Here is a 72,089-nt window from a genome sequence, read left to right on the forward strand (position 1 = left end):
AGAACCGGAGAACTGACGGCAAATTAAAAAAAAAAAAGTTGTCGCAGTTTCACCTGAAAGGCGAAGCATCAATTGCGATAGCAAATTTGTAGAGAGCTATACGGAGTAATGATATTAGCTTTATCAGCTGTATAAACTTGGACATGCAGCAGCACCGGCAACACGCAGAACTATTGTCGACGCCGTCGGCGTTTTGCCCGCGTTCGCTCAAAATGCGTGCGGCGTTGGTGACTGTTGCCGGAGCCTCTGATATAAATAGGCACTTGGTGCCGCAGCTAAACGTCGCCTCCCTTCCCTCCCCCTCCCCCCCCCCTCCCCCACGGCCTCTCGCGCGTCGGAAGAAGGCGCGTTTGCGCCTATATATGGTGATTGTAAAGCAGGAAAGAGACGCCTACTTCTGCAGCCCTTAAGCGAGCACGGCGCAGAACGCGCGTTTGTTCTCCGCCGTGCGTTCACTGCGCCCCGTGAAAGCGCGCGCCCCTCGCGCCCTTTCACTCGCACATACAGCGTTCGGCGCGCGGCGACGATTTCATCTCCATTGACGTCATACGGAACCTCACGGCGACGGCGACGGCGACGCCGACGGCAGAAATCTGCTTTTGAGTGTCCATTTAATTGCAATCGCAATTAAAAGAAAACTCTTTGCAGTTTTGGGCGAATCACTGATAGCGATAGAAAGGTTTAGCGTTGCGCCTGGACTCCTCGGACGGTGTTCTAACTGCACGCGGATGCGACACGCAGCGCAACTCCTGCAGGGCAAAAGGAACAGCACCTCAGCAGCTACCATGCGTCTCACAACGGTCGCGTGATGAAGATTGTCGCCAGTGGCGTTGCAAGCGTCGCACAGCGATGGTATACATAAGAGCCACGGGAACGCCATCGGCGTTAGTCAGCGCCAAGCGAAATATTAGATAAATTTAGCTTAACGTTTGCTGCCTGTTCCGCTCAGGGCAGTGCATGCACACAGCGGCTCAGCAGCAACGCTATAGTGTGCATATAATGGCGTGCGCACAACGCTTATGCTATGGCAGCGGATGGTGCAGTCATGGGCTGCAACGCGGTGCCCGCGCTCGAGGAGACCCCAAGACTACACGGCGGCCACCGACATAAGAAAAATGGGAGAAGGAAACACTGTTCCGATTACTGGTATTTATTAAACCAATATTTCTTACGTCGGTTCCGCTATGCAATCTTCGAGGCTCCTTCGACGACGGGTACCGCGTTGTAGCTCGTAATGAACGCGACTGTGCGCTGCCCTGTCGCCCGTCTCCGAGGTGATTTAGCGTGTCGTTGACGGTGCGTGGTGCGTCCACTCCTGACTCATCCTTTCTTTCTTTCTTTTTTTTTTTTTTGCGGCCAAAACGCCCTTCGCGCTCACGCCGCGCATGCGCCTTCGAGCGATACAGCACGACAACGGCAGAGGGGGCGCCGACGGCATGAATGCGCCTCGACGTACCGTATAATTGTTATCGTAATACATAGAGTTTCTCACTATAACAGTGAGAAACTCTATGTCGTAATTCACAACACCACGTCGACAGAAGCAGAACTTGCGGCTCTTCAAGGTGCAATCCATTACGTGCTCCAGCAACCACCAAATCGTTGGGCCATTTTTTTGCGATTCGAAAGCAGCCCTACAAATTCTGCAGTTTGCCCTACGTCGCGGTTTACACGAACAGCTAGCGTACGAAATAAGGCAAGCTCATCACCACGCGATCGAGAAAGGACACGACATTATATTTCAGTGGTTGCCGATCCACTGCGGAATTGTTGGCAACGACAGCGCCGATGAAGCTGCTCGCTCGGCTCATCAAAAACATCAGCGAGTGCCTATACCACTCTCAAGAACGGACGCTGCGCGGCAACTTAATCACTTGCTCGCCACATCACACTTCTAAGATGGAATTCACCAGGTTTCAGCAACTCACGCTTGCATTCTCTCGACCCTAAATTGCGACTTCGCCTGCCACCTGGACTCTCCCGTAGCGAAGCAACTTTACGGTGTCGCATGTGGTTGGGCGTCGCATTTACAAATTCCTATTCATTCCTAACAAGAATGGCTAACAGTGCCGCATGCAATTCGTGCGGGTGCAATGAGACGCAAGAGCACCTTCTGTGTCATTGCCCAGCTTTTGACGCTCAACGAAGGATTCTTCAAGCTCAACTCAGCATGTTAGATAGCAGAGTGCTCTCGGAGGAAAAGATTCTGGGACCATGGCCTACGCATTCTTGCATGCGAAAGGCCACAAAAGCTCTTCTGCACTTCTTGAAGGACACTGGACTGTATGAACGCTTGTGACAGTGGACCTTCCTCTGCGACTGTCTGTGTGAATGACTGACTCTTTATGATTTTTTATATTCTCGCTCCTTATCTATTCTTCCCCCTTCCCCCTCCCCAAGCGTAAGGTAACCAACCGGGCACGTCCTTGGTTAACCTCCCTACCTTTCCCTTCTCGTTTCTCTCTCTCTCTCTCTCTCTATGTCGTAATAAAAAAAAAACGTTTCTGTGAAAACAACACAGAGGAAATCAAATCTATGTATGTACGTAGGCAATCCGTCGGTATAACACGAAGTAGCGCCATAACGCAACGCCTGGAAAGAGAAAGCACCGAATTTCTCCCGTCTTTATTTATTTTCTCTGCGTACTTCGTAACCGTATAAGATTCAAGAACTCTGTTCAAACACGCAATCGGCTCGTCTCCCTAGTTTCCTGAGGGTGTTGAGAGGCGATACTATCCAACCAACGTTGAGACGTGTCCGCTTTGCGACGACCGTCGCTCGACATTTTCTCTCCGTGCCCAAGAAAAACAGGTCGTCTTAGCGTGGCTGTCCCAACACCACCGAAATCTAGAACTTATGCGAAGACCCAGAGCACCCCGTATAGAATATAGATAACAATGAAAAACAGAAACTAAAAGATAGAGCTGCTTGTTAGCGCCAGCGGGGATTTAAGACAGACAGAACAGCGCGTACAGTGACGTGCGATTTCTGAAGAAAAGTTATATTCACGCGCTATTCAACTTATTCACACATTCGGAGCGCGGTGCACCTATTGACACTGGCAACGTAAACATTTCAGAAGTTTCCTCGATGCCCCGGCTCCAAATTTTGAGTATAGGATGTGTGCTTATTCGTCACTCTTTGGTGCTTGTCGCGGCGACACGGAACCCTTTTCAGAACCCTTGAAAACAGAAAAGTATACAACTAATAGATAAAAGCCGACTCTTTCGCGAGTTCTTATACCGCGTTACACAGCCTCGCAGGGAGCGTTAGCGACGCTGTAGAAGCCTCTGTGTGAGCTTCGGTGAATGTTTTGAATCGACACAGTCAGACGCCGCAGCTTGCTCGTCGGCCTATGCATGCTATTCCGAGCGAGACTAGCGTTAATGCAAACGTTAGGTTCATGTTTATAGCAGTTATCCTAACAGGCGAAGGCATTTCAACACGATTTCACTATACAGGTTAAGGACCTTTTACCACACCACACGGTGAAGACGTTTCGACAGTCACAAATAAAGTCACTTGCCGCTCACTAGCTTAGTGTCCGAAGGCATGTACGATTTCATGACGTGACGCAGATTTCATGTGAGTGAGTGCTAAGCACCTATACCGGTCTGGCCTGAGAAAAAAGCCTCGCGCATAATTAATGTAAGGGATGTTTGCGCGCCGAACGGAAGATATGGCCCACCTTCATTGCCTTTGATCTCTTGGTTTCGTAATACTTTGCAGACAAGCACATCTGCGCATGTCTAGACGCCGTCAGTATGCATTAAAGAAGGTTGTCTATGTGGGCTCGTCAGATTTCGTCAGCCGGGAATTTGTAAGGAGCATCATATGCGCGGATGTCAAAAGGCCCGCGCTCTTGGAGGCTGTAGTGTATATAACGCTCCGAAAAAAAATGATGACTTAGGATAAGTAGTTAGCGAAATTTATTGCACAATAAAGAAAAAAAAATGCTTGTTAACTCTTAACTGACATTTTCTTTTTCAGAAGAGAACGCGCCTTTCTGCAAGTTAGCAGCGAGCAGACTTTGCATACTACAACCATTCACTGGAGTTAACAAGGGTTACAGAAGTCTATACGTTGTTTACTCGGCGAAGAAAGCCGATCTATAAGCTATGAAATGTGTCTGAGAACGGCACGAAACTTGATAAGATGCGTACTAATTATGGAACGCAAAGATCAATGTGCCGTATGGATAGGTCAACACACAGAAGAAGGAACGACTTTTTTCTTTATGGCATACGCTTACCGTGAGAAGTTGCGCAGCCGATCGGTGAGGATGAGGAGGTGCTCATGGTTTCGAATCTGCACTGCAGCGCTTGAAGCAAATGCATACTATTCCTTTCTTTAAATGTTAATTCTACAATGCCACCCCATTAACCGCACTAACTGTGGTAAGCGGAACGTAAAATCCCAAGACGATGGAGTTTGCAAGAACAAAACGAAGGCATAATATATGTGGACTATTCATTCCATATGGAAAAGTCGTCAAGAATAAAAGAGAGAGAGAGAGAGAGAGAGAAAGGGAGAGTAAGGACCAGAAGAGCCAAGATAATTTCTGAAAAAAAAAATAGCGCATGAGCAGGATTTTAGCTGGTAGTGCTTATATAGTCAATTTATTCCATGCACGATCGTATATAATTTCGACAATTTTCGACAATTTTTGGGTATCTACGAGGCCATAAATTATAATTTTTCGACCTTCTCTTTCTAAATTTTATTTCAATACATTCCATTCAAGTTCGTTCAGTGGTCAGCTAACGAAGGCATTTCTACGCTTCAATTGCACACAGTATTTGAATAAGGAAATCGTAATTGAGTCCTCGCTGAAACTGCTTCTGAAGTGTCCACGCAGCTAAAGAAAACTTATTCGCGATGAGCAATTTGTTATAGCAGCACGCTCCGCACTGGAGTAAATACACTAAATCAGAAGGTGAAAATATGAATCAGAGCTGCTAGTGAATGGGAACGCCTGAAGTATGTGGGGTAGACCAGGGTCTGAACTCCGGCTTGCTGGCCCCGGCTCGTCCTGCGCTCCACTTCAGCCTCTTTCTTTGTGACGATGTCGCCCGCAGGCCCCAAACCCGGGTGGCTTCCTGGCCAAGTACAGCTCAGCACCCACGCCACCATTCTCGGCACTCTGTCCATGACAGAGGGCCCGCACGCAGAGCAGGCGCAGAAACTATCTCCTCTCCACGGGCGGAGGGACCCATGCTGTTGTCTTCGACAGGAATTGCCCTCGCCTTTGGTTACCCGGGCAGTGCTGCAGCTACAGTAGGGTAGACATGTAAGGCACCATCTCTACCCTGGATGGTGGAGCTTAAGCAGCGCCTTCTTGGTGGCCTCGAGAAGATCTCAGTCGAGACGCACGCGGATAAGCTTCCTGAATGGCTTTTTACCTGTGTCTCTTCATCTTCTTCCTTTTAACACGAAAGTGTTTTATGCCGGGGTCCACCAAGACTTCACTGACGTATTTCCGTCACGGAAATACGTCATAGAACATAATACAAAGAAAGAAACCAGAAGAAAAAGTTCCACAAACATGCAAAATTTGGAAATCGAACCCACGACCTCTCGGTCGGCGACGATAGATCGCCGAGCGTTTAACCCATTGCGCCACAAACGCTTTTGCAGTGAGCTACACAGACGCGCCTTATATATCTAACACTCCTCCGTGTACCCGTGCTCTTGCTCGGGGCGGTGCCGCCGCCTACGTTCAGAAAAGAGAAGTACTGCATTATGACACTAACGCGCACCGACAGTGAACGCTTCGGTGGTCTCAGCACTACGACGCCTCGATGCCAGCATTCGAAGGGACGCTGGCATCAAGAAGCACTACCAACGCCACCTAGGTGGCGTTCACCGTACTCAGCACAGCGGAGCGTGGCCTCCGCAATTAGCTCTGAAAATGTTTCTGAAGTTGATCGCGGAGGCTGCAATTACGACGCGCTGTACGCGCTGATTTGACTCGGTGACGATTCAGTTACGTGCTTTGTCTTGCGCGTTGTATTAGTGTGTCAGTTACGTGCTTCGTCTTTCGCGTTGTGCTAGCGTGTGCAGCGTAGTGCAGCTTCCATATGCACGACGGTTGCTCATGGTCATCGACGTTGGTAGTCGTGATGGAGGAGACGTGCCACCAGGCGTCAGCGTGGGTGCATCAACGCCTATTTGACTATCCTGACGACATCTGGCCTTGTTTTAGCTCGGCAAGAAGGCGCCCTTGCTGGAACGTGCGTCAACTTTGGTCTTGACCAGTACACACATCACCGAGGTACCCGACGACATCAACTTGAGTGGGTAGCCCATTCCTGCCGGCGTAGAACGCTTAGTCTTGCATAAGACGTACTGGTGGACCTAGTTGGTTAATCATGATGGAATATTGCAGCGCACTTGGAAACAAGAACGTAATACAGAGTGAATAGCGCTCGTGTTTGTTCACTCTGTGTTACGTCCTTGCTTTGAAGTGCGCTGCAATATTTGATTATAGTCTTCTATGTCAGTCAGGTCCAGCCCCCGTCGCTCATACATGCCTGGCGCTCTTCGTGGCCGGTCGCCGTAGTATGGTAGTGAAAAACTTTATTCAGGTCATGCAGCTTGTCTCAACACGCAGCGGGCCTCCATGTGTCGTGGCTTCCCGAAGGTCCAGCGTCCATCTCGAAGCGAAGCCGGGCCACACGTTGGGCGCCAGTGTGGTGTAGAACCGGGTCCCAACTCCGGCCTTGACGACGGCGATGATGATCCTCTTTTGTGGCTCCTTACCCACTAAGGGAGATAGGCCAAGAATCGGGCGGCAGGAGGTAAGTTAAGATTGCTGGCGCAGGTTTGGTTTGGTTTCCCTTCTATGGATGGCGCATACGATGGTGGTGATGATGATGACCCTACAATATGGCTCATACCCACCCCACAGGATCAACCAAGAATTTGGCACCTGAACTATTATATAATGTATGATGATGATGGTGATGATGATGTGACCCACTGTGAGGGATAGGCCACGAAGCGAATGGTAATATGATAAAAAAAAATACGCTTTGCTTCACTTCAGCCTCTTTTTTTTTTTTCTCACAATGTTGCCGCGATTGTGCTCTAGCGCGCCTAGCGGTAGCTGTTCCCACAAGCAATACCACAAAATTGCAAGATCTCGCTTTAGTTAAGGCATATATATATATACACTGTATCCTACACCACGCCTCCAGCGTCACTACCCCCACTGCCGAAACGGCTGAAGAAGTGGCCATCGCCCTGGCCACTCTAGATCCCACCTGTCACACCATCGTGTGTGACTCTCGCTCAGCCGTCACTAACTTCAGCAAAGGCCGTATTTCTCCACAAGCTCTTCGTATCCTCCGCCTGGCACCACACTCTAAAGAAAGCATGATCTCCCTGACATGGATCCCGGCCCACGCGGGCACAGTCCACCCACACCTCCCCAACCTCAACGAGGTCACCCACTCCATTGCGCGAGGACTAGTCAACCGCGCCGGAGACACTGGAGACGAGTTGGACACCAGGGACAATCTGACTACTTATAACGATCTCGTTAAGGCATTTTACCTTAGTCGCCGAACCTTCCCCCAACCTCACCCCAAGTTCACCCGGGCGCAGGCTACCACCCTGCGTCTGCTACAAACAAATACGTACCCTTCACCCGCCCGCCTCCACCTTATATTCCCTGAAGTTTACAGTACCCCCAACTGCCGGTGCTGTGGCACTCACCCGGCTACGCTTCCGCATACGCTGTGGGAGTGCCCAGCACAGTACACACACATTAACACCACGACCCTCTCGTCGAGGTTGCGTGAGGCTCTGCGGAGCTCCGCACTCGACGACCAAACCTGGGCGACCCAGCACGCCCGTGAGACGGCGGCGAGGCAAGCCCTCGACGTCCCCTCATGGGAGGCTTAGGCTTCACTTCAGCCTCTTTTTTTTTTTTCTCACAATGTTGCCGCGATTGTGCTCTAGCGCGCCTAGCGGTAGCTGTTCCCACAAGCAATACCACAAAATTGCAAGATCTCGCTTTAGTTAAGGCATATATATATACACTGTATATTACGATGAAGCTTGTTTTGAGTTTGGGAGTGCGATATATAGTTATTACTTATTAGTATATTTTTTGCATGTATGTGGGAGGGTGGGGAGTGTTAGATAATTGCACTATTACGCAAAAATACAGAAAGGACATCTCAGCATTTCTCGCGTTTGTGTTTGGATTGGCCTGCTTAGGTTCAATTTTTTTTTCACAATAGCAACGCACATTGAATAGTCGATACTAAAGCAAACACGGGCAGCACGAATAGGAAGCAACAAACGGACCTATATAGACGAAAAACGTGTCGCGCCACGTGACACCACCAGAGCGTGCAGGAAGACGTGCGGAGCCAAGATAATGGGGCAGCCGCTGTCAACTGGCAGATGACGCGAAAGCCGTTCAGCCTTTACTGGCGGAGAAGCTGCTTTTTCTATCTATTCTTATATATTCTTCTCATTGCTCCTCTTATCCATCCCTTTTATCGTCGATGAGTTCCTCCCGTCTTCGCCGCCCATGGTTGCCCGATACCACTTCCGCGTCTCGAAGGAGACGCAAACTAAAAAGAAAACTTCGCTTTCGCGTTGTTTCCTGTTGTGCTCCTCTTGACCACCCGTGTGCAGTTCACGTTTGCGGACGTGCGGTAGCCGGAGTGTTCGACCATGACCAGAGCCAGGCCAGGAATCTCCCCCTCGTAAGAATTGAAGCCCCGAAGAGGGAAGGAGAAGAGCCGACTTCTTGACGTGATGGAACGACGGGTGCGTGCGGTGGTCAGCGTGGCTGCCTTGACCTGCGATAGATGCTTCCACAATATCTGCGCCCTCGAAAGAATATGGTACATATGGCTCCTGAAGTGCGCGACAGCGCGGAGAGACGAGAACAGAAGGAAGGGAGAACCTTCTTCTACTGACGCATTTTGAAAACTTTGTTCTTTATCGTCCCTCGACGATGAGATTTGCACGCACGCGTGTGGCTGGTGCACGTTCTAAGTGCATTTTCTCGCTTTAATAAAGCCACTGTTGTTAGTCAGCGCTTGTGTTGGTTCACTTCATTCTGTTCTTGTCTTGCTGTGCTGTCTCACACTCCAGAAACGCAACATAGTACATGCCATCAAGACCGCGTAGAGTCGCTAGTATTTTTTCTAGCTCGCGTTTCTGCACGCGTTTTCGCCCGCGAGTGCTGGTGAGCATGTGCTTCTGTGTGCTCTGTTGCCAGACGCGGGCGCGTGGGCTTGATTGTAACGCCTGAACTTGTTCGCAGCATGTGTTTTGATTTCGTTGCACGCTGACAAGCCATACGAACCTGGGGCGGTATTCTGTAAGAGTCCAATTAGTGAACTGTCCATTTCGGCTGTCGCTGATTGGCTGCTGCTTCACGTGCAGGAAGGTGCCAGCCAGTCTCCTTCCTGCTCGTGAAGCAGCAGCCAATCAGCGACAGCCGAAATGGACAATTCACTAATTGGACTCTTACAGAATACCGCCCCATATGTCGCAGAGTTTACGTTGCTATCACCGTTTTCGTGCAACGGCTGTGCAGTGCGCTCGATAGGTCAGACAGCGAGCGGTGTCGGTCGTCTGCGACTGGCACCGTGCAAGGCTACGCGAACAATGACGTTTGAGCAGAACGAGCGTGCTTTGCGCAAGCATTTGCGTTTCGATCCAACAATGGTTACGCCTGCTTCTGTCTTGAAGGTGTGGCTATAGTAGCTTAACGCAGAGAGAAAACATGGCACGCACAAAGCACCCTTGTGTAACGCAAGCTGTTTTACTTAATAGTTTCGTGCCCGTTCCATGGGATGGTGTGGTTATCACTCCACTATACTGTCGATGCAGGGTCTGGGAACCTGGCCCACTGCACTGAGGCCCACAGATCTCTATTCGAGATCCCTTTTATGCGCCGCTATTTCTCGTGTTCGTTTGTAGCACTTTTGTTGTCTTTCATTGCGCGCTGTTAAATCTCGAGTTGTGTGTCATTTATACAAAAGTGACAGCGTGCATGAGCGTGTAAAATTAAAAAAAAAAGAAAGACGTTGAGTATCCCCTGTCAACTGCAACCAGTGCATAAGAAAAGTGAGTCCGGACAACCACTGTATACGCCACACTCGTTCCGGCATTTTTAAATTTTATTTTGCCCAAAGCGCGTTCAAGTTCAGGCGTAGGCCACAACGGCTATGTTGCTTAGCGAAATGTACGTCTATAAAATACGACGGAAGCTCGAGAGCACCATTGTTGTCTGAAAAGCAGGAACTCGGGGATTTGCCTGCGCGCAGTTTCCACATACAATAATCGCCTCGTTTCGTCGTGACAGTCGTTTCTGTCGCAACTCGCGTCCTATGAAGTCATTGAAAGTGTCTTCCTTAAGTCCAGCCTGCACAGAAATGCCTCTTTCGGCAGCAGCGTTCTTAAGAACGAGCAACAAAAGCAAAAGCAAGTAAGAAAATAAAGAAAAAAAAGAGAAGAAAAAACAAAGAAAACGTACGCGCTCATGTCGTGCCAATACCGTGGTCATAAAATGCGGACAGCCAACACCACTGCGAGCTGCGACAAAAGAAATACTGAAGTAACGACGTAATGCTGCATTACAGCGAGCTCCGCGTTGCGAAACCACTCGTTGCACAACGTGCTCGTCCCAGAAGCATCTAGTCTGGCAAGTGTTGGTGTCGTAAAGACACTCGGCACGCAGCTTACTCGCCCAAGCCTTTGCCCTCACCAGGCTCTTATTATTCAGCACGTCCGCAGCATTAGGGCAAGATTTGCTAGTAAACCACTTAACCAAAAAAAGTCGTCCAGGGAGCTGAATCATAAAAAAAATTGTTCATATCAAGCCCGCATCTATATGAACCGAACTTTTGTGAACGAGGTAATAAATTATTTTCGACTAACGACGATGCGTGCAAATTTATTTACTTTCATCCTCTGCAACGCATCATCATCGTCGTCAGCCTATTTTTATGTGCATGCAGCATGCAGTGAATTGCATTGGAGAGATTGTCTCTCCTTGCCTGACCCCTTTCTTGATAGGTAACTTTCTACTTTTATTGTGCAGAACCAAGTTAGCTGTGGAATCTTTGTAGATATTCGTCAAGATATTCACGTATGTCCCCTGTATTCTTTGACCTGCGCAATGCCTCTAGGACTGCTGGTATCTCTACTGAATCAAATGCCTTTTCATAATCCATGAAACATATATGGAGAGGTTGATTGTACTCCGCAGGTTTCTGGATTACCCGATTAATGACATGGATGTGATCCATCGTAGAGTATCCCTTCCTGAAGCCAGCCTGTTCTCTAGGTCGACTGAAGTGTTGCCCTGAATGTATTGGAAATTATCTTGGTGAATATTTTGTACACTACTGAAAGCAAGCTAATGGGCCTATAATTCTCCAATTCTTTAACGTTTCCCTTCTTATGGATTAGTATAATGTTGACATTCTTCCAGCTCTCTGGTACACTTGAAATCGTGAGGCGTCTTTTCAACCATGATGCCTCCTCTACCTTTGGTTTAATCGACTGTTACTCCATCTTCTCCAGCCGCTTTTCCCCTGGTCATGCCTTGCAAGGCCCTTCTAACTTCATCGCTAGTTATAGAAGGAGCCTCGGTACCTGTTCATCACTATTTCGAATGAAGGTAGCGTGACTGCTCTGGGTACTGTACAGGTCAGTATAGAATATTCCTGCAGCTTTGACTATATCATCGAAATTGCTGATGGCATTACCCTGCTTCTCTTTCAGTACATTCATCTTGCCTTGGCCTATGTCAAGTTTCCTTCTCACTGATTTCATGATGCGTCCACTTTTTAATGCTTCCTCAATCTCTCCCACGTTATAACTTCGAATATCCCTTACTATCTTCTTGTTGATCAGCTTTGACATGTTCAACGAATTCAATCTGATCTCTTGAGTTGGACATTTTCATGCTTTGCCGTTTCTTTATTAGGTCCTTTGTTACTTGGGAGAGCTTACCTACTGGTTGCCTTGGTTGCCCTGCAACGTATATTCTCATGCAGTATTTATGTTTATCTACCACAGAGGTCACATCTTTATTTTCGTGCAATTTTTATGTTTAAGCTCTGCACCACTCTGAAGCTTTGCCAAAAGTGCAAACACCAAATCTGGCTAATGCGCAGTGTGAGATGCCTGCGCAGCGATGTTTCGAGCACGAATGCGATATACGATTCTTATCAAGGGAAGAATGACGATGACGAATGTATGCACAGAGAAGTACTGCACATGTCAATCTAAATTTATGGATTGCGTACTTGTATTGCAGTGACAAGTTCCCCTTCTGGACGACTGGCCAAGAATGAGCATATACCCAGTGGGTATACTGAATTAAACAAATCAAAGAAAATCAATTGGGTCAAAGAATTCCGTTGAATATAATGCTATATTCAATTAAAAAGTCGGTGTGCTTTAGAGATGCCTGTCAGGCATCGTAAGGTTTTATGTAGCACGCTATTTTTTGTTACGCAGAACAAAGGTGCGCTTTCTGAACTATTTTGTCGGTCAACAAACAGGCGTTATATAGGCCTGGCATATAGTTGCATACGGCACATATATTCCCTTCGTATATATCTACAAACCGATCCGGCCGAGATACCAACCGACCCAGCATCAGACAGCAGACATCAACCAGGCCAAACTCGGGAGAGCTTGGCGTGGTTACAAACCTCACGTTACAGTCGCAACAACTTCTTGCTAAGACACAGATACCTTGAGCTATAAGTTTCACTATCCCTCCGCGATAGCATTGTTGTTCTTTCTTGCGTCTGTTTCTTGCGTCTGTCCGAAGAAAGCGTCTGTTATACGATTACCAAAGGCAGAAGCGGCTACGCTAAGTGTGTGAGAAACCACTTCGTGTTCGCGTCTGTGACGCTGTTGGGAACAGACGATTATGGGCTGCTCATTTGCGCGGTCTGGTTTAACGTGACAGGGAGGAAGACGTAAGATGAAAGACAGGCAGGTTACGTAGAATTGGTCTGACTTAACCAGTAACGAGTGTTACGATTACTTCGCTGCACGGGCGGCGCGCAAAAAGGGTTCTGTAACATAGTCAGTAGAGAAAGGGGGAAGGTATGGGGGGTGAGGGTGCGAGAAAGTGACAGCGAGAGAAAAAAATAACCCAGCAATAAAAAGACACGAATTGCTACAGGCCATCATACAGGGCGCTTGATTGCAGAAAGCACAGCAATGCTTGCATGACCTTCAGGACGAACAACGCGTGTACAAACTAGACAAGGCGTACGTGTTTTCTTTACTGTTGTCCCTGGTCTTTGGGATACAAGTTTCTCCGAAACGCAGCCAGATATACTAACGAAACGCAGCCAGATATAGTACAAGAAACATGGGTAGCAGAGGGTACTCAGAAGCCTCCTTTTTGTCCTCACTACAATTTCCACGATTTCTGTAGTGATGTAGAGTGCTGCGGTTGAAGCTCTCATGCGCCATAAATATGTTTTGCTGCGTCACAAACACCATTCACTATTTCGCCATTTTTTTTCAAACGGTGGAGATAAACGATAAAAAGAATTAAAAATATATAAATCCATGGAAATATAATTTTGCGTCAGCGCGCATGGATCATACGGCCTCGCCAGATTTACTCTGGAGTCCTCGCTTCCATTTTCAAAAGCTGGAACGTATAAGTCGTCCAACATCTGTACCATAGCATCATTCGTACCTCAGGCGCTGTACCCTTTCCCTTCTGTCACTTCCGCTTCAGACGGGCGGGCATGGCGTCCATTTCAGCAAAATGTTTCTGCTGGATGACTTTTTCGTCTTTCATCCTTATGTTTCCTACAGTGGTTGCATGATTCCTGCGCTCTGATATCTCGCCTTTCCCGTGCTATTTCTCGCTACCAGATTAAAGAAAGCTAGTTTTATAGGAGAAAAAAAAGTGATGTGCACTCGTATGCGACACAATTTTCTACAAAGCAAACCGTGAATTCCCGTCCTCCCGCCACACACACGCACGCACGCACGCACACACACACACACACACACACACACACACACACACACACACACACACACACACACACACACACACACACACACACACACACACACACACACACGCACACACACTGACACGCACGCACGCACGCACAGTGAAGCGAATTCCTCAGGCGGCAATCGCTCTGAAACCAGGAGGAAGCATTCCCTGTAGAAAGGAGAAGAAAATATACGGGGCGCAGCTGGGGAACGGCTAGAACCGATTACGCGGAACGTTTCGCACGGGGGCTGGAGAAGGATCTCGCATTGTTCGCGGCGGCGAAATATGTAGCGCGAAACACCGCTCAGTTTTGGCGCACTTTTCGAGTCCCGCGCGACGATCGGCTGCAATCTTGAGCAAGCCGCTAGCCACGCGTGGAGAAATAGTGGCACACGAAACGAAAACTTGAACAGCCGATTTGCACGACTACTGCGTATTGCAATTCCTAATGGCATGGTTCTCAGGTCCGCAGCCCTTCTAATTCTGTTTATACGCCTTCCTGTTTTTTTTTTTTTTTTTTTTTTGCCCAAGAAGGTATGGGAAAGAAACAGTTCGTCCTTATTACGGGCCGAACGTTCTTCAAAGCTTCTGCTATTTTCCCTGCCTCTGTCCGCACGCAGCCTTTTTCAAGGCACTTTGAACTTGCGCTGCCTCGCACAAAGCTGCGTGGAAGCCGCTTGAAATTCCTCGAAAACGAGCATGCTTTGAATCGAAGTTTCCTTCGGAGGTGACCTTGCCTCGAGGAATAGTCCTCTCTCTTTCTAATGCTTGGATCGACAAACGCAGTGGATACTCAGCATTCTCAGCAAGCGCGGTGTTTTGTTTCCACCCGTTTCCTCCTGCAGCTGACATTGGTGGAGTACAACCCGGAAAAGTTGCGAGTGGAGCACTGACGTCTTGAGAGCTCCGCCACTACACTAAACAAAATTTATCATCCGCACAAAACAAGTCATCAACAACAACTAATCTTGAAAAGTGACAAGGACGTCTGCTGTCGTCTTCTGCAGTACGAGCCAGCTGCCCCGATTCCACATTTCGCCATCCTTCTTATTTTCTTTTTTAATGGGGGCATTTAGCGAATGGGCAGACAACACGAAACGAAGTGGCACCGTAAACACTGCGCCTCACGAGAACCGCGCAGCATTGAGGAAGCTACTATTAGGAAGGAGGGCTTGCGGAGTTGATGGCGCGTAAGAATGATGCGTGAATGGCGCTGTGTTTTCGCCAATCGCGATAGCCGACGGCAACGAAAACACTAAGGCACTGGCGGTGGCCAGTCACAGAGGAATATTATGACCTTGCAGGGAGCTTTTTGATGAAATTACGGTTGCTAGACTGTCTACTACCACTTCTAATCTTCATATAAGTTTCTTGCTTTTTTTTTCTTTTTAAAAGTTGACCGAACAAGGTTGTCTGTCGGCCACCGTTACGGACTTCACTGTTTGCTCCTTTAGATTATTTACTCAACCATGCAAGGCCATCAATCTGCAAGATGATTTCTGGACATCATGTATAGACGTACTGCCTATATGTACCATTCGGTTCCCCTCACGGATTTTACTGCTGCTGTGGGGCCTCAATGCGCGTGTGATGATTTTTGTTTAGTGTAGTGGGGGTGGTTATCGTTAGAGATGAATGCTATACGCGCAGCTTTACGAGGATGTACATAAAATTAGGCTGATGATGATGACAATGACTCTACCTACAGCACATTGGACTGAACTTAGGGGCTTTAAGGAAACCACTGTGTTACGCGGTTATTGCATTTAGGTACACATCCCTTCTCCTTAACCTCATCATCGTCATCATCTTTCAGCACGCGTTTTTGGTCTCCTTTCCCCGTGCAGAGTAGCAGGCCAGATCATACTAGCTCAGGACGGTCTTTCTGGCTTTCCACTAACAAATTCTCTCTTTCGTTCCACCCCGTTCTCCCTTCGAAAGAAAAAAAAAAAAAAGAAGAGAACAGTGCAAGTCTCAATGACCTTGATTACTGCGAGCTCCAGTCCGTTGCGACCTTGACCGAATCAGGCATGATGACCTCCGATTGTGCTGCAGTTTTGGTGGCTGGCCTGCTCTGATATTGTAGCTACAGCTTAGACACTGTAGGGAAATGCGTATATTCCCAAAGCAAGGGTACCGGAGCTAACTGTTGCGCTGCCACGTGGTCTCGCGACAGCGGGGCACACTTTTTTTTTTTGATAGAGGTAACTCGCAAATAATTCAGAGCACACTTAAGTCGGGTGTCTAACTAGGGCCAATATTATCACCCATTCATTCAATGTATGATACTAAATATAATTGACAAATATATTTTGTATATTTATACAGTCTATGATTCAATGTAATTCGGTAAATATACTTTCTACACATACATTGCTTAGCAAAGTGTACACTCTGAAACGTGTTTTTATGCTTTGTTACCAATGCCAATTTAAATCGGTATTGGTTGATGCGCAACGTAGGTTCCCCGGCAGCTGAACGGATTTTTGCGAGAAAGAATGTAGTAGCAGAGACAAGAAAAAAAAAATAGATGAAAGAATGAAAAAGGCGGAGTGAGTGGCCTCGGCGAGCCGGAAAAAGACCCCACGGATCGATGGCGACGTCTTTAGTCGTCGCCGCAGCCACCACCACCGCTGCAGCTGCGTCAACGCACCGGGCCTGGCTGCTCGAACCGAGCGCGTGTCGCTGACATGTATACACCGAGCACGGAGAGAGCGCCGTGTAGGGATCGGTATTCCTATTTCCGCGACAAGGGCGCAAGTAAAGGCGAACACTGTGTCGTTCACGGAAGGAACCAGCACGTGGCGGGGGAAGCGAGTGTTTCCATCTCGTATTCCTGCGAAGCAAGCACGGGTTACACGCAGGCCATCCACCGGAGCCAATCGCGTCTCAGCCGTTCTCCGGGGCCATACCTAGGTACAACGGCAATACACGCGGGTCCCTGTCCAGGAAGCTCACTTGCCCGCACGCGTTTGCTCGCTCTTAATAAAGATGCAGCGCTGCCACTGTTGCCAACAGCCCAATGCTCGAAATGGCAATACTTGGCATTGTGAAATATAAAATTCTTCTGTAGTTGCTCTCTTTGAACTATACACTTTGCTAATAGCCATAACTGTAACATCCATACGCTGTGTTGTTAAGAAATACGGCAATTTGTTTATCCTATACGGTCTCATAACATCGTTAGCAGGCAAAGAAAAAAGAAATAGCGTTCTAGGAGGCAACATAGTACGCATGCGTTGAAGCTGCTACCGGCATATCTACCATTTCAAACGCGGCGTGAAATTTATCGCTCTTGACCACGTCGTGCACAGGGGGTCTTAACTGAGTTAATAGGGATATATTTATTTGTGATCAGCATACATTTTGGCTAGAACAACCTTAAGACAGGAATGGGGTGAGGTGGGGCACCGTGCGATGGCAGGCAGGCAGAGCGCAGGCTGGCACAGTGTATACAACAACAGGACGACGAGTAACTGTTGGCACTGAGGCAAGGGGAGGCGGGGTGAATTGTTCAAGTGCATCACTGATCAATTTATGTGCTGCAGTACCTGGAGTGGGCCTTGGGAAATATGTTTTATTTCACACAGCTTTCAGGGCCAAATAGGCTGTTTCTTAACGGTTTGAGTACGTCCTAATAAAAATGGCAAATTTTAAGCGTAACAAACAAAAGAAAAGGGGGGTTCAGGACAACCCCTTACCTGAGTCTGCATCAACGTTTAGGCTTAACCCGCCGGGGTGGCTCAGTCAACTAAGGCGTTGCGCTGCTGATCACGAGGATAGCGGGATCGAATCCCGGCCGCGGCGGCTGTAAAAAGCCCACCACTACGGCGTGCCTCATAATCAGAACTGGTTTTGGCGCGTAAAACCTCAGGAAGAAGAACGTTTATGCTGTGCTCAGCAAGCAGTCAACCGAGATGAGACGAGATGAAAGGATTTGTCGTTGTGGTGAATGTTTCACTGCACAAATGGCACTCCCCCCCCCCCCCCCCCCCCCCCCCCCCCAAGAAAAAAAAAAAAACTGCTAGAGGAAGATGAATTATGCTCGGTGTTTAAAGTGGTACAGTCATCATGCTAAATTGAATCAAAAATGGGTAAATAATTATTATAATTTACTGTTTTAGGAAGGCGAACGTGGATGTACCCTAACGCAGAAGCTCCAAACGAAAGCAAGGCGGGGACGTTCACGCTGAGGCCAAGCTAGTTTATAGGGACCTAGAGCACCCTTCTTACTGAGGAAAATCGTCGGCATGCAAGGAGAAAGTGGTCAGTTGATTCCGGTCAGAGATGCCGCCAAACCGGCCCTGTGCGTATAGAAATGTAGTGTCAAATCTTCTTCATCATCTTAATATTATTATTATTATTATTATTATTATTATTATTATTATTATTATTATTATTATTATTATTATTATTATTATTATTATTATTATTATTATTATTATTATTATTATTCACTGAAACATCCATCCTCCGGCGTGACGCGCGTGCCCTCATGCCCCCGCGTGCCTGCTCCCTTCCCCACAATGTTTCTCGGGTGGAGGAAGTCTCTCTCCGGAGTCTTCGGGCTCGGGTGGCGCTTACACCAGCCACCACTTGTGCCTGCAGGCTCAACCATATGAAGACATTGTCCAGTGTCCTTAGTGCTCCGCTCCTGCGTCTGCAGGGGAGGCCCACCATCTACTTTGCACGTGCCCTGGGACAAAGACAATTCGCGAAAGTGTACTGAAAGGTGCGAAATTGAGCAGTGACCAAGCTGGAGACCAAGAACGATTGATTACGGACAGCACATTTTATAAGTCCCTATTGCAGTATCTCTATGAAACGGGCCTGCACGCTTATATTTAGTTTCATACTGACGTCATGCCACGTGGCAACCCAATGAATAATAATAACACAAAAAGTATAAACATCATACAAAGAGAAAGAAAAGCCGGCTAGCAATTGTCTCCTTGAAGAGACACCACTCCACAGGAGAGGAGGAAAGAAACTACATTACTTTCGTAAGAAAGAAGATATAATGCGTCACTAACTAGCCCTGCAACGTGTTTTGTCAGGTGATGTAACCTGAAAAGAATTCTAGAACAGCTCTGTAGGGCCTCGTATCGACATGAAGCTCGGCCTTTGGAAATAACAAGTTGGTGAACAAATTTCCCGAAAGACCAAGCTGCTGGAACTTGCTCAGCAGCACAGAGCGACTACTGTCGAAATTTTGGTATTGTAAAACCAAGTGATCATGGATTTCACTAGAGAATCTACAAGCCTCGCACGGAGGGTTTGGCGCACGTCCTTGCCGGTGGACGTGATGTGCCACGTTAATGTGCCACACGCGTAACTTGAACAAAAGCAACGTTGTGCGGCTGCGGATTAAAGCACGGCCAGAGAGTGGTGTAGGGTACGATTCATTGGCGACGCTTTCATCCGGGTGTGAGCATTGTAGGTGGCGACGTATAAGAAGCCGGGCGTTGTCGTACTTGCACAGTGAAGTCAAAATTGTGTGATGAAGTCGCAAGATAATCAGCTGCCCCGTTTCCTGATATTCAAATGTGTGATGGTAATCATTCAAACATGAGTGTCCTTCCCTGTGATCCAATTTCATCGGTCACTTTGGATGCTTCGGGTGACTCAGCGTTGGCATTGAACAACCTACTGAGAGCAGTGCAGGAATCCTTAGGAACAACAACCTTTGCCCCCCCTCCGTTTCTTCGTTATTCCAGTTAGAAAATATGCCTCAGCGCCAAACTGAAGCGGAACAGTTCCGCGGATGTCGATGACGCCGAGTATTCGATTCTGAGATTACGCTGCATGTGCCGCAGGCTCTGGCAATAAAACGGAGCGCTTGTGCTTGCCTTTGGGAACAGTAGCGTCTAAGTAAATCTTCGAGAAAGGACTCTATCAGTTGGCGCAGATCTGCACGGTATACAGTTGGTTTATTTTGAACCCACGGAATCACCAAGCGGATTAGCAGTCGGGGCGGCAGTTTGTTCGCTCGAGGGCAACGTCTTCTTCAAAATTCGCAGTCCTAAGGAAGGCAGATGGCACTTTCCCCATGCGCGGCTACACTGTGCTCAGCAAGTCGCTCAAGAAGATTCTTGCCGTCGTGGGGCTGACAGAGGCGATCTATGTATATGTATATATAGTGCAGCGCACTTAGATCAGCTTGTAGCCTTAGAGGTAGTTATCTAGCTTCAGCAAGTAAAGCTCAGTCATTGTGCAGGAACGCGCATTACTCGAAGTATTGCTCAAGGAGCGGATTAATGATCATTCTTAGTGCCTCTGAAAAGTTTAAAACAAACCAGTTTCGGTTGAAGATAAGTGCCCATTTCCTAATATCTTAAGCCGAAGTACGTATTCTGTCGAAACGTTATGTGCCGTGAAGTGATTGCTAATGCACTAATATTATTAGTCGCAATGGTAGGTTGGCGGTCGTATATACGAAGCCTTTTCGTGCGACGCCATTTTATTGATGTTTGCTCTTCGCTCTTTTCTTTGAAGGCCAGCCCGCATCTTCTCAAAACAGACTTTTGTCGATCTCGGGTCTCCGGGCGCCGTTCCGCGCGGTATTTCGCTGTTTTATCAAAGTTTGCAGCCTGGTCACGTAGGACCTAATCTCAGGAAGAAAACAGATAAAGGAGCGGTTTTCTCAACCCGGGGAACTATGTACTTAAACTTAAAAGCCAATATCGATTCCTGGACCTTTCTCTTCGAAGCGATAAACTTTGGCAAACTTTGCGGAGCGAGTTACTCAGGAGTGTATCGACCATGCTTTCTTCCTTTACAACTATTGCGAGGTATTCGAAGTATTTAGAACAAGATATGCAAGGACAGGTGGGCAGGCAGTGGCGTGCACGGAACAGTTTTTTTTTTCTCTATACATTCTCCGCATCTGTGTTTCATGGAGGAATTTGACTGTTGGTTGAGGAATTCGAAAGGAGCTGTTGCTATGCCCCGCACCTCTTAATAGTTCCGCTGCTTGGAGCTGAAATGCTGTGGTTTACAGACGTGTATCTTTAGCTCGGGAAAAGCACCGTTGTCCGTGATTAAAATCAACCATCGCGGGCTGACTAAGAGTGCCCACTAACACGAATCGATTTGTTCCTTCGACACTAAGCGGTTTTGTGTGAGCGACTGACGTGAGCGTAAGTCCCTTTTCCTTTTCTTTTCCCTGCGCTGAGTGATAAAAGAGGAGGGCTGCGTAAACGCCACACCAGACTTTACACCATCGTCCTCCACATTCTATACCTGGAAATCTCGCTGCTGCTTGGAGAAAGCAATGTGGATTAGAGACGGGGAGAGAAACGACGCATACATTAGAGTCATCCTGTGTTCAGGACTTGGCGGGATAAATACTTGAGCCATTTATAGTGCAGATTAATCTTCACGCCTTTTGTATTTTGTTTTACCGAGATTATCTACCTTCAGCGCATCGGACACTTACTCTACTGCCGATAACATCACAAGACCTGCATTTTATTTCTTTTTTTTTTTTCATTTTCTTCTGCCCACCTTCTTCTAGGGCATTTCTTCTTCTTGGTTCAATTATCTGCAGAGTGGCATGCAGACAAAAACACGCTGGTTAAACACCCTTCTTTTTCAATAAAGAGATTTCTCTCTCTCTCTCTCTATTTCACGTCTTTTGCTACAGACTTTCAGAGCTGGGATGAGATTTCCAATATATAAGGGCAAAGCAAGGGACTTTGGTGAATACTATATCTATAGCATCAACGACAGGGTAGCAGTTATTGTAATAAAGCTAAACAACAAGCATAAATTAAAGGCGGTAGAGAGCGTCCTGTCATGACGATGAAGAAGTAGAAAGGTTAGCCGTCAGAAAAGGCGAGCCTTGCTACTGTGCGATAGTGGGAAATAAGGCAATGCGGGGAATATGTATTCGGGAGACTAGAATGTCGACTGCATGAATATGCTGGGGGAGACATGATGGTAGAGTTCACTGGAAGAAGTCACTTGCGAATAATTTATTGCCTTGATGCAAAAATGTAGTAATAAGCAAGCATGAAAATGCTCGAGCTGGTAAAACAGCGATAAAATGGACCATATGTTGCGTACCGATCCCAGCATCGTGCAGGATGTAGAAGTGTTGTGTAGGCTAAATGGCTGTGATCACCGGTTAGTGAGGTCATGGCTGGTTCTTGAATTGAAGAAATAAGGAGCAAATAACGTCAGAAAAGGACCCGACCAACTAGGTAGCAGGCTGTGAAAAAAAAAAGGAGGCAATAAATCAGACCTTAACGAAGTTACTCTCAGATACCACATCCTGAAGTTGAAGGCAAGTTGTCGGAAGGCCAAATATGGTGGTCGCTTGGGCGCCTAGTATTTGTGCTAGTTATCGGCGTAACTGCAGAGAAGAGGTTTGGTAAACTAGAAAAGACGCAAAACCGAATGACTGGTGGCGACGCCGCCTTGAAGTTCCTCCACCAGCGCGCCTTTATATCACGGGTTTTGACAGCGTCTGTGCTTCTCTAGTTAATTGTTTATCGTTGAACATCGATCACAGTGTTTTCGCAAAGGGCCAAAGATTGATTTTGACAAGCTTCAATAAACTTTTCCTCGGCGATAATGGCGTCAGATGCATAAAAAATACTTCGCAATCCGTGACGTTACACTGATGTACCGACGCTGGCGTTTATGGCAACTTCGACGGTTGTTCTATCTTCTAAAAATCAACCAATTACCGCGAGATTAACCCAAATTGAGTTCTGCAGCAATACGTTTCTTTTCAGTTTAAACTGATTTAGTGTTTCTATTTAATGTCCTTTCATGACTGCGATTGGCATCAGCGTGTACTGTTCGCCGAGCAACCATTTGGTGAGTGCACCGTTGAGACTACGCTAACAAGCTCTTTGACCATTTAGGGGCCGATAACTTCGATGCACGCAAACGCGCAAGGTCTTTAGTACTATTTCGGGCGCGGTGAAGTGCCGCTCGTTTGCTGCACAGTTGTCGCAAAACAGGAAAAAAAAAAGGAAAAGAAAGAAAGACTAACTGATTTTAAATAGTTTTCAGGTTAGCGCGGAATGCCGGCACAAGGAATTACGGCGAAGCTGAGCAGAGCAGAAGAAACGGGAAGTTAAGTCAACCGTAACTCGTTTACTGGTCCAAGATATCGACGTTTCCAGGAAGTGGCGCTTTAGTAAGCGCCACTCCCTATTAAAAGAAAAGTCCAGCAGACTTGTGCGGCCTCGCAATATTACAACCTTCTTTTTTTCATGCAACTACTCCAAAGAAACAGCTTCGCTGGAAATTTCCAGCGACGCTGTTTTTTTTTTTTTTTGAAGTATAGTTGCATAAAGAATTTAGATTGCGCGCAGTTAAGCCACATACATTAAAAAGGTGCCAGCATATGACGCGCATTTGAAACCTTGACCGCATTTAACGCTTTCGACCATTTTCTTAAGGAATATTTTACAATGGCTGTATTCGATCCATACCCATTTGAATTGGCATACCGATTTACCATAGTGTTCCCCACATTTTCGCTTAATTTAATTTTGGTGGCGTTTATAGTTCTCCCAGAGCAGCGGGCTAAGTTCTGCGCCATTAGTTAAGCACACTTATAACGACACGGCTCGCTTGCATACGTAATTTACTGCAAAGGCAGTAATTAGTCCATACACTTTGGACTGCGCCTACACAATATTCATAACCTGCGCCTAATTTTAACCAAACCAATATATAAACAAGGTGCCTTGTTTAGTTCACAGAGGACACAAACAAATTAAAAAAGAAAAAAAAATCTGATTGAACAGACTTGTAAGCGTGTTAACTTAACGCCAGAGAGGCGTTAAGTTAAGCTGGACAAGAGCTAGTGTCCATTAACCATCCGAGACATCTATCTAAGCATCTCTTCATTAGCACGTCGCTTTGTACCGCATCACGAACTTAAAGTTTACCTAGAAAGAATTTCTATAATTACCTTGTCAGATGCGCTGATTACAAGAAGTTTCGGCAGGGTAAGAGGGTGGGTGGGCCGCTTACCTGGGTGTATATACCTGGGCTGCCCGTACATCGACAACAGCTTTGTTCATTCTGTGATTTCCTAAGTAAACTAAGTGCTTCAGATGGAGCAGTGCCTGTGCTCTGGCCTCCCATCATGGCGTGCTACGGAACGGCGCGCTTAAACGGTCGGAGCAAGAAGGACCAAACCTTTATCTGTTATAGCTAGTGACGTCATAATTAGGCTAAGCAACTACCTCCTAGTTCATTCGGCGTGTACTCACTCTTTATATAAAGGGGTGATTAATATTTAGCGACGCTAAGGCTTTGAATGTATGTATCTTGTTTTATTTCCAAAATTACTTCTAAATCGGACGACCACTCGGTATATATTCGATCTTTAATTGCACATTTTTTTATTATACATGAAGGTTTAATATATTACGGCATTAGGTGAGCCGCAGATGATCTGAAAGAACGAACGCTTGCTTTGCATGTCCGCTATTTGTTTTTGCCAACAAAGAAAGTGTAGAAAACAAGGAATTACTTCCAGGTCACGTTTTCTTAGTGATATTTCAGTGTTAAATCACAGCATTATTATTATGAATTGTACTGTTTAGGAAAATTATTATTCTGTTTGTTTTGATTGCTAAATTGCACAATAATTCTAGCTTCTTGAAATATTATCTAAAATTGCAGGTGCCCAATTCTTGGCCGATCACCCAGAGTGGGTGTGAGCCATATTTTAAGGACGTCGTCGTCGTCATCATCATCATCATCATCATCATCACCAGGTCACGGACTGCACGTTCATCTCGTTCGGTCCCTCGCGCAGCTTCGCCATTGCTCGCTCTTCTCGATCGGTTTGCTTCCCGAACGTCATGCAACGTCGACTGCTGGCGCTTCTGGGCTGCATCTGGCTCAGCTTCGCTCTGGGCATTGTCTGCACCGTGTTCACGGTCAAGCTCAAGATCCAGACCGAGTACATCCTGCGCGCGCTGGAGAGCTTCTACTCGCAGCAGCAGATGACCGAGGAGCCGGCCGGCGAGTGTAAGACGGCGTTGTGCCGCTGGCACAGCGACTATCTCTGGGGCCGCCTCAACGAGTCGGTCGATCCGTGCCAGGACTTCTACGCGCACGTCTGCTCCTCGGCCTGGTTTCGAGAGGGCGGCCGGCTGAGCGACCAGCCGTACGCAGACTTCTCGGTCGCTCAGCTGCTCGCGGACGTCCGCGACTCACTGACTCGCTACGGGAGGCAGCAGCCAGATGGTGAGCACGGTGCCTGGAGTTTCCCGGCGCAGGCAGTTTCGCTTCTCCGCCTGTGCGACAGGGCGTCGTCGTCGCCATCGCCCAACGGTTGGAACGAAGTCCACGACGCGCTCTTTCGGGCGGGCCTAGGCGGCTGGCCGTACACGGACGAGCCTCCTGCCGACTGGAGCCTTCTGCCGGTGTTGGCGGGCCTGGAGCGCGACGTGGGCGAAGGCGTGCTGGCCAACGTGGCACTGCGCAGGGACCTCTCGCAGGCGGACGAGTACCAGGTGCACGTTGAACCACCCGAGACGCTGCTTCACCAGTTCCTGCTCCACCGGCGCTCGTCCAGCTCGCTGGTCGAGTACGAGACCCAGCTGGCGCAGCTCCTGTCCTCGGCGGCCGGCGGCAACGCGAGCAGCGGCTATGTCGCCAACGCGAGCAGCAGCAGGGACTCGGTGTTCTCGCGCCTCGCCGCTGACCTGGTGGCCTTCGAGAAGCGGCTGGAGGCGATCCGCGGAGCCCCGCTGCTGCCCCTGGAGCAGCGCTACGTGCGCGCCGGACAGCTGGGCGCCGTGGCGAAATGGAACTGGACCGCCTTCTTGGCCGAGACGTTCCACGGCACGCGCACCGTGGTCTACAACACGACCGTCGTCTGCGACCGGTGCGCCTACTTCGGCAAGGCCACGCTCCTGGTGCAAGAGACGCCACAGAGGACGTTGGCCAACTATGCCGCCGTGAGGCTGGTAGTCCTGCTATCGCCGCTCCTGTCGGCCGACGAGCCGTGGTCGGCCTTCGTGACTAAGCTGTCCAGCAGGGGCCTAAGCGGACTGTCCGAGAGGCTGGAGACCTGCCTCGGCCTGCTGGAACGCACCTACCGCTACGGCTCTGCCATGCTGGCGCGCATGTCGCTGGGCCGCCAGTTCTCCACCGTGTACCGGACCCAGTACGACCGGCAGCTGGTGGCACTCGCCACATCGGTGCTGCACTCGGCCAGCCTGCGCACCGGGCGCATGGCCTTCCTTCGAGCGGATGAGCGGCGCAGGGCGCAGTCCAAGCTGGCCGCCGTGGTCTTCCAAGTGTTCGGCACCGCGCCGAGCCTGTACTGGCCGGCGCTCTACTACGGCGTCTCGTCGCCCCTGCTCAGGGAGTCCGAGCCGCTGGCCAGCGCAGTCGCTCTGTTGAGGCACACGCGGCGCGCCTACCTCTCGTCGCGGGCGCCCAACCTCGACCTGGACGCGCAGTACCCGCTGCGGGTGTTCGGCGCTCCCAATAGCTACTACTTCCCACTGCGAAACCTTCTTTTCCTGCCGCAGAGCCTGGTTGCGTTCTTGACGCGCGTCTCTAACACCATCGACGCGCCCTTCATTCCTGTCGTGGGCCGGCCTATCCTGGCGGAGGCACTGCGCGCCATCGACGCGCTCGACGGCAGACACGTCGACGATGCGCTCGCCCTGCACACCTGGTGGGGCCTTAACTCGAGCGCTCGCTTCGAACGCCTGACACACTGCCTGCTGGACCAGTACGCCGCGATCTTCTGGTCTTCGAACTCCGGAGGCGTCGGCGCCAACTGGCGCGAGCACGTGGACGCACACGCGTTGTTTCGCGACGTGGCGTCCGTGGCACCGCTGCTGGATGCCTTCCGAGAGCGGCCGGGCTCGGACAGGCTCTCCGTACGCGTGAGCCGCGCGCGAGTGTTGGAGCCCACGCAGCTGTTCTTCGTGAACTTCGCGCTGTCGCTGTGCGACCACCACGGCCGCGGGACAATGGGCCGGCTGCAGACCAAGCTCGGCTTGGTGCCCAGCGCCGTGCGCGTCAACCTCGCGGTCGCGAACTCGAGGGAGTTTGCTCGCGCTTTCCAGTGCAAGCCCAACCGGACTATGGCCCCTGCGACGCGGTGTAGAGTCTGGTGACGACAGGCAGATGCAGGGTGTCGTCATAAATAGATATTCACTTGTTTTGGGATTGGTGGCCTCTCTTTATTTAGTTTGCTTTACAGCCGAAATGACGTCCCACGTACCACCAAACTTAAATGCCAGCTGTTCTGTGGATCAAGCTGCTAGGAGCGTTGGACTTGAACATGCGATTGCACTGAAAGCCGACGCACTCGCATTCTCTGTTCCACTTGTGCTGAACGATAATACCCGTGCCACACGGCAAAGTAAAGTGTACTTTGAGCGAGTGCACTTCAGCGCGCTGAGTGTCACTTTGGCGGTGTGCTGCTACACGAGAAGGAAAAGTGTTCTTTCAAATTGATGGCCACGGCGACCGGGAGTCTGACGGGAAAGCATATATTTAATATAAAAATGTGTGCACGAAAACAGTTGTATTATTGTTAGAAACATTTACAACCCACCTTCATAAGCGCCGGCAACGACGGCAACTTGACCAGCAACAGTCAACACGACTCGATCCGCCAAACGACTGCGCAGTCAGTATCCGGCGTGGTCGTGAACAGCCCGAGAGCGAGAGTAGTTTTTTTTTTGTCCTTGTTTTTATGCGGTGTGGCACATTTTATCTTGTAACGTGAGCAATTTAAAACTATGTTATTAAAAAGGATTCCTGACTCTTCTTTCAGTATCACTTTATGTATCTTCTAAGCATTGCTAACGAGGCTACACAGTTCGCCGAACACACTCGCCGGCGCGTGCGCTCTGCAGTGAGTATCACTAAGCGCTCCCGTGTGGCAGCCTGCGAATTACACTAGCCGCCAAGTGCACTCACTCAAAATGCACTTTACTTTGCCCGTGTGGCACGGGTATTATAAACTCTGCTTGCGGTTCACTTCATGTTGGTGCGCTCTGTGTACGCCTCTAAATGAGGGCACTCTAAACAGGTATGTAAACCCCATGTCATGCTTACCTGTTTTATTTTCCTATGTATGTACCCCCCCCCCCTTTTTTTTTGTTACTGGAATGCCGATGGGCGCTGTGGGTGGAAGATAAGCAAGTGCAGATAATATGCACAAGGTCATTTTGCTTTACAATGATGAACTTGTAGCTCTTCAATGCTACATAAAACCGGCATGCAGTTACAGCGATAATTTATTGGTGAGCAGCTCGTCCCGTCTGCTGCCTCGATTACAGCATTTCTCGATTACAGCGCCTAGAAATGAAGTACGAACTGCAACGTTTCCTTAGTGCTAAACAAAGTTATACCTTGAATACCGGCATACAGACGTGTTCGTACAAAGCGCACAGGTGTTTACATTTTTAATCGACGCTATTAACACCGGTAACGTTTCGCTTGTACATAATGGTATGAAAATTTGCGAATTTGTCCTGGACGACTTTATTGCGGGAGGGGTGGAGCACCCTCCTGCGATTCGAGCTTGATTGAGATAATCATGCCAAAATGGCGAAGAAATGGCCTCTGCGGGTGTGTCCCCCTGCAGAGGCGGCACATTTGAGACGGTGCGGAGCATTCACTTGAGGAACGACTCTCAACAGGTGCAAACCAAGCATCATTTAGATCGTCCTGAGCTTGCCCGCATCTCCAACAATTCCGACATTGGATTGGACGTGACGCGAGTGGTTCTACACGTACGAAAGACAAGAGGCCACGTGTGCACGTATTTCTAACGCACATGATGTCCCACAAATGTGGCAATGACTGATTTAGCCGGAATCTTCTCTAGCCGGAATCCTCTCGTTATTTACAATATGATTGCAGCGGTAAATATAGCGAAGACGGCTGCTGCGGTGAGCTTGTCTGTGGTTTCAGCTGGACTTAAGCGGGAGTCTACGCCCCGTACGAGACTCTTGGTGCAGGAGAGGTGAGGCGGGATAAGCGCATTCACCAGGGTGGAAGCGAACGATGTGAATTTCAGTAGCACAGGTCTGGTCCGGTGACCTACATACACGACCTCCCCGTCCGAACGCTCGCACATCAGTGATGAAATCGAAGTGACTGGAAATAGTCTTAATTCCTTCCGGAAAGCTTGCGAATTCGTGAGCCTGATGGATCCTCCATTCGTAGGCACGAACGCAAGAGGAATGCTCTGACGCCGCTGCTAAAAAATCAGTGTTAAGGAAGGAAGGAAAGAAAGAGTGGAAGAGGAAAGGCAGGGAGGTTAACCAGTTTAGCACAACCGGTTTGCTACTCTACACAAGGGAGCGGGATGGGGGAGAATGAAAGATGGGGAAGAAAGAGAAAGAGAGCACATGGCACAGCACACACATCGTCAGTCACAGTCCGTCACTCTTGCGTGGTACGTGACATCACTGTCACAGCCGCTTGTTCAAGCCCGTTTCTTTCAAAAACCTAAGTAGTCCCTTCGTCGCCTTCAGCTGCGATGTCTTCTCTCGACGACATGTGAGAACCGTTTCAACTGGCATTGGTCTATTGTCAAGGCGCGCTAGAACGGATGCCAGGGGCTGTCTCTGAGCATTATATACAGGACAGTCGCATAGAATGTGTTCCAGCGTCTCCTCGCAAAGACAGGCACTGCAAAGAGCGTTGTCGGCCGTTCCAATAAGAAATGAATAAGGTTTCGTAAATGCCACCCCTAGTCATATGCGATAAAGCAGAGTTGCCTCTCTTCGGTGGAGTCCAGTTGGCATACAGAGATGCATCAAAGAGGGCAGGTGGTATTGACGATTGCTCCGGTTGATCTGGCTGCTTGTTGTGCACCATAGAGAGAGCGTGATCTCCTGTGCAAGCACTCGTAGTCTGCTAGCTGCGTAGGACCGTGAAAGTGGTATGGCCTCTTCCTGTCTGTCTTCAAGAGCTGCCTGTCCGAGCGGCATTATTGGTGTCTTCGTTCCCTATGACGCTGCAGTGACTTGGCAGCTACTGAAACGTCACGTGGTGTCCTTTCTCATGTGATGTATGGAGTAGGCATCTAATATCGAATACGAGCTGTTCGTATGGCCCGCGACGCAGAGCTGAAGTGTAAAGGCAATTCATTAGGTGGCAGGTATGCTGGCCAGGCAGATCGCGCCTCGACAGGAGCATTGGTCGACATTGGCGCAAAAATGCTGATTAAAAAATGCAAATACATCGGGGGCTATTAGAAACCTGAAACCACCCGATATACTGCGCAAAAACACATTCCAGGCATTATGTATAGTCCGATAACACGGTCTCGCCAGTAAAACGTCTTGGTCCTCACCTGGAGTTGATGTTGTTGTTTTTCCTGGGTCAAGAGACGCAACCCATTCTGGGGGATCGGCCATGAATTGAGCAGTGCAAGGGTACGAAAAATAATACTGATTTCGAGGAATATAATTTCAATCAAAACTGGTAACTGGAACTTTTGAAAATTGAAATGTGTCTAATATAGATGTGAAATCTCTTGCATATACATATTATAGAGTATAAAAAATGCGAATTACAAAAGAAAAATAAAGCGGAAAAATTTAACATTGAATTATTTTTTTTTCACACATAAAATTGCAGAGGGCATCACAAACGTCCCTGTCCCTAAAACCCAGTTCGGTAGCACCAAAGGAAAGGACGACCGGGAGAGTCAACGTCAAGCGAAGTTTGCGTAAATGTTCTTTCAAGCATGTTTTTCTTTGATCAGTGGTCTGTGACAGAGTGCATTGTCGTCGTGCAGCATCCAGGTCATCGTGCGCCCCATATCAGGCCGTTTTCTCCAAAACGGCCTCCTTTTATACGCCCTCGTCAGTAAAACTCGCTGTTGATAGTCTGGCTATTCGGGACAAATTCCTGATGTACAATACAATGAATGCCGAAAAACACGATGAGCGTGCACTTTGTCGAGTTGCGGACATGCCTAGACTTTTTTTTTTTTTTTTCAGTCATGGAGACGTTGGGCTTTCCCACTGTGACGACTGTTTTTTGGTCTCAGGGAAGTACCCGTAAGCTTAAGTTTTGCCCCAAATGATGACCCTCGATGTGAAAGACAGGCTATTCTTAAGGATTCGCTACCGCTTATTTCACTCGTTTCCAATATTTAAAAACCAGCTGTAAGGTCGCCATTTTCACACGACTGCTAAATCAACTTCGAATCGCAGATAGGGTGCTTGACTCGTAGCGGAAAAGAGACTCCCAGGACATATTCAATTTACCCTTCCCACCATGTAAGAGCCCGGAAGGGGTAACAGTATTCGAAAAAAATAATAATATTCGCAACGGGGCAGGAACGCTGAGAGCGCTGTATTGATGTGCAAGGGGACTATTTGGAAGGTGAAATTTTTTGAATGAGCATAATTGAATTACTTTCTTCAGAACAGAGCCGGTCTCGAGACTTTCTGGTACCACCTCGGATTTGATTATTTGCGCAGCGCGTTGTGCAGCTCCTCTTATTGCATTGTTTCACGAACCGAGTAATAAACTCGCCAACCGATAAATCAATACCAAGCTGCGGATGCGGTACCTAGTCGTACCGTTATATACCGTGAAATCGGGACATGCTTCCATTCCAACACTAAATTTACTTCTCTCGCTGGCCAGTTGTGCGCAATGTGTATAACATTTACTAAAGCTGTGATTAATGTGACAACTCGCCTAGGTTTCCCTAGACAAGTACTCCTTCATTCTGGGGATAAAATTGAGAGTTTATCCGCAAAATGAACGGAAACCCACCGGAACCACTCGCGAACCGTGCATTGGAACCCGTCGCAGTAGCTGGGTGGCTATGACATTCTTCATCCGAGCACGAGGTCGCAGGTTCGGTTACTTTTTTTTTTCATAAAATATATGCGCAAAAACATTCGCGAACGGCCCATTGGGCACACGTTAACTAACCCAGCGAAGTTAAAACAGAGGCCTCCATAACAACGTCTATTATAGTCCCCGAGCTGATTTATGACGTGAAAGCTAGACGATCAATCACCTTAATATCGGCTGTCACTGCCGGCTGAAAAAACTTCGATGTGGTTCATTCCCTGTCAACGTATAAGGGTGCAGGCGACTATTTTTACATTAAAACGAACAACCCTAATGTCCGCGCTGAACATTCATTAAAGACTGTCAGCCCTTGAGCTAGACACATCCTTGGGCCGTGGACTAACGCCAACAGTGTACTTCGCGTAACGACGGCACTTTGAAATTTGCTCACAGACACTAGTCTCAATGAGAAACTTTAGTTTCTTGAATGTTGTGCGTTTTGTGTATGTTGTGTATCTGTCGTGCACTGTGCATATCATTTCATGTTTCTAGTAGCCACGTGGAGTAGCGTTATAGGCGTGCCGCCTGGCTAACCCCTCCAGGATTCACTACAGACTCTCTCTCTCTCTCTCACTGTTCCACAGTTACACTAAAGAATAACGAGCCTTCCTCGCAATGTAAAACGACAGTTCCATCAGTCGTCTAAAGTTTTCTGTCTCTCCTTTTGAATAAATACATGTCCTTGCATGATTGCGTGCAAACAGATTGTTTTCCTCTCGAACACGTTGGCATGCCTACGACAAAGCTGCGCATAGGGACGAAACTTCCAACGTTCCTATGGCTTTTGATAACGATAATCATGCCAGCATAGCCTCTTTACAGCCTCTCATGCGTGCGTATCGCTTACCTCAACTGCGCATTCTTCGCGCGTCGGAACGTAAATACACCGGCAGCCAAACTCATTTCCTACGTTGCGGGAAGAGAAATTCAGGTAACATTTTTTTTAGGAACTTGTACAGCGTGTCATTACGACACCGTATTCCTGGACAACAAGTTTGCCATTTTTTCCATCAGCCAGTTATGCGAGGGAGGAACTTCAGCCAGCCGGCACGCTGTCCGCCACCATGAAAGGCATCGTCCGTCATCGCGACGCCATTGTCCCGGTCCATAGTAACGGCTATGAGGCTGGCGGCTAAAAGGGGCGACGTAGCGCTGTGAACATTTTGCGGCTGTGGAGCGGCTGACTTCCGGGGCTAATAAAATACGGTGCGCAAGCTTTTTGTGCAAATATATATTAGAGAAGCGCTTTTGTGTTTTAAAAACTGAAGCAACGCGATGCAACGTGATGCAACGATGGTGGCTCGTGTTAAGCGCCCCACTATCATCCCACGCCCGACTTCTAAAGAAATAAATTCTCGAAGCAGTTCTAGAAGTTGTCTGCAAACTACCTGCGAATGGCCCGTGCTAATGTCTTGGACAAAAAATAAGTTAATAAAAAGGCAGTAACGGGTGCAGTTACACACATTACCATCCACTGCTGCCTCTTTGCTAGCTGTTTACTTCCTTCGATAATTCAGATTCAGTAAGTGCTCATTTTACCAAGCAGTTACTGAGATACTGCGTTTCGCAGATTGTTATTAACTTTTTACTACCTCATTATTAACGCAAGATAAGAAGTATTTTATTGATTGGAAAATGTAGAGAGGTCGGCCGGAGAATGGAATATATGGCCTGATACTGTAAGGGAAGGGAAGAGAGGAAGAAAGAGGGTCATAATAGGGGATGCTAATGGGAGTAACGAAGTGAAAGAACACATCGCATAAATGTTAACATCAAAAGCACGAGTCCAGGCCCGTGTCGCCTAAGAAACGCGAAAGAGCACGCATTGCCTCTATCGTCTGCCAACTCTCCGGCCATGCACCTAGCAGGAGGTCCTCCGACAGTCATCTGTTGTCAAAATGCTTTAAGATAGCTGCCAGTGTCAGTCTTTCGCGCGCATATACACATGGCACATCACGAGCACATGGTCTATAGATTAGAGATGCGCGGATGAACTGAGGCGCAGTTAGTGAAGGGCATTACCTCGTATAGTCTCTTATGCTGTGTATTGGCAGTCTTAATGTCACCTTTAAGTGAACTATTGTTTTTATCATTAGGTTGACTTAATATTTATGTGTTGCGTCGTGGTGCACATATGCGTAAACTGTACGTTATACAAATTTAGGCTCATAGTTTTTTTTTTATTTATCCAAATATATAGTTGCTCCCTGGTACCTATCATCATCATCATCATCACCATCACCATCATCATCATCATCATCATCATCATCATCATCATCATCATCATCATCAGCCTATATTTATGTCCACTGCAGGACGAAGGCCTCTCCCTGTGCTCTCCAATTACCCCTGTCTTGCGCTAGCTGATTCCAACTGGTACCTATATATGCAGCTAAAAGTTAAGACTATGTATGTACTATCGACCAAAAAAGTTTACGGACCAAGGGATCGGACAAAAAGCTGAATATCTTCGCACCCTCAAAACGCAGCCTGGTATTCCCATTTACAGCCTCTACTGGTATATGCGAACAACATTGTGATGTACGGTTTTACTGGATACTTTTAAAGGCTGCTCGAATATTTAGCGTTTCCTGAGATCCCGTGGTCCGTAAACTTTTTTCGTCGATAGTACATAAGGTCGGCCTCAGAAACTTGTCGCATATAGTACCCTGATCATTGTATTGTGCGATGCGTTGTTGTCCTTTGTCGTTTGTTGCCATCTGTACAGTGCCGTTTACTACACACAACTAAATGTTCCTGTCACGCATGAAACTTACGTGCCATTATTCAAAATTGTCATAAATGTGAAAAACCTGCCTGGCAATGCGGATCTAGCTCTTTTTTTTTTTTAGTGAAGCTTTACGGGCTCACAAGTTTCGGCGGTGGTGGTGGTAGTGGTGGTGGTGTCACGCTGAAAAGTGGGCCGATCCTGGTGACAGTGCAGAGAGGCTCCAAGCTCAATGGCACATACCCCTGTGTGCTCGGGGACCTGTGATGCGCCCTTGAACTACCCTTGTCACACGTGAGACCCAAAGACAAAATCACCAGCCCTTCCCCTGTCGATAAAATGGGGGTAAGCGAAGCTTCTCATCCGATTCTAGCGTGAGGGCTTCCGAAGCCCTGGCGAAACGTCAGCGAAGAGCCGCCCACTCTGAGTTTAGGGCAAACGAAGCGGAACGCCTGCATCAGTGTCGTCTTGCCAGAAGCTGTGGTTACCTCCATTTTCTTGACAGGAGAAGGGCTCTGCATTTTTTCCCCGCTTTCTTTTTGTTTTTGTTTATTATATATGGTTATAATAAGCTTTTAGAGCACAAATAACGTAATTATTTCCCGGCTATGGCAGTGCCGTTTGTAAACAAAACAGGCCCCACTGCTAAACTAATAGGCTAGCAAATGGCACTATATATATGCCGGTGTAATTACCGTCTATGCTTCGTAAACTGTTACTACCTGCGCTAGTCGTATGGGCACCAGCTCTTTGGGTAGTAAATGAAACTATCCTGCGCCGTCAATATCTACGGTTATTACGATCTTGGTAAACTTTGTGACAAGCCGTTGCTAACCTTTAGTAACTGGCACAAACGTTCTGTTTTTTTTTTTAAGAGTAAGGGTGCAGAGCGAAGGAATTAGACTGAATTTATTGTGTCCATACACCACATATACATGTATGGTTCACAGAGCCCCAGAAAACAAATTATCTTAACGCAAAGCGGTCAAAATGAGTACATAATTTGTAGCAAGCCTAAATATATTTTTGTCTAATTGCTGCTACCTGCGTATTCTCTACGACATAGCACAGTTGAGCCTCCTCGTGTGCTACATGACAAAACTCACAGTGCGTAAGAGACAAATAAAGAAAAAAAAAAACGACTTCCGGAAGACGTGATGCTGATAGTCATTTGATTCCCAGACTATGGCACATACCCGAAAAGCATCCCCTGCGCACACTCCTTGTTTTGTGCGTCGTTTCTTTTTTTTTTTTTTTTTCGCTAATGTGCAAGCAGCGAAGCGTCTGCTCCACTGTAGAGAATGTTCTATTTGCGAAGGCAAGAATAACTACAGACCAAAACAATAATAATAGGAAGAACAGGCAACCTTGCCACGGAGAGCGGTGCAAATGAGGATAAAGGGAAAACGGGACACACGGGACACCCAGCAGGAACTCGGACTCGTGAAGGGCAAAAGCTACAGCAAGGGTTGGAAAAAAAAAAAGGCGTTTGCTCTACGGGGGAAGGTGCCGGAGGGCTGCCTGACGGGGACAACAGATGACCAAACGTCGGTGTAACCCGCGTCGACTAGACAGAAAGATACAGCGCTGTAGCCCGATAAGTGCGGAAGATAGAAAGGCTGGCGCATGCGCCTTTCCATTTGTCACTGTTCCGCTACCGGAGCGGCGCGTTTTCGGGGAGTCCTTGTCGCGCAAGCATTCTCTTTTCTTCTTTCATTTCTTTATCGTTCTTTTTTTCGTTTTTTTTTTTTTGGAGCAAGCGAGGCGGTAAGACATGAGAGAAGAACGAATGGCAATTGCAGATGAAAACAATAATAATGAGGAAGGTAAAGAAAAAAAACCCGGGAAGGCCACCTTTTGTTGACCCGAAAAGAGAGGTGCGATAGGAGAATAGAAGTGACCATGCACGCTTGTATATAGCTGCTCTTTTTCGCAGATATACACATCGTCCATCTCATGTACCACTGTATTCATAAAACAACCTGGTATTTTCTCTTGTTTCTTATTTATTTTTATTATTTTTTTACGTCGGCAGCGCTCTTCCCTTGGGAATATCCCCGTGTCTATATTCGCCTCAGAAATACAACCAAAAAGAAAGAGAAAAAGGAAAGAGAGAAAAAAAGAAAGTAAGATATGTAGTGTTTTTCTTCCGGTCTGTCGCTGAAACCAGCCTCGCTTGCTCATGTCGTCCAAATCTCCCTGTCAGTTAAGTTGGTTCTCCGCCGCGTTTAGCACAATCCTATACCGCCATTCTTTCGTAGTTTCCTTCGCGTAAAAACAAGTCGCGATTCCCTCGGGCATGTATAACTCAGGGCGCGCCCGGAACCTTTATACAAACGCAGTTTCATATTTTTGTTTGTTTTCTTTTTATACGAGAAGCTTTTGCAAGCGCCATATTTTAATAACGTCGAAAGTCAGCCACTCCGCGGCAAGAAAATGTTCACAGCGCTACTTCGCTCGCCTTACCCGCCAGCGCGCGCCGCGTCACTGTCTGTGGCTGTCGCATAGTATATAGCTATACCCGATAACCATAACCATCATCAACATCATCAACGACCTAGAATATTTACACTTTGTGGTCGCTTGCAGCGGTAACAGAACGCTGACAGAAACTGCACAAAGGTGATTCTTTCTAGACAGGGGGAAATTTACGCGCTACACACGACAGTCCGCGAATCACATTTCACCAGGTTGTTTACGGGTTCGAAATAATCCACGACTGCTGCAGAGTCGCCTTGCCGAGTGTTCTCGTGACTAAACGACCCCTATTGGATCACAATACCATTGCATGCAGATTAATCAAAACGAGATACAATAGATGCATTCTTAGTTTGCATAAAGAGCTAACTTCTCTTAAGCGCGAACTATACTATAGGCAGCAACAAACGCCAGAGAAAGCGTGTATTCGCATCTGCCGCCCCGCTTGCCGTTCGCACTGTACATGCTAAGCAGCTGCGCTAGAATTGTTTAGTGAACGTCTTTATAGCGCTGTTTCGGTCAAGAGCGCCTCAAGCATTCTCAAGTACACATATAGCTTCTGTTTTGAGCACCAGACTGGCGCGGAGCGCGCAAAGCTGAACTGCAGAATTATAGATGAGGCTGAATCGCAGCTTCATGTATCTTCAATGAAGCGGGGGCAATCGCTTCGATGGGATGAGTACGATTAAGCGTTCGAACCCCCCTTTCCCTTTTCCTCCCCCAAGTAAGAATACGTATACCGTGCGTCCCAGCTAATGTTAGCCAATATCTTGAAATAATAATAAAAAAATGAAGAAAAAAAACAGGTTGCAAGATGCGATTATAAAACCAAGGGTGTTCGGTCGTCACAGGTCTGATGACGGAACACCGTAGGCCTTAAACCATATCTTGCACGATGTTTTCTTTCTTTTCTTTTCATTTTCTTTCTCTTTTTTTTCTTTTATAACAGCTTAGTTAACGTTAGCTGGGACACCTCATATAGTCTTGCCTCACAAGCGCCGTCGAAGACATGTTCTGCATACTGACTCTCACAAAAAGATAAAAGTCACCTCTCTCGTCGTCGGATCGCGGTCCAACTCCTGCGCGCTGACGCTGTGCTCAGCGGTACCACGCGGCGAGACAGACTATAGCCATATAGCCGGCTTCACTGCCGAAGTTCGCCGCTCAACATACCCCTTAGCAAAGACGCGCTTCACAGCACATTGCCGCCAACGATGGCCAGCGACCTGAGCTCCTGTACATGGGACCAGCAAGCTCCCGCGCTAGCAACGCTGACCTCCAAAGATTACATTTGCGGTACTTACTTGCTCATACACAAGACCTCTCGTGGTTTTTCAATGACCTCTTCTCCTTGAGGGCCTCTTCCCATTTCCAATTAAGCGGCATTTTGTACGCGACGTTCGCATCACACCCTGCGTCACCCGAAGGCATGCAGTTAAGGCCGTAGAAGAGGAGGTTGTTGCTTCTTTCTTCCACCGCATTATAACAAAGTGCGCTTAGTACAAATAAAGCCGAGTGACGTATATACGACGAGGGCGGCATAGTTACTCGCGACATGACCACACACGCCTCGCTTGAAACCCTCACGGAAATTTAGAGCGGGTAACCGCACTCACCGCTAAGTGAAAAGGCGTCCATTGTGCCCGTAATTGCTATCGCATGCCCGCGAAGCCACGAGGTCCCCCCAAGCGAAATGATCTTTTTGCTTGTGTGTGCGTATGTTATTAAGGCGAATGGTAAGAAACACAAAAATGATATATTCGGAGGGGAGCGCCTTTTCCGGAGCGCTTGTTGAACACGTACGGAGCTCTTTCAAAACGCACGGCCGTCCGCCTGCCGCCGGCGTTCGCGCGCGAGTCGGGCTTCAAAGCGACCGCTCATTACTACAGTCGGTGATGTGCGCAGCGCTTCAAAAAGGAGGGCCAGAGCCGGGAACCCTCCGGACTTTTGACGTATGCCCTTCTTGTATACTCTGTCCGTGCTTCCTAATTCGTACAGCGTAAAGTGCGAGCGAGTTTAACGTTTTGAAAAGCACGCACACAGGGCCGCTTGTGTCCGACTCGCGATTAAAGTTTGGTTGGCAAGTTACGACGTTCCCCGCGTCTAATGAAAAGGCCTGTTGCGATGAAAAGGGACGCACTGCGGATGATACTGTAGGGCAGCTGCCGGATTTTTGTTGCTAGAACGCAGCGGCGCGCATGTGAGAGGGCTTTGGCGAGGAAATGGAAAAACCCCGTTCAGTGAAGATTCTCCGGAACGCAGGTTCATATACATGTCGGTATCATCAAACGGATAGACAAGCAATTTCGTTGGTTCAAAACAAAGTACTTCCTTGGTAAGGGTCATTGCTATCGGTCTTGTGCATCTACACGACTGGTTATTTATGTTTCTGACGAACCATTGTTGCATACAAGCTACATCGTGAATCCAGCACCACAGGTGCGTGGTGGTGCTTTCGCACACACCCTTAATTATGGGTTGTTTTGAACATATCGGTGCTAAATAGTTGTAATGATGAATGCAAGCACGAAAAACGCCTTTTAAACACTCTTAGGAGTGTTGAAACATTTAGTGCGTGGGAAGTTGAAGGGAGTAGATAGCAGGGAAAGGGTAGGGGCATGAAAGAATACCCGCACGATGTGTTAGCCCCCGTCTCTGGAGGAAATGCTATACTTTGAGATCCCGCACGCACGACACTAATAGCTGCTAGCTTGTCTTCCTTGTTTTGAGCCGTTAAAGAGGCCCTGGACCACTTTTTATCGAAGTGGAGAAATGCATTTGAAGTTAAAATAGACTATTTCGAAAATATTTGCCGCAAAATGTACTTCAGTGCGTTCAGCAGTAGCGGAGTTATTGACAATCAAACGTCCCCCACGCGGTGCTTCCCCTCCTTCTTCAATGACTTGGACTGTGAGGGCTACGACCACAGCTACATGCAACTGTAGTGCGTATGCGCAGCGTATATGCTTTGTGCACGAGAGGGCTTGATTGCGCGCTCGCGCTCATATGCTCCAGTCTGGCCGTGCTACGTGGTGCGGACCGGCTTTGTCCAGCACCAGGTTGACCTATGGATAGTAGCCACATCCAACTTACCCATTTTTAAGTGCTATCAATAGTTCAATAGGAAGAGAAGCCTGCCAAGGCGTCTAACCAGGAGCGGCCAAGAGTGAGCGCGCTGGTAAGCGTGCGTGTGGTCTTATCTTACGTTTAGCGTGGTTTGAGGCTAGTTGAATGTTCAAAACTAGTCGAAATTAGCCAGAACCTACGGCTACGACACTGATATGCAGGGTGGCCAAAGCTTATAAGGTCCTACGCGGGCGGCCGCGGCCCAGCGTGAGGAGACGATAGTCGGCTTCTTCCGGAAGTACGTAATTATTACAGAAATTCGAAAGCAGATGTTCACTTATTTCGGCCCGTTTATTAAACCGCGTCAATAAACATATACAGTAACAGTAGGAAGAAGCGCAATGATCCATACACCTTTTTCGATTGACGTCAGCTATTGTCCAACAACAGTCGCGCATAGGAACGTGCTATATCACGAAATAAAGCGTCCAGAAAAGAGTGAGGAGCAGGGTTCTGTTGAAAAGAGAGCGTTTGAGAAAAAGGGGACTTCGCGCTCCGCTTGCGAGCTCTGTGTTTTTTAACCAAGGCCGAGGGGTGGTTCAGGGGAGACCGTTAAAACACACACACACACACACACACACACACACACACACACACACACACACACACACACACACACACACACACACACACACACACACACACACACACACACACACACACACACACACACACACACACACACGCACACACACGCACACACGCACACACACACACACACACACACACACACACACACACACGCACGCACACACACACACACACACACACGCACACACACACACACACACACACACACACACACACACACACACACACACACACACACACACACACACAAAGATAAGGGCAGAAACGCTCACTGTTGGCTTGACGCCATCGGCGAGGGCTTGTATTCTTCGTGTTATTATTTTTTATGGGTGCTGCATGCTTCCTCCACAGTCGAAAAAAAAAAAAGAAGTACGGTTGGTGTAATCACCTGGAAAGTGCAAGAAATGGAGGATAAAGAAAGAATCGGTGCGCTTCATGGATCTCCTCGAAATAAGAGTGCCAATTGATCTACCGCGGTTACTCAGTGGATATATCGCGTTCACCTGCTCAGCATCAGGTCGCTGGTGCGATTACTGATCACGACTGCCGCATTTAAATGAGGCCAATACCAAAAGCCACCTGCGTACCAATTGATTTAGGTGCCAGCTACGTACAGAAGAACCTCTGTTGTTACGTCATAACTTATACAGACCTGAATGACAGAAAGTAATCCAAAGACCTCCCTCCCGCACCTCACGGCTAACTACGCCGTCTGTCATATCCCAGATGTTCTTTTGTCAATCAATCAATCAATCAATCAATCAATCAATCAATCCATCCATCAATCAGAAATGCGAATGTCTATGCATGACTACCTCTGGAGGTAGGTACATGTATTTTCTGCTGACTTACAGCCGAAGTACGCAATCTCAGTTGCAACTGACAGATCACACCAATCATCTAATCCCCCCCCCCCCCCCCCCCCCCCCCGAAAAAAAAATATTTGTGGCTACGCGTGCAATGTGCATCTTTGTCATCTATGTCCTTGAAAAGGAGATACGCTAATAATTGTCACTTCGAAGCCCACAGGGAATGCACTCTTCACACAACGGACTGGCTTAAGTCACAGAGCCTGTTACCATGCGCACTTCAAGTGGGAAGCTAGTTGGTTGGCTAAGACCTCTATTTTCACAACATTTCTGGTGAGCAGCTAATCTTTGCTCTAGACCAACACGCGTAAATTAGTCATGTGAAGTAACGTATCAATACCGAGAAGCAACTGAATACGGAGATCCAGTGACAAGTGATGTGAAGCATGTCCTATAGGCATCAGAGCCGTGCCACATTTTGGTTTGACTTGCTTGTTTGCTTAAGAGTGGTTCTCGTGATTAAGTAATAAATTTCTTTTTTCACCATACTAGGCGTTTGTGTGATGGATGCATGGGCCTGAAAGCTTGTTCTCTGAAGTTAAGTGCATTGGCTGTATTTCGACGCACCCTCACAGTTCGCACTTTTCTTGAATTGTCTTTCGAGTAATTTCACCATGCTCGCTTTTCAGGAGGTTGCCAATTTCCCTAAAGAAAGAAAAGATTGCTAGCAGTGTATACGATATACTGAAATGCTGAGATTGTATATTTTTCCGGCGCTGAGCCAGAACAGCAGATTTACGCGTCAGCGTAAAGCATAATTATTATCTAATTTGACTTCGGCTACCTTAAGAAATGTATCATGTGCTATTCCTCATCTACTCCCCCCACCACCACCACCTCATACGAATCCACGTTGACTTTATTCTTAGTTCAGAACAAGCCGCAGCTGCCCGCAGTGCGAACAGCAGCGGCTTGTTATTGGAAACTAATTAGAAGAAAATAACATGCGACTGCCTATTTGCAACTAGCACTGTAAAGTAAGTACGATAGGCATCATCAAACTGACGTCGCGTGCAAAAAAAAAAAAAGAGAAAAAAAAACGGGCTCGTCCGGGATTTGAACCCGGGACCTCTCGCACCCTAAGCGAGAATCATACCCCTAGACCAACGAGCCAACGTGTCTTCTTGTCGGCTAGCCAAATATTCAAAACAGGTGTACGGACGTCAGCCCACGATGAACCCATAGCGCAGTAAAGTTTTAGCAAAGTTAATTCAGGGTCATGTGGTGCCCTGGCCCCAGTTCGTTAACAATGCTTATGAAACGTAACACTGAACAATGTAGAAAAAAGAAAGTAAGAAAGGAAGAGAAGGCAATGGTTCCTTGCAGGGATCGTTATAACGATGCACAAACAACAATGGATGTGCTCAATAAACGAGAGAAAATGTCTCGTAAAATACTTAAGTTCCTCGATAACTAGCGAGATAACCTGTAATTATTTTTTTTCTTCTAGCAGGCTTCTTTGACTGCGTTGACATTATCGGAAAAACTGGAAAGGCAGTGCTTGCCGCCATAGAAGAGAACTCCGCCTTGATATTCTAGGATATTTACATTATTAATTCGTGTAACTTGATAAAATTGCACGTGAATCCATGACAAAATAATGTAAGTGCACGTTGTTTAAACAACTTTAACGAGTGTGCACGACCCTGACTTGCTGGGTTGACGGTACCTAGACCAACTTACATGTGCACAGAAACGTGCTAGTCGTTTGGAAGCAAAATTAAAGAAAGGCGTTTCGAGCGTCACCAGATATTGCGGTAGCGTCTATATTGATAGAATGAAATAGCTAGCAGCATGAATGTATGCGTTTTATCGCTCGAAGAATGCATAATGTTACGCGGTGTTTGAAGTCACATGTGGCATGAAGGAATATGTCAGCTATTTGCCTTACCTTATGGCTTTTGCCGGCTTCCGATTAGCTGATTCATATTCGACGCTAGAGACGGGTAAGACCCTTGAAGGCTATGCTGTTGGTTTATACACATTTATACATACCGTATATGCGTACGAATGCCCTCACGAATGAGTGGCTGATTGATGGAACTGTTATTAGAAAAGCAGCGCCGTTTTTTTGCAAAATTTATTTTCCAGTGCATAAAAAATTCTGCAGACAGTTATTGTAATGTCCGCAGACTACGGATAATTTCCATGAACAACAAATTAACGGCGTGCAGAAAGCTCGTGGGTAAAGGTTGGACTGAGTGCGTCATAAATTTTTCATTAGATATTGTTTCAGAGCGCAGCTCTTAGGCATCCGTTCCTGGGTTGAGCGTCGGCGTCCCTCGAGGTAACCGCGCGAACGTGCTCGTGCCAGTGCTTGCGCGTTCGTCGTCGTCTTCTTCCACAGCTGGCTCCGATGCAGCTCATCATGTCAAAGGCGCTGACGACACTGGCCCACTGCCAGTCTTGTTGTCTTTTTTGAGGGCGACTGGCCTATGTGAACGCTTTTGAATTGCTCAGGCCCTCCGCGTGCGTGTGCGAGCTCACTGTGCCCTTCCTCCCTCCCCCTCCTCTCTCTATCTCATCTTTCTCTTCCCTTTTTCTCGTCCCCCAGAGTAGGGTAGCCAACCAGACGCATTTCTGGTTAACATCCCTGCCTTCTCTCTTTCTGTCCTCCTCCTCCTCCTCCTCCACTGCCAGTCCGTGCGGTGATTTCGGTCTCAAATTCTTTGCCTCAGTATACCACGAAATGAAAACACGTCTACAGCTGCGCTCAAATTTCGCATTAGGGAGTGCCGTAATTGTAGTGAACGAAGCAGCACCGCATGTCACTTGCTGGCAGACGTGTATATCTGCCCCAATTTAGTGCCGCGTATTTTATACCGGCCAACCGAACAACACAATGGACAAATTATAAGTATGGTGAGTCGTTAGTGACGTTAGTAGGGTTAGAAGTGCCCTGTACACTACAGCCCCCCTTGTCACAAAGATGGACTAATTACAGTCTAATTACAGGTCCAGTCTCCTCGTTGCGTCGACCCGATCGAGTGTACCGAGAACAGCGACTTGGACTCCCGGTGTGCCCCGTCCGCGGGCAGTCTGCGTCTGATAAGGAAGGCACACTTTCCCAGGGAGCCTCCGGAGAAACCACACCACCGGGCTCAGCGCCCGAGAGTTCTCCAGCACTGTCAGTTATCTCCGCTGTCTCTGGCCCTGGTGACGGCGCCCTCGAACCAGGTGCACGACCCGCTATGGCCAGCAAAGGGAACAAGCAGACGACGGTTGCGCTGAATGGCACTGTTCGGCGTTTCTACCACGTAGCATCGCGACCACGACTAAGCACCCGAGCAGCACACCCGACATCTGTCACCCAGATTTTCCGACCAGGTTGTAGACCCGGTAGTGGCCGAGAACCGTGGTGACAGTCGTTGTCGGTGGTTCTTCCCGCTCCTGGCAGCTCTGTCACACTCTTTGAAAGCCCCGTGGTCAGGCAGTTTCAGAGTTAGATGGTCACGAACTTTTGGCAAACGGGTGCGCAGCCGCTGACCCATCAAAAACTGAGCTAGACTGAAACCCGTTGAGCGGGGAGTGCGCCTGTACAACATGTTCGTCGTTCGTGGGAGAGCCAGGTCGACGTTCTTCCTCCACAGTTCCTTCGCCGTTCGCACTGCACGTTCCACTTCTCCATTTAACTTGATAAAAGCGGGGCTACTCGTGCAATGAGTCAACGTCGGGAAACGTCAACGCGAAGTCCGTAAATTTTTTCGATGAAAACTGCGGTCCGTAGTCGCTCCGAAGAACTTCAAGCACGCCAAATGGATCCATACTGCTTTTTAACGCAGTTATGACTGATTTGCTGGACGTTCCGCGCGGAGTCAGTACTTCCCCAAACCTTGAATAGTCATTATCGTCATCATAATAGGAAGTCCTCACTTTCAAAATGGAAGATGTCTGCCCCCACTTGTTGCCACGGGAGCTCTGGGGTAGCCGTCGGTATATATCATGGGTTCTGCCCTCTGCTGTCTCACAGTTGCGCATTAATCGCAGTTTTCAACCACTTTCTTTATTCTGCGGCTTATTTCAGGCCACCATACCGATTGGCGGGCTCTCGCCTTAGCCCGAGCCACTCCGAGATTACCTTCGTGAACCAGTCGTAAGACCTTCGCTTGAAGGGCAGCAGGAACAACCAGTCGATGCCCTTTCAGCAGAAGTGAGTCGGCAACCGAAAGTTCACCGCGGTGTTTCCAGTACACTGCCAAGTTAAAGGTAGTCTTGTCTTAGACTGCCAACTATATTGTTGCAAAACTTGACCAAGGTAAAGCAGACACCATCAGACGCTTGATGCCTTCTCATTGATTCCAAGTCAGCGGGCGTGCTCTCGCCAGTGGTTTCCACGACCACTTGCATGTCGCTTTCGAGGGAAGTAATTGCACCAATTGCAGCGTCCGAAGAGGGAAGCGGAGCCCTCGACATTGTGTCGGCAGTAGCTAGCAGCTTGCCCGGAACGTACAGTACTTTGAACTGATAGCGTATCAACTTGAATCGCAGGTGTTGTATCCTGGGTGGGAGCAAATCCAGCTCTATGTCTCTCATAAGTGTTGTTAGCGGCTGATGGTATATTTCAACAACGAACTGGAGGCCTCGAAGAAATGCATCGAAGCGCGCTGCACGGCCCACGTGACAGCTAAGGCCTCCTTTTCAGTCTGGCTGTATCTCTGTTCAGTCTTCGTGAGCGAGCGTGAAGCAAAGGCCACAACCCGTCTTTCGCCCCTTGGCTGATCCTGCATCACGACCGCCCCGCGGGCCCACTGTTGGGCGAGTTGGTTGATAGCAGGCCATGCAGGTTTCCGAAGAAAGCATACCTCTTACTTTTTCAAAGGCTGCTTGCTGAGGTGGTCCACACAACCTAGCCGTCCGCTTGCACAGAAGTTCTCGAATCGGGGCCAACGTGTCCGACAGATGTGGCAAGAATCTTGTAACATGATTTACCATTCCCGTTATTCTTTGAACACCCCCGACATCCACGGGTGGTTCGATCTTCTGAACAGCTTCAATTTTAGCTGGGTCTAGCGAAATGCCATCTGCAGAGACTACAACGCCCAGGAATTTGATGCTTGACACGTCGAACTTGCACTTTTCCTTAGTTAGGGTAAGCCCCGCCCGGCGTAACCGGTTCAACACCTCGCCGAGTCTTCTGTCGTGCTCTTCTCGATTGCCGCCAAACACCAGAATATCATTAACATATGCTTCACGTGATATGGTTAACACGATCATCGGTTAACATGATCATCGATCATGTTAACTTGGCTGGATTCTGGCTGCCTGACCTGATGAAAACTAGAGGTCGCAGCTAGCTTTGAAAAGACCTTCACCACCCCGAGGTGCTCCAAAATTTGTTAAATCGTCAGTAGGACGTGTCGCTCCCGGAGGACGAACTTGTTCAATTCTGTCAAGTCCACGCATATGCGGTAGCTACCAGAGTCTTCATGCACCATCACCGTGTCGGATTGGTGATCTGTCTTATTATGCCCTGTGTTTTCAACTTGTCGAGCTCAGATCTTACAACAGGGCACAACGGCATGGGTATCCTTCTTGGCGTGCTTAAGGAAAATGTAATAGCCCCTGGCTCTATATATGCGGATCTTGTACGGTTGCTCCGGCACGCCGAGACCTTGCAAACTGCTCTTTGGCGAGTCCTTCGGTGGTGTAATTCTCGTCCCGAGTCATGCGTTCTACAAATTGACCTCTTGCATTGCTTGAGTGGCTGGAAAAATCAGCAGAGTCAACGTTTGCGAATGCAACAAGTACATTTTCTGCTCTGCCGTTCCCTTCCTCCATCTGAAGGTAGTCCAGAAGGTACCCAAAACTACCAGCGGCTGCCCTCCGGAGCCCGTTAGCTCAGCTTCTTGAGGATCGAGACGCGGAGAAATTCCAGAGAACGTGCTTGGTATCACAGAAACTTCCGCGCCACTGTCGACCTTGAACTTGAACAGTGTCCCATTGACTTCCACGTCAACGTACTTGGCACGGAGCAGGTTGATTGAGCCAACTTCGTTCAGCCCTACTGCCGACATTGAAGAACGGCACACGGCGGCGAAGTGCCCCCCCCCCCCCCCTTTTTTTTTTTTCGGCCCTTGTTGCGGAGAGCACGTCGGGCTGTGCATTCCGATCTTGGGTGGGACGCTCTGCCACAAAAATGACACCCATCCCATGAGGCTGGGGGTGACGAAGCTTTGGCTTCTGCGGAAGGCATATAGGCATCAGAGCCGTGCCACATTTTGGTTTGACTTGCTTGTTTGCTTAAGCGTGGTTTTTGGGGTTAAGTAGGAAATTTCCTTTTTCACCATACTATGCGGTTGTATGATGCATGGCCTGAAATGGGCCTGAAAGCTTGTTCTCTGAAGTTGCGTTTCTACTACAGTGCATTGGCTGAATTTCGCCGCACCCTCACAGTTTGAACTTTTCTTGAATTGTCTTTCGAGTAATTTCACCGCGCTAACTTTTCAGGCGGTTGCCATCTCCCCTAAAGAAATAAAAGCTTACTAGCGGTGTATAAGATATACTGAAATGCTGAGATTGTATACTTTTTCCGGCGCTGTGCCAAAACGGTCGAGATACGCATTTGCGTACAGCATAATTCTTATCTCATTTTACTTCGGTTACCCTAAAAAATGTATCCCATGCTATTCCTCGTCTCTTCCCCCCTCCCCCACCACCACCACCTCATCAGAATCCACGTTGACATTATTCTTAGTTCCGAACAAGGCGCAGCTGCTTACTATTGGAAACGAAGTTGAAGAAAATAAAAAAAAGCGACTGCCTATGTGCAATAAGCACTGTAAAGTACGGTAGATGCCATCAATCTGATTTCCCGCGCAAAAAAGAAAAAAAAAAAAAAAAAACGGGCTCGTCCGGGATTTGAACCCGGGACCTCTCGCACCCTAAGCGAGAATCATACCCCTAGACCAACGAGCCGACGTGTGTTGCTCTCGGCTAGCCTCATATTCAAAGCAGGTGTATTGTCGTCATAGCCCACAAAGAGCCCATAACGTCGTAAATTTTCAGCAAAGTTAGTTCAATCGTGTACTGCCATGACCCCAGTTCGTTAGCAATATTTATTAAACATGACGCTGAAGAATGCAGAAAAAAGAAAGGAAGGAAGGAAGAGAAGGCAATTGTTCCTTGCAGGGATCGTAGCAATGCAGAAATAACAAATGATGTGCTCACAAAACGAGAGAAAATGTCTCGTAAAATACTGAGGTTCCTCGCTAACTAGCGAGCTAAGCTGTAATCTTTTTCTTCTAGCAGGCTTCTTTGACTGCATTGACAGCATCGGCAAAACTGGAAAGGAAGTGCTTGCCGCCATAGAAGAGAACTCCGCCCTGATTTCTAGGATATTTACATTAATAATTCGCGTAAGTTGATAAAATTGCACCTGAATCAATGACAAAATAATGTAAGTGCACGTTGTATAAACAACTTTAACCAGTACGCACGAGCTTGACTTGCTGGGTTGATGGCACTCAGACCAACTTACGTGTGGACAGCGACGTGCTAGTCGTTTGGAAGCAAAATTAAAGAAGAAAGGCGTTACGAGCGTCAAAAGATATTACGGTAGCGTTTATATTGATAAAATGAAATAGCAAGCAGCATGAATGTATGCGTTTTATCGCTAGAAGAATACATACCCTTACGCAGTGCTTGAAGTCGCATGTGACATGAAGGAATATGTCAGCTATTCCTTATGGCTTTTGCCTGCTTCCGATTAGCTGATTCATATTCGACGCTAGAGACGGCTAAGACCCTTCAAGGCTATGCTGTTGTTAACACGCATTTATACATACCGTATATGCTTACAGATGCCCTCAGGAACGAGTGGCTGGTTGATGGAGCTGCTATTACAAAAGCAGTGCCGTCTTTCGCAAAATTTATTTTACAGTGCATAAAAAATTCTGCAGACAGTTATTTGATGTCCGTAGACTACAGATAACTTCCACGAACAACAAATTAACTGCGTGCAGAAAGCTCGTGGGTAAAGGTTGGACTCAACGCGTCATACATTTTTCATTAGATATTGTTTATAATATGTACAACCATTACACGCAGCCAAAGGCACAAGTCGGTAGTGAGGCAAATGCGTTTAACGCTGTCTATAGACAACCTACGAATTGTATTAGTCTACATTTATTAGTAGCGACTCAGGTGGCAGAGAATCATTCGCATGCAGTGGATGTCGCAGAATATGTAACTCAAGGTGGCTCGTTCACTTTATTCTCAAACTCATGAGCAATTAGTGTGGAAAAAAATATAAAAAACCAATCGAGTTTAACAAGGCAGCACAATCTTCCCACGTTTTCCGGTGCATTCAGCACATCGCGAGACGATGTATGAAGTTTCTGCCTACGACTAGACAGACAAGCGAAGCAGGCAGAGAACCGACAAAGACGGGGTCGACGAGATTAGGCCGGAGAGCACGAAGCGCGACGGCTGAGGCAAGGTTTCCGACGGCAGAAACTCGTTTTTTCTGGAGGTTCTCTTCTCGTGTCGAACGCCAAAGCAGCAGCGGATAAGAATTCTTGAGAGCGAACGAAATATTTACGCAACGGCTTAAGAGGTCCTTTCGTCGAAGGCAAGTTAGGCTGTGAATTGTTCATGGAATTGTGCGAAAGCCTCGAAGACAGCTAATACGGATGCCATTTTAAGCCTTGACCTACTTTCCGATTAGAGAACGAGCGGACGCAGCTTCTCGCTTCTAGAGAAAGAATCTCGCTACTAATCACAGCCGCTCCAAGTCTGCCTCTGAATACACAAAGCCCGATGCATTAGCTTGATTTTGAAGCCAACATGTTTATGAAAGCTGGGGCACCATCAGACTCCCTGTCACGAACAGCGGCAAACAACAGCCAATTGTGAACAGCGGCGAAGCGAGCTTGGGAGCCGAGTCTGTCTCCTGTTTTATTTGTGCAGTATGTTTGAAAAGTGAAAAGGCACACCGCTATCATAGCTTACGCGTGCCAGTTGTATTATGCATTTGTCGCTGCGTTCGGCGGCACTCACCCGTACAAAGAATGGCTGCGATCTTCATGCGAATGGACCACTTGCAAAAAATTAGATGCGCATGCGCGAGAGAGGCATTTTCGAACCAAATAGTATCGACCACAGGCTTGTAGAAAAAAAAGTATTGTTTCCATCCAACACCTTAACCCGTACCGCCGCCTATTGAACCACGTGACAATACATTCCCTCTCGGTGGATAGGTGAGGGGAAACTATGACGACATGAAATCTTCGAGCGTTTGTGCTCGCGCTTCCTTCCAATAGGAAGAGAACCACACTAAGAGGGAGAAACGTAGTCTGGGCGCGAGAGTTCTTGGTTGCAAAACAGCCTTGCAGGGCAGCCGACTTACAGGTTTTCGCAAATGGAAACAAGGTACCAAGCGCGCAGGAGAGCGGACACGCCCCAGCTGTGACATGACGACCGCCTCGAACTTTTCATCATAAGCACACCGCCATAAGATCCATTAATGGTAATTCACAATTTCCGGTAATTAATTATTCTTGCGTTTGAGAGGTTGGCTCACCTACGTTTTGTTCGCCTCGTACGCAGTGTGTGCAAGTGATGCGGCCTTTTGTTTTCTCTCTCCTTCGCTTTTTTTCTTCGGCCCACAGGGCAGTTCACACGCATACTGCAACCTTGTGGTTTGTAGAGAAGGCTCGACTAGCATACTGTATACACATTTGTATCATTTGCGCGTATCACTAAGTGCTGCGATGCGATTCCTGGTGCTCCTTTTAGGGGCGAAGCTCCTTAAAGCGGCACCCGTTCGTCCCTCGTCGTAGTAGTAGTGTGTAACCAGTCTGAGAAAAATGAGAAAAAAAATTCCGAAGTTGTGTCCGTAGCGCGGAATCGAACCAGGGACCCCTCGCTTCTGAGCGCGCGGCGTTAGCCCACTACGCCACGAAGCACACATAGACACAAGCACCACGATGGCAATAAATACCTAACATTAACGAAAGGCCGCGTTTCTAGCGCGTTTCTAACGCGTTTGTGCTAGCGCGTTACGGCCCGTGTAAGAAGCTGGTGTAAGACGCTGTGGCCTCTCCGCCTTACCTTCAACGCGTTTCGAACGCGCTGCCCAAGGCGGTGGCAAGTCAAGTTCAAGTCGAGGAGCGTTTATGAATACGGGGGGTATACTCTCTCAGCAGTCATGTGATGGCGTCGGCAAACGCGGTGCACGTTCCGGCATGTGTAAATGGCTGCGTAAGACGCTGTGGCCGCTCCCCCTTACTAGAGAGTACTGCACGTTTCTAACGCGTTTGTGCTAGCGTCCCCTTAAGCGGGAGATCCGATGATTCCCTCCGGAGCTTCGCCCACTCATCATCATTCACCCCGTGGATATGCTGTGATTTTTTTTTAAATCGAAGCCTCGCTTGCGAACCCTCCCGGACTTTCCTGACCGTGGCTACTGGGTGCTGCTGCTGTACGGCCGAATAACTCATATACCTACAAAAAAGAAAGTTGGATTACGTGTGCACTATATGGTGGGATCGAATCTCGGTCCCCCACCACAGCAGCCCGACACTCTACCCATTAGGCCGCAATCGCACGTATGCTTCTATGGCGCCAACGCCACCTAGCTCTTTGAGATGAACGCCGCGTGTGTCACATTGCGTATAGAACGGGTGCGTGACAGTACATATACGTGTGCGCCAGTTTGCTTTACGTCAAATACACAGGAATTAAATTGGCACATTATAATAGCATTTCATTTACCGAAGCACGGCTTCACATAGATTCCAAGATGTGCGTTGGATCTGAATGATTTTGGTGACAGTGACCAACTGTGCTGCCTTTCTTTCTCTGTCTATACTTTCCTGTCATTTTACCTCCCCCTCCCTTCTCTCCCCAGCGCAGGGTAGCAAACCGGACCTTCCCTTCTGGCTAACCTCCCTGCCTTTCCCCTTTCATCTCTCTCTCCCTTGTTGCCCTTGATGCGGGGCGTCCTGCCCCTCCAGTATTCAGCTTTGTGTGCGCGTATAACAATATTGAGGGGGGTATCTTTGTAATATACAGTGTTTTCCGGTTTTGTTTGTTATTCAAGAGGTGTCGACTATAGTCGGCGCAATTCTAAAGCATTAATTTATCTCGCTATGCTTTTCTAATCTAGTTACTGTTGCTGTTGCACAAATGAGCACGCATTGTAGCCAACGACTGCAGTAAACTATCAAGGCAGTTTATCAGGTAAGCTCCAAATAATTATCGCTTTCACTTATTGTAAATTTTGTTGCTTTATATTCGCTGCTGACGTCCTATGCGCTTTGTTTGCTTTTTTTTTTTCTAGAGTGCTCCGAAAGTCGACTGCATAACAGAAGTCGGAAGACATCTATTAAGGCACTCGGAAGCACTCGGAAGACTGCAGCGAGAGATGCCTTTCGCTTCATTCCGCAAAGGGCACACGTCAGCCTAGTCAGAATGGCGCGGAGAATAACAGACGCGCTCTGACAGCCAATGCCGTATTCGTACGTTAAGGGCAGATTAGATTTACGTCTAGGTTTTGCTATTGATTGAGCGGCGCGACAAGAATAATGTGCAAGAAAAACGACGTTAGCTTTCCCGAGAATTAGGCTTGCGGAGCCGCGTAACAAAATCTCGGAACTGGCTTTCTTTTCTTTTCTTGTTTTCTTTTTTTCCTTTTTCTTTTTTTCCCCCTCGTGCCACCATCGTAATGGCGGGTGTCCCGCTGATGGACGCGTCGGTGAAGTCTCAGTGCCGCGCTAAAGACGAAAGGGCATATCACTCTGAAAGGCATTCACGCTGTCATATTCCCCGTTCTTTTCACTGTGACACCAGCTAACAGCTCGAAACTGGGTTAACTGCGTCCGTCCGTCAGGCCGTCGTCGTCTTCAGACCATTTTTCTCCTCCTCAGCTTCACTCTCGCGCTGAGGCGAAGAAAAACAACATTTGTTTGCCCTGTCCGCCTTTGCGATCTCAGAGGCCACGCTTTGAGCACCGCCACAGCTCTGGAAGCTCGGCAAACTTGCGCGGGGTTTCGTGTGCCACGCCGACTCTGAGAGCGGTGGCGTTTTCGAAGGTTACGAGAGGCAGTACTGCAACGGACTAGGACGAGGTTGCGCGCATCACAAAGAAGTTGTCCTTGAGAAGATGGCAGTGTCGGCCATGCATGGGTACAAGGTATGAATACCAGTTGCTGTCGCAGTAAATGAGTTCAGGACCGGATAAATCGATTAAGCCTGCAGTATTTATTTATTTATTATTTATTCGTCTCTGGGACGCAGCATGCCGATGGGGACTCATGGCGTCTCTCTCTCTCTCTCTCTCTCTCTCTCTTGTTTTCGGCGCTCGATTACGTTAGTGTTTGGTGTTTTGCGCGCAAACAGCGGCAGTTGGCGCCTTGCCGTAGAAGACTTTGTGAACGCCATCGCGGCTCGCTTTAGAGACCGGAGCGAAAAGAAGACGCACTTCTCTCCCTTGCTGCGCTGCTTTATTCGAGGTACCGCCGCAGTTTCTGCGCAAGAAGGCTTGCAAGCAGGAACGACGTAAAATGGAGATGCAGGAATGCGGTCGAAATGGATGGATGCTTTCAACATACGCACTTCCCTCAGACGAGGCATTTCCGCGCATGAAAATCACGCAAGCGGTATTTCGCATAGTTCTTTTTTTTTTTTTTTTTGACAACCATATCAGTTTATATTCATCTTTCCCGCTTGCAACTTCCCCGATTCAGGCGATTTCTTCCTGTAGAAAATCCCTGTATAGTATATAACTGGAGGCGTATATAACTAGCACGAATATATTTTTTTTCTTGTTGCTCTCCTTTATTGAAAAGAAGTGATTCGCTCCGTGTCCGAAATCACAGGCTTTTCAAGAAGCGAGATGAAAGGATTTACGACGGAAAGAATAGACGACGCAAAGCACGAGCTTCACAGACGGACCCCAGCCTCGCCCCGCACTTTTATTCACTTTAACGCTTCGGGCTATGTCATTCCTTTTTATTTTTATTTTTTTAAATAACCAACTTCAATCCGCTCCATTATTTGATACAGCGGAGGCAATCAGTCTTATAGTTTTGTGTGCGGCCCGTGCCGCATCGAACGACAGCGAACGCCGCGTGCTATTTGAAGGCAGAAAGTGTGTGCATATATATATATATATATATATATATATATATATATATATATATATATATATATATATATATATATATATATATATATATATAGGCCAGCATGCGAAACGCACCCAACGACATGGGACACGACGAAATACTAAATCAGTTCCTATAGCGACGAGATCGCAACCGACGTTATTGGGCTGTCACGGAGTGACGCACCTCCCTCGCTTCTTTCTTTCTTTACGATCGTTTGTAGACTTGATGAGCAGGATTACGTATGCGCGGAACTAATGCTCTTTCTCTTCCTTTCTTTCTCCTCCTTTTGTCCCTATATTCCCTTTCCCCCAGTGCAGGATAACAAACCGTACGTATACGCCTAGTTCACCTCCCTGCCTTTACTCTCTTCTTTCTTTCTATGTGTCATTTTTTTTTTCGCGGTCGCCGGCTGTGAAATATGTGCATATCATGCAGCCAATCCAAAAGCTTTTCATTGCACACGAGCCTGGAAAGGTATTTGCAGTATTACATTTCACGGCGCCGTTTTCTTTTGCAACACCCATTATCCGCAACCAAAAAAGCAAACGCAAGCTTGTTGCGTTTTTCGCGTTTTAAGCGGAGGACACCCGCGAACAGTTCGCATTGCGCATATAGCTCACAATCATTTTACAATAGATTATACAAGCACGTGAACGGGATGACACAGAAAGCCAACATGCATCAAACTAAAATAAGAACAAATGTAACCAACTAGAATGCATCCGCAACCTGTCGCATGTAAGATATGAATTAAATAGACATACTTTTTTTATAGGCACGCATAAAACGGAGAACAGCATGTCAAAGCTGACGCATTTCAAGCAAGAGAAAACCGTTTAGAAGGTACCAAGGTGCACGTAGGGCATAGCTACCAAATAAGTACCTCATTGTCTTCGTGAAACCGGGTGTTATTGAAGGGTAGGCTCAATACAATTTAGTGACATGCAATATTCAGTTTCAAAAGGAAATCAATTTAGGCTCATTGCACACGAGCCTGGAAAGGTTCGACTAAGCTACCAAGTTCCAACAATAATTTATTTTTGAATAAATTATTGTTGGAACTTGGTAGCTTAGTCTTTGCTGGCCGTAATCAACGCGCGCAAATGGAAACAAGTTTATGTTTCTTACGGAAAACATGTCAGATGTTGGAATTATCTGAAAAAAAAATACAGTTGATGACTATGGAATTATATAAGTAAACAGAAATCATATAATGTGTTTGCCTTCTCTCTCCACACCCTTATACTTATTCACGTCTCTGCACCCGACTTCACTTTTCTGTTGCCAAGTTCACTTCCACCTTCTTGTTCTGCTTGTATATGCTCGGGCCCATGCTGATCGGCACATATCCATTGGCCCATAGCCATTCGCCCATATTGTTGTATACTCGGCAAGACCGTATCCAATAGCAGCCAACAGCTAGCATAGCCACACTGGGTGAAAGAATCAAAGAAAGCTTCGCTTTGAAAGCCTGTACATGTTTCTGGGCTCTCTCGCGCAAATTTACAACTTTGCAGACTGACGGTCGTTTGTATTATAGGATAGAACATGGGCAACAAAAGCGCGCTACTGTACACGAGTAAGTCAGAGCAGAGCACTCCTGTTTCTTCTGAAGCCTGCACCTCCAGTCCAAACGAGGTTCCAACATTTGGCGGTCGTTCGAGAAAAAAAAATAATAAGGTGACGGCGTGCGTGTGGTTTCCCGTGCCAGGGAAAGATAATATACGAGTGTTTTTGCCTACACAATGCTCTGTAGCCCAGGCAGTGCTAACTTATAGTCCGTAACAGAAGGCGCTGGTTGTCGTGTCAAGCACAGTTACAGAGTAGATGAATGAAAGGCTTCTCGTATATGCGTGCACAAACGGCACTTGAGATCGCATAATCCCGCCAATGAGGAATGCATAAGCATTTGTGAATGGCACTCCAAGCCACAGATTAAGAAATTAAATTCTATGGTTTCACGTGCCAAAACCCAGCTATAATCACAAGGAAAACCGTAGTGAGGGACTCCGGAATAATTTTGACCACCTGGGGTTTTTGAACGTGCACATCAATCTTAGTAAATAAGCGATTTCGCGCATTTTGTTCCAAGCAAAATGGCAGCCGACGCGGCCGGGATTCAACCCACTCCCTCGAATTCAGCGGCTCAACGCCATAGACACTGGAATAACGCGGCGGCCGACACCGCTTCTTCAGGCAAGGTGTCAGTGAACACGCAAAGCATTCTGTTAACTCACACTGCACTGAAAAAAACGTCTTGTCAAACTAGCGTCACCTGAACGCCCTCTTTGAGAAAGAGATTTGAAGGACATGACCTGTGGATGCCATAAAGGTTCAGCTCGGTGCGGTGATAACAATTTGGTTCGCAGTGTTCCGAGAAGAGACGTGGCATTGCTGCAATCATTTTGCAACACTTCTCGTCGGAGGTGACTACGATCCTGGGTGAGATTGCTTTTCTGCCGAGCCAGTGTTTCCTCCCTAATCTGATCCCAGTGGCTGTGCAGGAGCGGAATGAGCACTTCTCGCGGCTTTATTGACGCTGTTTTGGTTTTCCGTGGAACCAAGCTTACAAGGAGACACACGGAGACATTCTGCCTTTCGCCGTTGGGTTGTCCTCTGCACTGCCACTAGATTATACTATAGGTGCCATCGTGTCGCAAGAAAGACGGCAGAGGTGTTTTGGTTTTTGGTTATCTGTTGCTTTCCTAACTTGTGTGCCTTCTTGTTGCTCTCCCTTTTGTCACTTTCTTCGACTGTCTCTCAGCATCATTTCGGCATCCGACGTTGGGAAGAGAAGTGTCAGCGTTCGCCACATCATCAGGTTAGGTTCTCCCATTGCTAGCTATGTTTCTGCGATGTACGCAGACCTCTACCTAATATGGTGTTCGATCACTGTCTAGGGCGTCCTAGTGCTGAGCTCGAGGTTGAGGGATCCAAATCTGAGCGTGGCGGCCGAGGTTCGCCGGGGGTGCTTTTGGCTCGTACACTCTCACAGTGTACTGGAAATAATTACAGGCTGATTGGAACTACAAGTAGACAACACGAATTCATCAAAACGAAAGCGAGAGAAACAACGCCGCCAAGTTGGATGCAGAGGACGAAGAAACAAACAGACGAAGTCCATGGAGTTTTTGCAAAGACGGCAGGCAAGAAATCAAGAAAGAAAATTTGTACAATAGCGCGAAGGGCAGTGCCTTACTTTCTGAGGGCACAGCTGACTGCCAGAGGGCCAGAAACACGCAGATGCAAATATTCGCAACAGTGTGAGGCATGTGTCTCCGGAGGCGACACAGCTCATTTTAATGGAATGCCAGGGAACCCCCACCTTACCGAATCGATGAGGTTCAGTTGCTGATGTTAACGTTAACCGGACAGCGGGAGAGACTTGCTCGTCTTTTTCGCTGTCCGGTTTAGAGCATTGGTGAAAAAAAAGCAGGGAATTGATAAAGCCGATGTCGTTACCTGCAAGGTAACTTTACAAGATAATGTAGAGATAAGCAAAATGCTAGAATGCAATAGATACAGTAAAAGCTGATTAATTCACGCAGGCTAGATGAATATGTGTTGCTACCCCGTTTCAAAGGGGGATGCCATTAGAAATCGTGATTAGCATTTTCATCAACAGCGACAATTTACAGGGAAATGTCAGGGCACAAAAACGAAGTTAGATTCGAGATGGTCCCACATATCTGAAAGATGCCTGAGCGGCTATCATGTTCTGCTGCTGAGCACGATGCCACGGTTTTTATACCCTGTCATGGTGGTCTCACTATGACAGATGCAATGCTACAAAAAAGTTCGCGTACTTGGATTTCGGCGAACGTTGAATAAACTTTCGGTGGATGAAAATGCGCGTAATTCAGTCTCTTTCTTCACTGCGTCGTCCCTCGCAGCCAACTGTGCAGCTTCGGTGTATCAAACACTATCAACTGATCTTATACAAGCGTATAGGCTTGGCGGGACGACGTTGATGCGGCGCTGCACTCAGCTGCGGTGGACAACAGCATACAAAGAATCCAACTATCTCAGAACCGAGCAATCTTGAAGACAAAATTTCTTGCGCCTCAGAGTGCAATGCGAGACGAAAAGATTAATAAATGAGTGGATGAATGAACGAACAAACGAATGAATCAGTCAATCAATTAATCGATTGTTTATTGTCCCATAATTTATTTAAGGCAAAGGGAAACAAAGTAGTGAGTAAAAGCATTGCCGATTTAATCGCTATTAGTGATAGTATAGCCGTTCTAGGAGTGATCCCCGAAAAGTGTTAGAGGCAGAGTTCTTATTGTACCCGTGGGCCGGAGTTTTGATCGACAAGTCACAAATAAGGAAGGCACTGAAAACAAGTAACCACTCAATATATTTTTGTCGTCATTTATGCAATCCAACTAATTACAAGCGGGTCGACAAAGACTGCAAAAATTAGATAAACAATGATAAACGAGCACACTTTACTCCTGGTCAGTCAAGACAGCGGGTAGGGTTATATAGTTATGTGAACCCCGCGCATGGAGCATGCGGGACGTATGGAATCTTGCACCGAACGCGGTATAGCTAATGAGTCTTCAATTTGAATACCCGGTGGGTTGGTTCTGCATTCCACCGGGGCCTCGCTATCGACGTGCATGTAACCACTTCGGCTGCTTAGGTGATAGAGAGTTTGCCGCGCCTCGCAAGGAATGGCGGTTTGCATCTACACCATCCATAGAGCATCGTACAATAATTACGCGCGCCAGCGCGCGCCCATTTGGCTAACTGATAGACGTTTTGACAGAAGTGGTTGCGTACGTTGTTATTGAGAGTGCGTCAAAATGCTGAAATATTGATAAACGCAATCGGTTTATTTTTAAAGGCATTAGATCAGCACGAGAACTAAAGAAAAAGCCCATTCTCGCATACCAGAAGTGTGCCTTACTGAGTGCTGATTGTACCGTGCCGTAGCTGCGTAGACAGGCGCATGCAAACGTGAGGCAGCCGGAGCCCGATGCCTCCGTGCTCGCGTCGTTGCTGGGACGGGTACGAACGATCTCGCACCATTTGCGCATGCGTAGGCTGGCCGGCGCGAGTTTCTCTTTCAAGATACCGTGCCTAACGCGAAAGCTTCGTAATGATCTCCCTCTCAGGTGTCAGGCGAAGCCCCTGTAGTTAAAGCCCCTATATTTATAAAAGTAGCGCCATCCACTTCCCTCCTCCTCCGTTCCACTATCGCGCTCGGCGCGACCAGCGCGATCGAGGCGCGATATCGACAGCGCCGCCTGCGTCGGGCCTGCCGTGGCAGACGACAGCTAACGCGCTACCAGAGGAAATCCGAGGAAAACTTCGATCGCGCCCTGCGGAGACCTTTTTAAGGCGCGATTTTGCTTCGTCAGTCAGTAACTGGTCTTAATAATGCCGTTTTGGAAGTAGCAACGCGACGATGCGAGACGGCGCAAATATCAAGTGTGCAACAAGCGTTTGCGCACGCCGGATGGTAAACAAAAAAAGTCTTTTGCCCTCGCCTTGTCGGTTGCGGCAACTTAAGGCGCAGCAGCATGCCATCACAGCGAAGTTCTTGTCGCTAACACGTTTGATCCGTTTGTGCGTACAGCACTTTCGTCGCACAGGCCCGAGAATGGCAGTCGGAGCGCGCTGGAAAGAAAAAAAATATACAAAAGCGCGACGCGAACTTCCACGTGACACGGATTGGCCAATGGGGGAGCGGAGGAGGCTGGGGCGTCAGGAGGCGGCTAAGAGAGGGCGAGGAGGAAGCGCCGGGGTGAGCGCGGTGGCGGCAATATCTAAGAATGGCGCTACTTTTATAAATATAGGGGCTTTACCTGTAGTGATAGCCACGTTCCAAGAATGAAGCGTTACTTACGGCCGTGCGCGATAAGGCTGTTCTGTTTCGTCGTTACCGCTTCGCGCCGCATTTGCAGCTTATTCATTTAGGTGTCACCGCAGTTTCTAAGGATAAAAATTCATTGCATGCAGTAAAGCCCACACTCGTTGAAACACTTCACGTATGATCTATTCACAATGCAGGTACGGTGCACATACGGTCCGCACTCGCTGCAACTCATGTACGGCTCGTGTACGGCGCCCGCCCATAGGGTACACAAACGATCCGTAGACTGAGCATGCGCAGGCGGTCCGCGCTCGCTGCAATGCAACGTACTCTTTATGTGTGGCCGACAATCGTACGGTCTATGGACGCTCCGTGAATGTATGAAGTCCGCACTCTTTGCAATCGTCATACCGTGTAGGTGAAACAGCACACGGAACAGGACAAAGCACTGTTTTGTACTCCGCTTCACGCACACGGTATGATAATGAGTGACCAACTCGCCCAACTTTCCACATTACTGAACGTTCAGCAAGATGTTGGAGATGTAGACCTTCTGATATGACGTGTCATATTTCTCGTTTTCTTCGGCCCATAATTATACGAAAGCAAAAAAAAAATTATCCTTGCAGGTGCAGAGGAGCGATGAAATTTGGCCCATCAGGGAGATTGCAAGGGCTTTGCTTTTAAGCTCAGGCACGCACGCACGCACACACACATGAGTACGTAATATACGGGTTCATTAAAGAAATAAAGTGATGTGGTGCGATGCGAAAGCTGCTTGCTAACCTAATTTAGAGCACCTCAGCAAACTATTCTCAAGCAGTTTTTATTTTTCTGTGAAAAGAAGCTCCTATAGAGCATTCGCAGCTTTGACTTTAACGAAGAACGGTTTCACGGAATGCCGCTTAGAGAGTCTGGTTCTGGTAGCTGCAGTGAAAGGGCACGAGGCTTGCGCTGCCACTAAATAAAAACGCGCTCTGCTATAGCTTGCTCGGTTGCATTTTGCACCTAATCTGTAACAAATGCGATAAGCTTTCGTGCGCTCAACCATCGATTAGACATGTGGGCCTCACCGAACACGTCAACAACGGCGTACTTGTGCCTACTATACGCGACGCCTGTTGGTCTCGTGTAAACAGATAAGACCCTCTGGGTGCTTTCCTTGTATACCAGCGCCATCGACCTGCGCACGGGACTTCACCTATACGGCCCCGTTTGCCATCGTCCTCTCTCTCTCCCGATGAAAAAGACGTCGTTCGTATCGATTTAGGCCGGCACCAGCGGACGTCCTTGGCAAATTCGATGTATAGTCATGTGGTCCACCAGTAGAGGAAACTAAAAGAGGCTTTGTAATGGCGGTCGCGAACATTTGCCACAGTCGTGTACTACGCTTGACGAGCAGGACCGAAGAACGCGTTTTGTTTCCCTATAAGTGTTCTTGTTTTATAATTCATTTATTTATGCGGTAAGCGGTATTAGTGATTCGACATTATATTGTAGTCTGGGATTTTTTTTTTGCCATGGATTGTTAATAAAATTCATTGTCTGTCGTGTATTGTGTGTCATTCTTTCCTTTTCTGATACACACCTTCAGGAATTTCGTCGCGCCAGTAATATTTACTTCTATATTTCCGGACAGCGCGTGTGTGCAGCCGGTAGCTACCGCGACCGATATAACTTTAGCTGCATGAAAAGGTGTTCATCTCACCACAACTTCGGTTCAGCATGTACAGTTCGAATAAAAAAAAGAAAAAGAAATAGAACTGGCCTATGCAGTGATTCGCTTGCCACTTTAAACTCGCACACTTCATAATAATGTACTTCGCTCTCCGAAGCTGAATCTTACATGACGGTTATCAGACCATGACGTTTTGTGCCCCCGAAAATCATATGCGTTGGGACGTATAAGTACGCTAGACAAAATCACATAACAGCGTGTTGACTCGCAGGAGCCAGTGTGTCACAAATGCGTTAGGCGAAGTGCGTTAGGAGAATAAAAAAAGAAAGAAAGCCAACAGAGTCTTGCCACGCAACTGGTCATGAGACAAGGCTAAACTGCGCTGTCACCAGCAGGGCAGAAAATAGCGACGAAATCTTGGTCCAGAACACAAACAATGGAGCAGCGTTGAAAGCAGCACTGCGCAAAGCCGTTTCATAGAAAGCGGCCGCTTCTTCGAATTTTCATGAGAATATATTTCAACGCCATGTCCAACCACGCACGACCTCCGCGTTTTCGGCTTACGTACGTCTGTGGAATTTCGTCGGAATATATATTTGAACGCTACGTCCAACTGTACTACAAAACCTCCACGTTCTCTGCTCCTCACGTCAGACGAAATTCATCTGAATGTCCTTCAGCGTCATGTCCAAACACCAAAATCTTCGCGCCGCCCTACGTGCGTCTGTCAGTCGTAGTCTACGGCTGTTTCTTTTAGAGTCCGCGCGGTTGCAATACATTGCTTCTATAGTTATGCGTCTATGCGTGGGTGGCTTCAGGACGGCTTGCGTTCCACTGCTCACGTACGTGCTGTTACAGAAAAGAGCAAGAAAAGAAAAGAAAAAGAAACCGAATAATAGGCTTCTGTACATATATTACATGGTGAGTCCGGGACAGTAAAAAATAATCTTAGTTATAATCGAAGAAAAATATATGCCGTTCTGTTATGGACAGGCAGAGCGCAGAGTGGAAAGAAAATCGGCTCGTGAACAAGAGTACGCGCTTTCAACGAAACAGGCGCTATATCGTGAGCGTCTGTGTCGTTTGATTTTTTTTCCTGAAAAGAATATGTGACGCGCGTTAGCAAAACTAAATATCGATTGAGAACAGTTTCGCCTATTTTCATGGAGGATAACTTGAGGGCCTGTTTCGCAAGAACTGCGGAACAGGAGGGCAGGAGAGAGCTGCTGCAACGCGTGCAGGTGGTGCTACACCCACGCGATTGCTGGCAATGTCGTAGCCATACTGATTGAACAGAGAAATGCTTTATTTTTGAAGGGCTCGTGAACAAAACTATTTGGCAATACGAGCGACGGGGAAAGGAAGGAAGTGCGTGGGAAGGAGCAGGCGCACTGTGAGTGGGATACCGACGCAATACCCAGGATTCCTTAGTAATAAAAGCCAGGAGAGATTCAAAGGTTGCGAAACGGGCCCACCAGTCCGATCTACCCGTCGTAGCTAGATAGAAGCGCCTGCGAGATGTTTTTAGGAGAATAAAAACTTGTTAATTTGTGAGAATAAAGACTTGTTCATTTCTTTTTACCCAAGGGTAAAAAGAAATGAACAAGCCTATTGCCTCACTGTAACTCTCCGGTGACGAATTCATTTATCTCTCTTTGCCATCACGCTTATCTACTAATCATGTTCGCGTCGCGCTTATCAAGTCTAGTGTCTCTTATAGATCTAGTGTCATAAAATTAAAACAAAAAGAAGGGGAAGAAGGCAATCATCGCTTATCTATGCGGGCAGTAACTAAGTATGCCGGTAACTGCAATTCATTCGTCGACTTCCCAGAAAGCATAACGGACTAAAGATGATACCGCTCTTTTCGAGGTGCCAAAGGTGCGTTATTGTTATTCACGGCCGGGCGCGCTGATATTTGCGCGCGATATTGACCTACTTCTTCGGGAGAGAATGCTAGAACGTTGGGGCGGCAGCGACCGACATTATCACTTGTGCTCAATGTTCGGTGTCCACGAAGCAGCGGTAAATTGCCCGGCTTCGCGCACCGATGTCTGGGCAAACTCAAACTATACGCGTACAAACCACACACACACACACACACACACACACACACACACACACACACACACACACACACACACACACACACACACACACACCACACACACACACACACACCACACACACACACACACACACACACACACACACACACACACACACACACACACACACCACTGCGACCTCATAGCTCTCCTCGCACGGCATATGTGCCTGTGTGCTTGTCGTGCTATTGCGTGTGCCTTGAGCGTGTCCGTGCGTTGCTTCTACTGTTGTACGTCGATCCGACGTCACGACTCTGGTATAGAACATCGATCTGTGCGTACGTACACGCTTCCCGTGGTGCTCCACAAAGAAGGAAGAGGCAGCACCAGAAGGTATACAGGCTACTGAGCGGCAAGCCGCAGCCCTGACCTTGCTATATATATGCCCGTAATGTGAAAGAAACATTGAAAGAAAACAGTGTGTGTCTGTGTTCCCCTCTTTGGAGATGCGGGGACACTCTTGGGGCCGCGGCGTCTCGTTTGTCCTTTTTTTTTTTTTTCGATCGGAGGGGCGCGGCGATCTCAGTACGGGTCACGACATCTTAGCTATACAGTCGGATCCGCCTTCCCCCTCCGCCATATAGTTTCGCCTAGGCTGGGACGATCCCAAAGCACCGGCCACCTTTTTTTTTCAGTTTGTTTGTTTTCCTCCTTTCTGTCTCTGCACGAATATGTCTTGGCACGGAAGCCCTGCATGCGTGACCGAATGCCGTGTCGCCCGCATGTCGGCAGCGCAATTGCCTTTGATGTTTGGCCAAGGAGTGATCCCAACGTACCGTATACACCGCCTATCTGCAGCCCTTCGCTTTCACGGCCTTTTCGCTTTTGCTTCGCTTCTTTCTCTCTGCTAGACGGCTGGTCGGCGAGCCTTCTGTTTTGATCTCCTCAGGTCACGGTCGCATTATCGATCAGGTATCTAAGGTCGGCTCCTATTGATTCACAATATTTCGTGTTACTCATGTTTGCGGATAAGGTCGCTGAACCCCAGACTCGGAATTAATCTCCGATGCAAGATTCATGTGGTACTCATTCGTATGGACTGGGAAAAGCGCACCCGGCGTGTAATCATCGTCCGGGCATGTGCTAGAAAGCAAATAGCTGGCTACTATTCGGGAGACCACAAAGGAGAGTATTGGTCCAGTGCAAACTGCAACGCAAACTGCAAAGTAATTTACGCTGCCGCATATGTCTCAGTAGGACGAATGCTGCGGATATGGAATCCTAAATCCAGCCAGCGTGCAAACAGGCAGGCACCCGTCCCACCGTAAAACGAAGCATATACGAAACTTGGGAAGGTTCCGGCACAGACATACACGTTCTATTCGTGTATCTGTGCATGTTTTTCGCGAAATAGCATTTGTGATTCCGGTGGCGTCGTGTTAGCTCTCTTGTGATGGGCAAGGCTCCTGTTCCCAGCCTTACGCACGCGAGGAAACGAGCTCGTTGTGATGGTTTTGCACAGAACTTGGGACTACCGTCTGTCAGAGTGTCGTTGGCAAATTTTCGCGGGGCCACACGCCCAATTCTGTGCAGATGTCTTCGTAGCAGCCGCCTCCTGGGTTTTATGCGACGCGATATAGCCGAGCACGATGTGAAAATATGATTCCTGTCTTCATAAAGAAGGCGAGTTGTTAAAGCTCTTATATTTTATTCCATTTCCACGTGTGCTCGATTTCTGTCGGCTATATACACATGCGCTTCTGAAAGAGCGCCGTGTAGATCACGAACGGACCGCTCTCAGTTCAAGCATGTTTAGGCAATGAAGAATAGTTTCAGATAGCACGGGTGCCAGCCACGAAATTTGTTCTATTTTTCTCGCGACGTAGACACGAATCCTCTAATAATAATTAATAATAATTTATTCATTTATTTGTTAACTGATTACTGAATGACATAATTAAGCAGTGAATGATAAGTGAATGATTAATTGTTACTGGTTCAATGATTAGTTAAAAATTATCCTGAGATTGGCTCAGCAGCTTTGGACTTCTGCAGCTGAGCACGAGGTCACGGGTTCGATTACCAGCCGCGACGGTAATGCATGAATGAATGAACATGTCAGTCAGTCAGTCAATAATCACCAGAGCCACTGATCTGCCGCCAGTTGGGCGCATTGCGTACGCGTCCAAACAAACAGGCGAGGTGGCCGAGTGGTTAAGGCGTTGGACTGCTAATCCAATGGGCTCTGCCCGCGTGGGTTCGAATCCCATCCTCGTCGCTGTGTTTTTGCATTTTTATTTGCACAAAGAAGTGCCGAGGATCAGATGAAGAGGAGCATCACCGATCTTGAGAGCTGCAAAACTTTTTGGCGTAGCTTCGAGCACAATGTGTACCAGTTACAAGCAAATGCAATTTATTCGATTGAGTGTTTTGATTTTTTCTACAAGTACTATCAGCATCTTCGAGTAATCGTGTTGAAGCGTTCGAATTGTGCTGTCTGCTACAGGCGATTTTTAATCGCCTGTAGCAATGTACTGATTAGGCCACCGCTTCGCGTACATAATTAAATCTATATCATTTGAAAAAAAAGGAAAAACAGAAACTACGGCCAGGAGAATTGTTTCTTAGCTGCTCAATTATTTTAGAAAAAAATTACATACTTCGGAAATTTTGCGGTAAAGAAGTACCAAATGAGACAGAGAAACAGAGGAAAGGGGAAAGGCAAGGAGGTTAACCAGATGGAAAGATCCGGTTTGCTACCCTACGCAAGGGAGAGAAGGGAGAGGGAGATAAAGTGACAGGAAAGTCGAGATAGAGAAAGAAGTCTACAAAAATGATAATAGGGATGAAAGCATCATTGTCATACTAAAGTCTGGCATGATTACCATCGAGAATTTAATTTATGTCCACCTGTGGCACGAAGGCCTGTCTCAGCGACCTCAATTACCTTTTCCAGATTCAGATTTATTAGTTCCCAAAAAGTAGTTACAACATCACAAATGTACAGACGAGGGTCCCAAAGTGAAAGAACTGTATAGTGGGACCGTCGGTTAATTATACAACGTCGATGGTGATATCTACACGCAGCAAGTGAACACTATTATCAAACAACATCAACAGATTAAATACATTATTCGACAATTCATTTCAAATCAAGCAAACATGAAAAATCACGGCAAAAAAGAAAGCCGAGAACAAGCATGGATGAAAACAGCACGGATGAAACACAAGAAGTGGCATGTGAGAGAGAAGTCTAAGATAAATCGCCAGGACCGTAGTACAGTTGTCGTAGGAAATTATACCTAAGGTAATTTTTAAAAATTATAAGAGAAGAACAGGATTTAATAGTTGATGGTAATCCATTCCAAAGAGAAATTGCAGTGCTTTTTTTTGCAGAGATGGGTATGAACAATGGGTAGGAAGAAATTGTTATTAGCCGCAAATCTGGGTACATTTTTATCCTGCAAAAGCTCATCTGCAATGAACGGAACCGTAAGGTTATTATGAAGCAACTTGTGGAGTAAGACGACTATGTTAAACTGTAACAAATTATTAACAGGCAAGATATTGTACAAGCGAAGTAACAGATTTAAGTAACACGAAGTAGCACAGAGGCAGTGGATTGCATGGAACTAGAAGTGATAATGCGTATTGACTGATTTTGGATATGTTGAATTGATGATAAGTGACAAGCGTACGTGTTTCCCCATGAAACAATACTGTAATTAATGTGACTATGAATGAAAGCAAAATACAACGCTAGTAGAGCCTCACGAGAACAAAAAGGGCGAGCTTTGATTCATGCGCGGATACCAAACGCAGTCTTCTGCTTGACAAGTTGGAAGTGACATCGAAATGTAAGGTTAGAGTCAAGATGAATGCCAAGAAAAGTAACATGAGTGCAAGCGGGAATTGAATGAATTCCAAGCCTTAGTTCACGAATAAAAATTAAGGGCCTCTGAGCACTTTTAAACAACATATATTTAGTTGTTAGAGGATTAAGACCTAAGTAATTGTTGCTACACCATTTCATAATGCTACTCAATGCAATTTTTAACTTTGAAGTAAGAGCAGTAATAGATTTACCAGATGAAGATATGGTTGTGTCATCTGCGTATAAAACGCAATGACCGTAGTTGGAGGAGCTAAGAGAATCCGGAAGATCATTAATATAAAGAACGAAAAGCAAAGGACCTAGAACTGAGCCCTGTGGCACACCCTGGTTAACACATTTTGTATGAGAGAACGTATTTGCTAAATGTACTGTGTATTGCTGGTCAAGTAAGCAATTTTTTAAGAATTTGAGAGCAGGACCGGTTATACCAAAAGACTCAAGTTTATTAAACAGGAATTGATGGTTAACTGTGTGAAAAGCTTTAGTGAAGTCTAAAGAAACAGATCCGACTAAGTTTCCCGAATCGATACATTTTTTTGGGTAGTCAGTTAGAGAGAGCACAGCAATATTAGTGGAACTTGCCGGGCGGAAACCAAATTGGTTGTTTTTTAGCAACTTAAACTTTGTTAAGTACTTATTAAGACGTTTAACAAATAATTTCTCAGTGAGTTTACTACTAATTAGTAATGGTTTGTCTGTCGGCCTTTTTCTTAAAAAGCAGGAATAATCTTAGCGTTTCTTTTTTTTTTAAATGAAGGGAATGAGCCGTGTTTAAATATTAGTAGTGCACAAAGTTGGGCTAGGTGTCTTTTTCGTCCTCCTTTGTCCCTGTTTCTAGCGCAGTTAAAATATTTCCAATTTTAAAGATTATGTTGATAATATTACAGAGCGTGCAGGAACCTAAATGTGCAACCAGTTTTAAATGCTTTATACAAATTTTATCTAAGCCAAGCCCTTTATTTTTAAGATTAGTAGTCGTGGAAAACACTTCATTTGGTGTAGCTGGTAACAGGAAGAATGATTGTGTTGTACGGCTTAAAGTATTATACAACTGCGCATGTATGTCGTTATTAGTATAAACGGAAGAAAAGCAGTCGGAGAACACATTAGCGGCGACGATTTTATCGCCCTTGGACTTAGTACGGAGCCTCACGGCGACGGCGACGCCGACGGCAGAAATCTGCTTGAAGTGTCCGTATAATTGCTATCGCAATAAAAGAAAAGGGGGAAAGGAAAAAAAAAACTGTCAGCCTGTCAGCCTCCACTGGGGTGGAGATGGAAGACCAGCGAAGCTGTACTATGGCGGGAATTATGTATTTCCAATCATGACTATTAAGATGTGATGGTGTAATTAGTTATTTGAACAATTAAAGAATGAGAAATATATACGATCCAGTGGTTTTCATTTATTTAGTGACCACAGGGACCATGGCCTTATGGTCGCTAACGTACATCGCCATTGTTGCACGGCAAAGGTTTTACGAATTTATCCGCTAATAACCCATATTTTTGCACCCAACAAAAGCTGCATGCATTCCTGAAGGTCCGTATTTTATTCCAGCTGAATTTCCTGTTTCTCTTTAGTGTCCCTTTAATGCTGTAGAATTCATCAATGTTACCCGCTATGTCCTTATGGAGTAGAAATCCTACTCCGTAAATTGTAGGAGTCATTAGCGAGGTAGCGGCCGAATACTGCACCAGGGAGGTCAATTCCTGCTCTGGTGAGGGAGTGACTGGTGAGTGAGTGACCTCTCGGAAACAGCAGCAGGCGTGCTGTGCCCTACCGACACGTTGCCGCACGCTCCGACGCAATGCACCACGAGTTATTATGGCATTCTCCTTGTTCTTTCGTAGCAGCATATACCAAAAAAGAAATAGGCACGCTCTTTGCGACGAGGATGGGATTCGAACCCACGCGGGCAGAGCCCATTGGATTAGCAGTCCAACGCCTTAACCACTCGACCACCTCGTCCCTTCTTTTTTTTTTTTTTATTACATGGGAGCAGACTCTTCAGCAACACAAGAAACAAGGCGCTACAGGTACATATTCAAAAGTCAGGCAAGCATGTGCACGCGTCCAATAAAGGCATCCAGTCCGGCGCTGTTTCTTGAGCAGAGTAAACACTACGGACGTAGGCAGCAGATTCCCGAAAAAACGACCGAGTGCTTCGCGGTGGTTCAGCGTGCCTGTCACACATTCTACTTCGGCAAAGACTATGCAGACCAAGTACTATGAACATGTCATATGGTGGGTCACAGGAATCTTTAAAAGGTAAGAAACGAATTGTGTATGGTGTGATGTCTAAATCTTTTTTAAGTGTTCTTTGGAGAATGTCCCAGAAGAACGCGGCATCCCTACAATCGACAAAACAGTGATCAATCGTTTCAGCATGTGGACACAAACGGCAGTTTGTAGACCACGGCATGAAACAGCTCCTTTTTTCTAACCAGGTTTTGACAGGAAGGGTTGCCGAATGTAATTTAAAGAAAAAGGTTTTGATCCCTGGAGGAATGATCATTCGACGGACACGCTTGAGTTCATCTAAGTAGCAACATTCCAAATAAGGCGCACGATAATGGGGAACAGGAAACAATGTGTCTATCAGTGCAGCAGAAATTTCTTTACGGGATGCAGTGAAAATATAATCCAAGCTAAAGCAAGCTTCAAGAAAGTGAAAGCCTTCAACAAACTCTTTCAAGAAGCCCCAAGGAGCAGGTGGTGCATCACTGACAGATGACGACACAACTATTTCTGGAAGGTAATTCATTAATCGAAGTTGTAACATCTCTCTTAGAAAAGGACTGTTTACATCACGTAAGAAGAATAACCGGGAGACAAGTTGCCTCACAAAAAGGTGAACTAGGCCAAGACCACCACTCTCAAGAGGAAGAAAAAGGTTATCACGCCGCATGGTTTCAACACGTGAGCTCCATACATAGGTAGCAAACACATGATGGAAAGCTTGCAGCCTAAGTCGCGAGCAGAGTAATACCTGCAGGACATACATTAGTCGAGCTGCTAGAAACAGATTGCAAGCTTCAGCTCGGCCAAATATGGACAACTGCCGCCCCTGCCAGTTGTTAACCTTACGTTGTACTTCTGCAACTTCTGCTGACCAGTGAGGACTAGTGTTGCGATATTGAGAGAGGGGTACACCTAAGTACCTGAGGTCTTGCCTCCACTGAATACCAGCGAAGTGAGTTGGCATTGTACACCATTGACTCAACCAAAATCGGGAACTCTTCTCAAAGTTCACAGTTGCACCAGAAGCTGAGCAAAACTGCTGCGTTATGGCAAGGGCAGTCTCCACACTTTTCTTGTCAGCGCAGAAGAAGGCTATGTCATCTGCATAGGCAAGTACCCGGACCTCATTGGATAACAATCTGAACCCGTGAAAGGTATGATCCTTCAAAATTCGTGCACAAAGCGGTTCCAAGTACAGAGCGAATAATAAAGGTGACAAGGGACAACCTTGCCTTACTGATGCCCTGAGGTAGATAGATTCAGATAGACAACCATTAACTATTAGCCTTGTTGTGCCATTAGCATAACACATGGAGATGCCTTTAAAAAGAAGAGATCCAATGTTTATGTGCTCTAAAACACTAAACAAGAAGCAGTGATTAACTTTATCAAATGCTTTTGCCAAATCAACCTGAACTATTGCAACCTGACCCGCACTGTCTGTCACACACTCTAGCACAGACCGTGCAATGTGGATATTTGTCTGAATTGATCTTTCTCTAATGCCACATGTTTGATGGTCTCCCACCAATGATCGAATTACTTCTTGAAGGCGACTAGCTAATATCTTAGCAAATATTTTATAATCCACGTTGCAAAGTGATATGGGGCGATATCCCTCAACTTTCTGCAAT

The 72,089-nt window shown here is 47.3% G+C and overlaps 1 protein-coding gene and 4 non-coding genes across 5 annotated transcripts; 2 read left to right on the forward strand and 3 right to left on the reverse strand.

Moving 5' to 3' along the window:
* Nucleotides 1–24,790: 24,790 nt before the first annotated feature.
* Nucleotides 24,791–27,179, forward strand: LOC119440622 (neprilysin-21). The gene has a single exon (XM_037705517.2). It carries the CDS (start codon nucleotides 24,859–24,861, stop codon nucleotides 27,136–27,138), a length of 2,280 nt encoding a protein of 759 aa, XP_037561445.1. The 5' UTR covers nucleotides 24,791–24,858; the 3' UTR covers nucleotides 27,139–27,179.
* A 15,515-nt stretch (nucleotides 27,180–42,694) lies between these two features.
* Trnap-agg (transfer RNA proline (anticodon AGG)) lies at nucleotides 42,695–42,766 on the reverse strand. Its single transcript has one exon. It is a non-coding gene; the product is annotated as a tRNA-Pro (tRNA).
* Nucleotides 42,767–48,496: 5,730 nt separating this feature from the next.
* Trnap-agg (transfer RNA proline (anticodon AGG)) lies at nucleotides 48,497–48,568 on the reverse strand. The gene has a single exon. It is a non-coding gene; the product is annotated as a tRNA-Pro (tRNA).
* Nucleotides 48,569–66,511: 17,943 nt separating this feature from the next.
* Nucleotides 66,512–66,593, forward strand: Trnas-gcu (transfer RNA serine (anticodon GCU)). Its single transcript has one exon. It is a non-coding gene; the product is annotated as a tRNA-Ser (tRNA).
* A 3,507-nt stretch (nucleotides 66,594–70,100) lies between these two features.
* Trnas-gcu (transfer RNA serine (anticodon GCU)) lies at nucleotides 70,101–70,182 on the reverse strand. Its single transcript has one exon. It is a non-coding gene; the product is annotated as a tRNA-Ser (tRNA).
* Between the last annotated feature and the right edge of the window lie 1,907 nt (nucleotides 70,183–72,089).

This window comes from Dermacentor silvarum, chromosome 2 (genome assembly GCF_013339745.2).
Source record: "Dermacentor silvarum isolate Dsil-2018 chromosome 2, BIME_Dsil_1.4, whole genome shotgun sequence".
In the NCBI taxonomy this organism is placed as follows: domain Eukaryota; kingdom Metazoa; phylum Arthropoda; class Arachnida; order Ixodida; family Ixodidae; genus Dermacentor; species Dermacentor silvarum.

What these genes read in the sequence shown, in the direction of transcription:
- LOC119440622 (XM_037705517.2), top strand. Translation starts at nt 24,859, where the DNA reads ATGCAACGTCGACTGCTGGCGCTTCTGGGCTGCATCTGGCTCAGCTTC.